Below are 72,089 nucleotides of genomic sequence, written 5' to 3'. Positions count from 1 at the left end.
AGGTCAGCCCTGCCTGTTCATACCCTACAAGCTTTGCTCCGACAATATTCAAGTTTAAACTGTTGTTTTGTGTGACAATCCGTTAAAGAAGGGAAACATCAGTTACAACTTAATTGCTAGAAATAATTCACCAGAGAAGCCTGGTAGAGACATATGTGTCATGGTAAAATACTTTTTTGATTTTTAGATTTTTTTTTTTTTTAATGAAGAAGATAAAGACTATATGTCGTGGTTTAGCCCCAGCCAGAAACTAAGCACTACACAGCCGCTCGATCACTCCCCCTGCCCCAATGGGATGGGGGAGAGAATCGGAGGAGTAAGAGTGAGAAACACTCCTGGGTTGAGATAAGAACAGTTTAATAACTGAAATAAAGTAAAATGGTAATGATAATAATAACGATATAATAATGATAATAATAATAGTAATATACAAAGCAAGTGATGCACAATGCAATTGCTCACCACCCGCCGACCGATACCCAGACAGTCCCCGAGCAGCGATCCCTGCCCCCCAGCCACCCCCCCCCAGTTTATATACTGAGCATGACGTCATGTGGTATGGAATAGCCCTTTGGTCATTTTGGAACAACTATTCTGGCTGTGCCCCCTCCCAGTTTCTTGTGCACCTGGCAGAGCATGGGAAGCTGAAAAGTCCTTGACTAGCACAAGCGGTACTTAGCAACAACTAAAACATCAGGGTGTTATCAACATTCTTCTCCTACTAAATCCAAAACACAGCACTATGCCTGCTACTAGGAAGAAAATTAACTCTATCCCAGCCGAAACCAGGACACTATATGAATTTGTTTTCATTAAAGCAAATCAAAACCAAATGATCTAGATTTCATTTTGACTAATTTAGGAAGATATAACCAGTGTATTTTGATGCCAGGGCTCAGAAGTGGTGTCAGGGCAACAGAAGTGGTGAAGAATGAATGAAAAAAGCCTGTTGGAATCCGCTTTTTAAGATCCCAAAGAGGAAAGCTGATATATTTAGCAATCATTGCTGAGAAATTTCAGAAGGCAAGAATTAGTTTCTTAGAAACATGCAACTCTGAAACATCCCCACAGTCACTAGAGAAATGTAGTGAATTTTTATCCTGGAGACGTAGAGGGCAATTTAATTAAAAAGAAAAAAATAATGCAGTGGAAGAACTGCAGTCTTACCAAAATCTTTGTCACTGCTGAGAAGAGGTGGCCCAAGTGCCAGTAAACAATATGGATTTTACATTCTTTGATTTTTATTATAAAATCTTTTTTTTTTTTAAATGCAAAGATCTGTCTAGTTTGGGGTCTGATAATCTACTATATTGTATAACATTTTCAAGTCTTACCCACTTACTATCTGCAGCATGTACTTGCTATTCCAACTCAAACATATTAAGAAGCCCAGAAAACAGTTTTTAACTTCTTTGTAATTCGTTAGTGACCCATTCAAAGTCAACATTGCTTTATTTGGCTTGAGCAATTAAAAAGGAGTATTAAGAAATAGTAAATAAGGTTTAAGAAAGAATTGGAGCATGGGGTTTTAGCATAGGAGACACAAGTAAATCCTGGCTGGCACCACCCTATCTTCTCCTTTACAAAACAAGAACCCAAGACTACGCCCTGTAACACGTGGCAAGACTACAAAAAGGCAGAGGCCTGCTACACTGGAGAAAGGACTGAAGAGTGATGAAATCAATTTAAAAGGTTAAAATTATTAGGGATTTAGACTGCAGCTCAAGCAGAATATGAGGTTAAAAGATGAGGATTGCTTGAGCAAAAAAGACTGATTTTTTGTTTGTTTGTTTTTAAAGAGAAGCCAGTTGAGCAGCATTCCTAAGTAACAGGGTTTTTTTCTATGCTAGTAGTTTTATAAAATTCCTTGCAAGAAACAGCTTTTTTCATAGGTGATATTCCAGGCTCTGGAAATGTCTTCTCATTTGCCCTTAAATAATTTTCCTTTACATGCATGTTAATGGGAAATGGTATCTTTCACTCTTCTTACTGTTTTTACTGCCAAACAGCAGCAAAGTTTATGACAGTTTCTTAAAACTGTCTCCAGTTGGCTAGAAAGAGATAACTGAAAGAATGCAAACCAAAAAACCTTGATTCACAGACCTCTGCTTCTTTTCATCTTGTCTTGACAAGCACCCAGAGTGTCCAGGCACTTCTTTTAACCCTTACCATTGCTGAATACAGACCTACTCATCTTGCAGTGAAATTTCATGCAGCTTTAGGATACAGAATAAAATATTAAAACAAAATTTGTGCTACAATCGTTGGCTATATACCAATACCAAAAGCGATAGCACTGCCAGTACTGATATATTACTAAACCTATTTACAGAAAAGGAGCTGCTCCAGGTTAATGTAGTGCCTACCTAAAAAAAAAAAAAAAACAAACCCCACAACAAAACCCCCACAAAAAAAACCCCGCCCCAAGACAGAAAAAAGCATCAGACTCTTGGTTCAGCGAAATCAAATTATCACATACATGAATTCAAGACAGTTACTGTTGCTCACCTGACACAGGATCACTCGTTAAGCTGCAAGTAATTATATTCTGAGTCAGTATTTCATGGTTCAGGGCTAGGTGAATATGTGCTTCTACAAGTAGAAGGGTTGCTCAAGACTACGTGTTGCATGCCTTTATACATAGCCTCAGGCATTTACATATTGCAAGAAGAGGTTTTGCTAGAAAATATTGCCTCAATTAAGTTTTTTCACCCTAGTTTGTAGTGCATTTTTATGAGTTCTGAAGGAAAGCAGGTTGTAGAAGCTCATGATGAGAAAATAACTTTGAAGTCCATATGCTATATATTTATAACCCCTCATCACACCCTGTGCGTGCAGTCCTGTCAGGTAAGGGATTATTATTATTAAGCCCACTTTATAGGACCCTGGAGCACCCAGATGAGCAGGATGATTTGTGCAAGGCCCTGTAGGACATGCCTGGTAGAGTTTGGAATCAGAGTTCATTCTTCTTGTCAGTATGTTAACCATAATATCACTTCTCTACCTAGAATATGGGCATTTATTTATACGGATGTGAAAACATCTATAGTTGCATTTCTTACAAAAAAAAAAGAATTTACTCTGCTGTACAAGCTCAAGACTTGTTACACTCCAAGTCTTACAGGTAAAATGGGACACACCGTATACATGAAGTTAAGCATTTATTGTTAGTCTAATTTGACATTCTAACCAACATCCAGCAAAGCATTAATGTTAGCCTAGCTGCAATACTACTACCGTTTGTAGTCCAGATTAATACAGGGAAGTCTCGCTAGTACAGGTAAAATAGTCACACAGAAAAATCTTCCTAGTACCTACCCTCTTTCTCTGGTGTCATGCTCCCTCTTCCAGCGTCCGTCTGGGTGCCCACGTGGACAGCCCCAGCCTGCCTCAGGCAGGGAGGCTGCAGAGGGTGTCACCGACAGACCAGCATCCCAGTTTCTTCCTTGTGAGGAGGATGATGCTGGGGTGGAGGTCCTTTCCTCCTTGGTCTTGGGGACTGCCCGCTTTTATTCTTATATGTCCTCTTAATGCAATCTGTGTATGTGAATTTGCTCTTCATTGGTTCTCAATTGTTCAGTTTAATATCTAAACTGGTTTAACCAGATTATCCTCCTGTAATGACCACTGTGGTTTGCATTGATAGCCTGGGACCGCTGGTACCATCCCATTTTTGATTCTTGTACCTCCCATTTTGTACTAGGATAACACGTAATGCCATCAAGAAAAAAATAACTACATGTTGTCACAATAAACTAAAGCTAACCTAAACCCAACGTGGCCACTAGATAATTGCTGTCACCGCCAAAATAAGGCAAAATAGCTTAGGCCAGCATTCTTTTTACAGTGAGGGTGGTTAAGCACTGGAACAGGTTGCCCAGAGAGGCAGTGGAGGCCCCATCCCTAGAAACATTCCAGGTCAGGTTGGATGGGGCTCTGAGCAACCTGATCTAGTTAAAGCTGTCCCTGCTCACTGCAGGGGGGTTGGGCTAGATGATCTCTGAAGGTCCCTTCCAACCCAAAGCATTCTATGATTCGATGAACCCAGACAAGTGCTGAGACCCTGCACCGTCAAGCCGGTGCAAACCCTTCAGCCTTTCACTTGTAATGGCAAAAATGGTATTTACTTGGCTGCAGACTAAGTCCTGATTCTTAGGGAAGGCACTGCTCTAGGCAAGGCATTCTTTTGCAAACATACCAGCACATCACTTGTTATCTCTTCTTTTCATCTGTCATTAAAAACTGCCACAAGAAGAACGCTTATGTAAATTAATCACACATTAGTACCAAGGCAGCATTTTCCATGTTCCTGAAACAGTATAAAGATGGAACTTAGGAGACCAAGTTTTTGCCAGCTTTTTTTTTTCCCCATTACAGTAACTGCATCGTTCCACAGTGGTTAGATTTTTCCAAGCTACTGTTTACATTTGTGCTGGTTTTGGCTGGGATAGAGTTAATTTTCTTCATAGGAGCTAGTATGGGGCTATGTTTTGGATATGTGCTGAAAATAGTGTTGATAACAGAGAGATGTTTTCATTATTGCTGAGCAGTGCTTACACAGCGTCAAGGCCTTTGCTGCTTCTCACCCCACCCCACCAGCGAGTAGGCTGGGGGTGCACAAGAGTTGGGAGGGGACAGAGCTGGGACAGCTGACCCCAACTGACCAAAGGGATATCCCACACCATATGACATCATGCTCAGCATATAAAGCTGGGGGAAGAAGAAGGAAGGGGGCGACGGTGTGGGTGGGTGGTGGGTGGTTGTCTTCCCAAGTAACCATTACGCGTGATGGAGCCCTGCTTTCCTGGAGATGGCTGAACACCTGCCTGCTGATGGGAAGTAATGAATGAATTCCTTGTTTGGCTTTGCTTGCGTGTGCAGCTTTTGGTTTACCTATTAACCTGTCTTTATCTCAACCCATGAGTTTTCTCACTTTTACTCTTCCGATTCTCTCCCCCATCCCACCACGGGGGGAGGGAGCGAGCGGCTGTGTGGTGCTTAGTTGCTGGCTGGGGTTAAACCACGACAACGATGATGCTAGTTTTTCTGCTATTCTACTCATCTTTTCCTCTGAAACAAAAAATCTTCTGGGCCAGTCAGGAAGTATGAAACAAGCCCTAGTTTTTTCCTTCATTTTTGTAACTTATTTTCTGTATGACTGTGTATTCTGCAGAATATAAGACTTATCTTTATAAAACGTTTCTTGAGCTCTGGATGGTAACTTCTGTATGACGGTGTAATACTACTGGATAACATTGTATGTATTCTGTCACTGTTTTTTTTCCACTGGGACTTAGTATATTCTGAAAGATCAGTTCTTTTGGCATAGTCTCAGTTAGGGAAAGCTTAAGATGAATTTAAAAGTAATGTATTAACTATATAGAATTATTATATATTAACAGAAATATATTGAAGAATAAACATTTTAAATTATATACAGGTGTCCTCATCTTGGGATATAAGAAAGAAATTTTTTACAGTGAGAACAATCAATGACTGGAAAAACCTCCCCAGAAACATGGTAGAGCCCCCATCGCTGGAGGTTTCCAAGGTGTGACTGGACATGGTGGTAGATAATCTCATCTAGGCTCCTTTTCCCACCAAAGGTTGGACCACATGATCTTTGGAGGCCCCTTCCAACCTGGGCTCTTCTATGGTTCTGTGATTATTGCATGACTGGACTGCAGCAAAGAAGAATTGTTTTCTAGTATTTTCTTTCGCAGTGAATACTGGGGGTGTTTTAACCTAATTTTATTGTGATTACTAGAGAATGAAAAAGTCCCATTTTGATTTTGCTCTTTAACTTAAATACCTTGCAAGAATGGACAGGATACATATGCTGAAGTTTCAATACCTTAGCCTTTCCTTTCATAGGTAACCTAGCTCTTGAGGGACATCTGAGTCTTGGGCCAAGAGCTTTCTAATGACCTCTACACTCCTGAACTTTCTAAGGTAAAATAAATGAAAAAAAGAATCAAAATGCTTGATTTCCACAAGTAAGTGCAACAGTGGATGAACCATACTCTCCCACCTCTAGCCAGTGACCTGCATGCTCTAAAATTTAGGAGTCGCATTTTAGTAAATATGTAAATATTCAGTTACTAGGCAGGGTCTGGGGAATTGTTACCACCACTGTTCTCGGGGTATTTCGTTTCTCTTCAGTGGATATCAAGAGTAGCAAAAGCACCATGGACTTCAGTCAGCTGAGAACACGTGGGGTTTTCAATGCACTGAGGTTTGCACTACTGCGGCAACTACACTGACATCAGTAATTGAATAAAAATGTCCTGGAGTTTGCATGTGGTTTACCCTCTTACTGGGCTGTAATTGGGAGCAGGGGAGAGGAAGGAGGGGGAAATCTCTTATGATGAGGGAAAATGGGCTGCTGAAGTTCTGCCGAATTTTCACTTTTGAGTTTCACTTCCATGGAGAGGCCTTGCTCCCAATGACAAAAAAGTCTAAAGCAAATAGCTACAGTCAGGGGGAGACCCCATGCTGCAATATGTGGCTCTTTTTCAGAGGAGTCACGTAAGCTGAAGAGCACAGTGACCTTCAGAACTGTGTAAAATTTGCATCACATTCTGCGGAGACTTCTGGGACTTTTACCTAATAATATCTGCAGTACGTAACTCAGAATTTGTTGCCTGCTTGTGTTATGGTTAAATAGGTTTTTAAGCCTGTGAGAGTTAAAAGTACTGTGGAAAACTTGGTGAAATATTTGAATAGTAGTATTCAGACATTTTAATTCAAGAGTTCCCCACCACTTTTGAAGATAATCAGAGTATGTCGCAGCTATGTTGTCTTCCTCTAGTGGTAATGCCAGTAGATGTGTAAACAAGATGTGCCTTTTTGTAGGATAAGGCTCTTTACTTGACAAACTGAAATGGACACAAAAGCAATCTGGTTTTCATTGGTTACATTTTTAACTTAACCTAGTGGAGATGTAGTGGAGGGGATGCATGTGAGTAAGAGGGTTGGGTATACCCCTTACTTATATAGTAAGGGGTAAGTGATTCAGGAAGAGAAATCCTGCCAGCAACTCCAGAACCAGGCAAAGGCCTAGATACAGACTGAACAAACAGTCCTGCAGCTGGAGGAAACGTCCTGCACGGATGGAACGGACACAGGGATATGGTGGCTGGGTGCTCGGTTTTGTACCGGAGTGGCTGTGCCAGCCACACCACACCCCTGTGATGGAGGGGATCACCCTGGCTCAGTTGGAAGGTCCTGGAGGATGGGTGGACGAAGGTGTCCTTTTTAGTAGTCACTGTCGTGAGCTGTTTTTGGGAGGTTGAATTGCATAAGGGGAGAAGAGGAATTTGGAAAAGCTGTTTGCTCCTCTGCACCCATGATGGCGGTGCCCACTGTTGGCAGTAAAAACAAAACACCTCCTGCTTAAAACTTGGCATTCTATGATTCTATGATTCTATGATTCTATGTACTCATTGCAAAAACAAACGCGGAAATTCCTGACAATCTATTCTGATGCGCAGCTAGGAGTGTGCTGGTGCTGAGACTGGGTGGGATCGTATTTGAGTTAGGTATCCTGCTTGGCCTGCAGAGATTCTTACTGGTTTCCTGATGCACAAACATCTCCTGGCCTTTGGGCATCTTTTCCTGGGAGCATTCCTCTTCCTCTCTGTCACCAAGCCTGTCACCTCTGTTTCTCATGAGGTAAGGCTCAGTGCCATTCGCTCTTGCTAAAATCCTGTCCAGTCCTTGGTGTCGTAGATGGACATGTTCTTTGCTGATTCGGGCCTCACCTTCATGCTCTGAAGCAGGCAGTGGTCCTTTGCTACTGTTATTTTTGTGATTGGCTTCATGCAGTCTTAGCTATCCGGGGGGTTTTGTCATTCCCATATCACACCATCCGTAGGCGGCTGCACCCCATCAGATGGTATGGAAGCACAGGGATGTGGATCTGAAGTTACTGGCTTGAAATTACCCGAAGTAGAACTGGGGCAAATTTATGGATTTACTTCAGAACAAAAGAGTACACAAGTATGTATCTTAGTTTTATTACTATTATTGTGGGTTTCTCCCAGGATGACTCATCTCTGATGACAAGCCCCACGTTTTTGTTTGTTCTGTTGCTGCCAGCTGTTGGCTGCCCTTTCTCCAGATTCCTTTAGGCACTGCTGCTGGGGAGACTCACCAGTCCCAGCCTGTACCGGTGAGCCTCAGGGAGTGCCTTTCCCAAAACCTTCATCATCTTCCGCGTTCTCCACCTTGCTCTCTTTCCTCCTTTGTCCCCACTCCCCCTTGCTCAGCCATTTTCCCTCCAAAACAAATCAATTGAGATGACAGGTGCAGCAGGAGCACGTTTCTTTACCCTGGTCACACCTATTGCTCTCCCTACCCGTTCTTCATCGCTCGCTTGGCTCAGTTTCTGCCTCTCGTAAGACTATTTGAACTGCTGTCACAGGAGTGATTACACTTCATGTAAACAGTCTTGAACTGGCTGGGTTATTCCAAATTGTTTAGCAGCCATAGGAGGAGCTAGTAAAGGAAGGTAATTCTGTGTGGTACGACATGAGTTTTATGCTGCTGCAGCTTTAATGCTGCTATCAATAGCCAGGTTAAAGTCTAGCTAAGAGACACTCCTAGAGCGGTCTTTCCATGCACAACAGGCCTTGTGGTGTAAAGGATTATATTGCTTTCCTAACAAGATTCACGGTGCTTGCTATCACACGACTCCAGTCCCAGCTCAGGACATACTGTGCCACAATGTGCCACAATTGTTTTAAGTGTATAAAGAATAACACTGGAAAATGGCTGTGGACTCTGCTGGTGGCAAACACAACAGCAACAAAACCCCTTGTCTTGCAAAAAGCGCCAATGATGTTTGTGTGGATCACTGAAAACTTCTTGTACAATAATACAGACCTCTTCTTGGAGGGCTATAAAATGCCTTAATAGACATTCAGATGGTTTACAAGTATACCAGCCTATATGGTGCTGACACAGGCAAGGTTAAGCACTCAGGCTTTAAGGGAAAGGGGTAACAAGAAAGGACAATAGGCAAGATACATTAGACAGGTGAGACGTGAAGGGATTTGTCAGCATTAGGGCAGCTGGAAGCAAAATAATAAAATAGGCATGTAGCTGCTGTTAGTTGTGTTGTGTTATCCTTTATTCATTATGTGCTTAGATTCCATTAAAAGTTCTTTTAAAGCTATATTTCTGAAGTACCCGATTTCTCTGGGACAAGTTTCTTGACGTCAGAAATAAACTAGGGTAAACACAAGTTCATCACCAGTATTACTACGTCAGTTTGGAGATATGCTTTTAAAGTAAAGCAAACATCCTGAAGTAATCACCCTGATAGAAGTTGCACTCGGATACCTCCACGAAACCACACCTACACCATAAACTTCTGCCCTCATAGCTGTAATAGCTGGAGACATCATTTATGGCCAGTGTATTTTTGTTGACTAACTCTCTCGTGTGGGGCAGTTATACCAGGAAAAACATGTGTTTCCGTGTATAGTGTCAGGGAGCAGCAAGGGCCAGCAGCTCCCCAAGAGACAAGGAGACATGGGGATCCCCAGGGGACCTGCCGGGCAGGGGCTTCCCCAGCCAGAGTCTGTCCCACCACCATCCCAGTGAGGGAGCTGGGCAGGCTGGGGGCAGCAGCCCCCAGCCCAGGGCATTGGGCAGCTCCATGGGGATGGGGAGGCACTAAGGCCAGGCTGGGATGCCAGCCCGCGGGTGGGGGTCAGGATCAGGCCTGGTGAGCGGAACCAGGGTCATAGAATCATAGAATCATTTAGGTTGGAAAAGACCTTTAAGATCATCCTGTCCAACCATTAACCTAACACTACCAAGTCCACCACTAAACCAATTAAGGGTAGAGTAGTAATTTCATGTTTCCTGGCTTGGTGGCTGGATTATTTTTTAATGAAAGTAAAACTAGGAATCATTAAGGTTGGAAAGGAGCTCTAAGATCATCAGTCCAACCGTCAACCCAACACTACCATGCCTACTAAACCATGTCCCAGAGTGCCACTTCTACCTGTTTTGTGAACACCTCCAGGGATGGTGACTCCACCACCTCTCTGTTCCATTGCTTGACCACTCTTTCCGTGAAGAAATTTTTCCCAATATCCAACGTAAACCTCCCCTGATGCCTTGAGGCCATTTCCTCTCGTCCTATCGCTACTTACTTGGGAGAAGAACCCAACACCCACCTCACTACAACCTCCTTTCAGGTAGTTGTAGAGAGCGATAAGGTGAGACACAGCCCCATGATTGCTGGGCCCACGGGCTGGGGGGAGATCCAGGTGAGGCTGGTCAGGGCCCATAAGGCCAATTGGTGTCCCCAGGACCCTGACACATAGTTTGCTTGGGTCCTTGAGGGAGAGAGAACAATGCCGATTTACCAGTTTAGGTTGTGTCGGTATCAGGTGCATGTTGCCACTACAACAGCTGCAACACCTTCAGCTGGGAGCTGGGTCTGCATCCCACCAGACGCAGGTCTCTGGTAAGACGCGGTAGTATCTGACCTGGGCTCGGTGCTGCGCTCTCAGGAGCCGGGAGATGCTGGCTGCTCAGGAAAGCAAGAGCTGTTGGTGGAGTCGCTCCCCCAAGCTCAGCACGGCCGAGGGCTTGTGACACACACTGCAACTCTCTTTCCTGGATGTGTTACGAAAGGTATTCTTCCCCTCCAAGTGAGGTTTTCCCATCATTGAAAAGGGAGCAGAGCTAAACAGCACGATTTCTAGCATCAGCCCTGTGCCGAGGCCCATCCCTTCCGTGCAATGGATGCACCTCCATCAGGAGCTCTGATGCACGGGTTCATGCGTGGAGTGACAAGGAAGCGGAGGGATCTGTTTCTCACTCTCCCATCCAAAAGAAATGCTTGCCCTTGGAAATGTACCCCATTGCGCCTGAGCACTCAGACATGCGGTATTGCTTCCCCAAGTGGGTCCACCCTTTCCAGTTTCTGTTCCTTCTCCATTCGTTTAGTATCAGGAAATGCAATAATTTGCAGGCTCGGTAATTCACTGGCAATGCGTGTGCATGGCAGGAATGCAGCTTTTGGAAATATTTCGCTCTGCACGAGAAGGAAACGCCCAGTGAATGGCTTACAAGCTGCCAAGTTTCATTTTTACAGCTGAGTTAAAAGACAACGAACAAGTTTCGTTTTCTGTCTCCTGACTGGTTTGACAAATACACCCATGGCTTGCAAAGGCTGTTGTGCCACTGATTAGGTCAGAGTCCCTTCCAAGCCAAAAAGAGTGTTTTCTATTTTCTGCACTGGCATTGAGGTGGGTTGGGCCTGGGTTTCTCTGCACTGAAGCGAAACACCCCTAGACAACAACGATAGGGAGTTCAGGGGTTACACGGAACGCCAGATACATTAGTCCCCATCAGCCACTCGTTCCTCTCAACATTTATGTTCTGTTGATGCACACAAGCACTTTTGCCTGAATAAGAACTGCAAAATCCCACCCGTGGACTTTGATTGAAGTCACTTAGCAAACAAGATTACGCTGGGGACCATGCAGTTTTCCCACCTCGTACGGATGCAGCTCCAGAACAAGAATTGTGGCTGTACCTTTGCCTTTTTTTTTTTTCCAAAAGTGGCTTTGCCCCATTATTTTGATGCACTCCACTTGGAGCGAAGTGGTAAAAACATCCACGCTAAGGTTAGCATTACCGCGCTTCTCCAGTCCGTAAATGGGTAGCAGGTTAATTTATGTGAAAACTCAAGCGCAGAAGATGGATGATTAGCAGAAGCCCATTTCTAGATGGGGAAGATGTGCGGACGGTACTACCTGGTGACAGAGGAAAAACCCGATTAAAAATGTGGTTTGCAGAGAAGCGTATCATTGAACGATCTGTCATGAAGTATTAATCTTTGGCTTATTGAGCCGCTTTTCCCGGCGTGAAAAGACAATGGGAAATGATGAATGAGGGGAACAATTACGCTACAACAGGAGTAGCCTTCAGTCCCTAGTTTTTCCTTAAACCGCGGAAGACCAAAGCAGTAGCTGCTTCCTCTGAAAGGGGAGGGGGGGGGGGGTCTTGAGAAATCCCCGGTGCCAGTAACACGCCTCAGGACGAGGGGCTGACCGAGGCGGGGACGAACGCCGATTTTCCACGTATGCTGAAGACACTGCTACGTCATTTTTTTTTTTTTTTTTTTTTTAAAAAAAAAGGCATTTACACCCCTGCAGCGGTGGGAGCACAAAGCCACCTTGCAGGTTCCCGAACGTGCCGTTAGGAGATGGCCGCCTAGGGCCACCCCCCCCCCCCCCGCCCCCGCCGCGCGGGGGAGCCCCCGGCCGCCACACCCACACCCCCCCGTGACCCGGCGCGGGGGGGGGGACGGGGACGGGACACGGGGCCGGGCCGGGACCCCGGGGGGGGGGGGGGGGGGGCGGGGCGGTCTGGGTTTCGATTCCCCGCGCGCGGCCCCCACTCGCGAGGCGGCGCGGGCGGGGCCGGGCCGCGGGGCGGGCGCGGGGGCGGGCCGCGGGGAGACCCCGTTTAGGGGCGACGCCGGCGCGCGCCCCGGGGGCCTCGGCGCGCGGCGGCGGCGGGGTGCAGGCAGGTAGGTACGCAGCGACCCCCCCCACCACCACCACCCATCCCCACCCGGGTGTGTGTGTGTGTGTGTGTGTGTTGTGCGTGGGGGATGTGGGGGGGCGTGGGCGGCTCGGTGCGGGATTTGGGGGGGGGGGGGTGCGTCTGGTGGAGCCGCGGTCGGGGGGGGGGGGTGGTCTGCCCGCCGCGGCGGGAGCCGCCGGGGCTGCGCGGCGCTGCCGGCTCCGTCGCACGGCTGGGTTTGCGTGGGTTTGGTCGTGCGTGCCCGGCGCGGTTCGTCCCCGCGGGGTGTCTGGCCGCCTCGGCCGAGCTGCCGCGGAGTCCCCGTGCACGGAGGCGGGGGGGGTCCCCGCAGGTCCCGGGGGGGAGGCTCGTCCTTCCCTGAACAAGGAGCGCGGCTGCGGGGTTTGGCGGCGCGGGGTTGCGGGCAGCGAGGGTGGCGGTGGCGGTGGGGAAGCCTGCCAGGGGACGCGTGGGCCGGTGGAAGGAGGAGAAGGGAAGAGTGCATTCCTGCTCCTGGCAGGCATCTGGGAGCGTGTGTTGGCCTGGTACGGCTGGCGCGGAGGAGCTGGGGGAGATGCGATGATGTCTCTGCGCTTGGAAAGAAGCAAGAGAGCTCCTTCGGCACGGCCCCGGGCTAAGCATCGCCTTCCGTGGTTTTGGATCCGTTCCTCGAAAAGCAAAAACGGCTGTACGAGGTCGTGGAGTGGTCACTTAACGGGCTTTTTCGTTTGGAAAGGAGTTCGGGCACAGTGTGCGCGTCAGGAGAAAAAAAAAAGCAAAAAGATCTCTCATCGGTCTTTGTATTCTTTGCCCAATTTACAGAAAATGAACTTCAGGTTGATGGAGTGGGCTTATTGCAAATGGGAAGAGGCTTTCCTTTCCCCTGAAAATGTGCAAAAAGGGAGGGTTTCCTGCCAGTGTTGTTTACCAACATGCAGTTAAACTTGTCAAGCGTTGGCTGTAAACCTTGCTGTTAGGGAAATCTTGGTTTGGTTTGCTTTGTTTTTCCCCCGTTCCAGATGTGATATCATCTTGAGCTGATCTATACAAAGGAAATACTGAGACTGTTTGTTGCCATTGCTTTCTTACCCGGTCAGCTCTGTTTGGTGACGAGAACATTGCTAGGCTGAGCAAACAACTGCAGCAGTGTAAACACCTCCCTCTTGGACCGGGTTAGGTCTTGCATGGCTGAGCTAGACCAGGGATTTCAAGATGGTTGTTGTTTTAGAGGATAGGAAGTGGGGTTGACTGTTTACTCTGTTTCGTGAGGTTTGGGTTTTTTTTTTTTTTGTTGTTTTGTGAAACAGCAATGACACCGTGTGGATAGAGTATTGAACGTGTTTTTGCATCAGATTTTCTGTATATAAAGTGGGAGATGCAAGTCCTTTCTTAGTTTATTAAAGTGCTGCTACTGGGAATCATAAATACGTGTATGTATACACAGAGTTTTGCTTGGAAGTGCAACTCCACACTTGCCTTAACTGTATGTTCTCTTAGGTACAACTTGTTACTGGTAGGTTGCAAAGAGGGGAGAATCCTTTGAAACTGAAAGCAAAAAAGCCTGTTTTGTTTCCCTTAGTAAAACAGGATGTGCTGGGGAACAAGGCCAGACTGTCACTGGTGCAAGCTGTGAAGCAGTCTTCAACGAAAGCTGGTCCACATGCGCGTGGCATGAGTTCAGCTTGCGAGGAAAGGAGGAAGGATGTTCCGAGGTGCCACCTTATATCCAGGATGATGTGTCATGGCCTCGCCTGAGGACCTCTGTTGCCAGATTAATCAGCAATGCGTTGAGGTCTTGCCTATGAACTGAGCGAGCTATGATTTTTTTGGTCTTTCAGTAGTGTTATTTTTCCTTGTCATTTTTCTAGGGGGCTTTGCAAAATGGGGTGTAATTTCCATGACATGAAGATACCTTATGGACAGGCTTGGGACACCCCAAGTGGTCTGTAGGAGCCAGTCTGTCAGGTTTCTGTTGCCCTGTTCATGGATGTAAAACTCTGGTTTCACAGGGAGCGCTCATGGTATAAAACAGGTACAGAGCTGGTGTCCTGGGGTGTTTGCACCCATCTTGTTTCATGGAAAGTGTTGTCTTGTTCTTGGTGACATGCTTTTGATTTCCATTTCCTTCCTGTGTTGCTTCCTGGCCTTTGGCCAGGCACACACCTTTCCTGTGTGCAAGTCAACCACAAATCCCTACTCTAGAGGATGTATTTGTGACGTTTTAGTAGCGTCCTTGTCTTGAGCTTTTGCTTGGATTACCGTGAGTCAGCAGGGCTGGCCCAGTACTTCTGGCTGGGTTTGGGTCCTGTTTCTGTGGTCTTGTTTGCTGGTCATGCATCTAAAGAGGAACTGAGCTGCTAAACAGTGTCAGCTACATGAGTTTGGTATGTGGCTAGCTGGAGACATCAGGCAGCTGGGCTTAGTTATTAGGAATAATTGCTTTATAACGGTTTGCACAAATAGAAACCAATATACAGTGGTAATCTGGAGAAGGAGGACTGTCAGAGCTCATTCAGGCTAGCCCTGCCCAGAGCAGGGTCCTAGGCCAGAGCCTTATGTGGTTTGCCAAATGTTGATAAGGATGTATGTCTTGTTTCTGACAACGTCTGTGCCCTGCGATCATCAGTTTACTACAGAGCACATTTCCAGGGGAAAGCTTGGTATGAAATGAAGAGCAGCCTGGGATGTTCTGTCTTGCTTGGTGTACCAGCAGCCATTTAATATCTTGTCCTGGTTTTGGCTGGGACAGAGTTAATTTTCTTCCTAGTAGCAAGCATAGTGCTGTGTTTTGGATTTAGTACTAGAATAATGCTGGTAACACACTGATGTTTTAGTTGTTGCTGAGTACTACTTATGCCAGTCAAGGACTTTTCAGCTTCCCATGCTCTGCCAGGTGCACAAGAAGCTGGGAGGGGGCACAGCCAGGACAGGTGACCCAAACTTGCCAAAGGGCTATTCCATACCATATGACGTCATGCTCAGTATATAAACTGGGGGGAGTCGGCCAGGGGGCCACTGCTCGGGGACAGGTCAGCAGGTGGTGAGCAATTGTTTTTCATTTGCATCACTTGTCTTCCTTGGGGTTTTTTTCTCTCTCTTTTTGTTATTTTTCTTTTCATTACAAGTTATTATTATTATTGTTTTATTTTATTTTATTTCAATTATTGAACTTTTCTTATCTCAACCCATGAGTTTTCTCACTTTTACTCTTCTGATTCTCTCCCCCATCCCACTGGGGCAGGGCGGGGGAGTGAGCGAGCAGCTGTGCGGTGCTTAGTTGCCAGCTGGGGTTAAACCACGACAGTCCATTTTGGCACCCAATGTGGGGCACGACAGGTTGAGATAATGACAAATCTGACCAGAGTGCGTTAGAACAAATTTGTTATAAACATTCATTATATTAGTTTGATAGTTGCTGGTCACGGTGTTGACTAATTTGCTCTCAGAGTTGTCGTGCTTGTTCTCAGAGTTGTGTTGTTACACCTAACCTGCTGTATACATTCCATGTTGTGCTGTTTATCACCGCTGGGAGCTGGGTCAAGGTTATCATTTTGCTGAACTTTGTAACACTGGCTTATGATACGAGAAAATGGCTGGTCATGAGACTAATCTGGTATTTGTACTGCTGTCATCTCCGTACTTCAGGAGCCATCTCTCAGAAACTATCAATAATTACACTTTACCTTTTCTCCTCTGAGAGCCAATTTACAGCAGAAACACCTTCCTTCACCCTCCCTTTCTCCAGTCCAGTTACAATAGCTCTTGAGAACTTTGAATATCCTTGGGATGTTCAAACTGGCATGTTCCTGTTGCTCCTACTCCTGAATGTGTTTCAGGTCTTGTTTAAAGTTAAACAGCTATTTAAGGATACCATCCAGACATCTTCTCCGAGGCTGGATAGGTATGAGTGGCAGGGTATGTGGGATAGTATGGGCAAGTACCTAGGACAGTGGGCACCTCCAGTGTTTTGGAACTTCACCCCTGGACAAGTGCAGAATCCTGAAAAACTAGTAAGGTATTTGGAAAAAGTATGCTGTCCCCCTGGCAATTCCAGAGAGACACAAATCACTGCAATGTGCTGGGGCCTGGCCCATGCCTACCGAGCCCTGTTCAACACTATTCAGAACCCTCAAGGGGAAGAGAAGGTCTCTGGATCTGATGACGAGGCGACAGGCACTGTGGCTGCTCCAAACCCAGTGGCAGGCACTGCAGCTGAACCAGAGAACCAACCCATGCCAGTATCAGTCGCCCCCATACACAAGAAGAAATCTTGGAAGTGGAATTCAGCTTGTTTAGTAAGGGATGAAGAAGCTTCTCCTAAGAGTGAGCAGGAGGAAGAAGCATACTGCCCTGCCAACAAGGAGGCAGACTACTCTAAAGCAGGGCCATCATGAGGAGAGGAGGGGAAGAAGAAAACTTCCCCGCTTCCCCCCGAGGAAGGACTCGGTGGGAGGGTTCCTCCTCTTCCTCAGAGGGAGAGGAAGAACTCATAAATGAGACAGTAACCACGCAATCTCTGTCCCTGCATGGGCTGTGAGATAAGTGAACGGATTTCAGCCGTCGTCCAAGCAAGCACATTGTCACCTGGCTGCTCTGATGCTGGGATAATGGGGCCAGTAGCCTGGAATTAGAGGGTTAGGAAGTGGTGTGGTTTAGCCCCAGCCAGCAACTAAGCACCACGCAGCCGCTCGCTCACTCCCCCTACCCCGATGGGATGGGGGAAAGAATCAGAGGAGTAAGAGTGAGAAACACTCCTGGGTTGAGATAAGAACAGTTTAATAACTGAAATAAAGTAAAAAGGTAATGATAATAATAACAATATAATAATGATAATAATAATAGTAATATACAAAGCAAGTGATGCACAATGCAATTGCTCACCACCCGCCGACCGATACCCAGACAGTTCCCGAGCAGCGATCGCTGCTCCCCGGCCAACCCCCCCCAGTTTATATACTGAGCATGACGTCATATGGTATGGAATAGCCCTTTGGTCATTTTGGAACAACTATTCTGGCTGTGCCCCCTCCCAGTTTCTTGTGCACCTGGCAGAGCATGGGAAGCTGCAAAGTCCTTGACTAGCATCAGCAGTACTCAGCAACGACTAAAACATCAGTGTGTTATCAGCATTGTTCTAGTACTAAATCCAAAACACAGCACTATGCTTGCTACTAGGAAGAAAATTAACTCTATCCCAGCCAAAACCAGTACAGGACGCCAAGCAGCTGGGATCCGTTTCAAGGGAAGGGGGCATTGACAGAGCGATTGAAAAAGGGGCACAAGTCCACAGCCTCTGGAGGCAACTCCTGTCAGGTGTAAAGGAAAGGTATCCCCTTGGGGAAGATGTTATATGTCATCCAGGCAAGTGGACCACCATGGAGAGAGTTAGCCAGTACCTGAGGGAATTAGCCATGCTGGAGGTGATTTATAGTGACTTGAACAATGAGCAGTTATCCAAAGATCCAGATGAAGGCAAATGCACGCGACCCATGTGGCAGAAGTTTGGAGGGAGTACGCCATTGTCACATGCCAGCTCATCGGCAGTAGTGACCTAGAAAGATGGAGAGGGAGAAATGGTGGATGAAATAGCTGGCCAGCTCTGGCAATACAAAGAAAGTCTCTCTTCCTCCCTTGTCTTGGCTGTGGAGAAACTGGTCCAGCAACTCAAAGAGGATAGATCCTACTCCCGACCTGTATGGACCAGTATGTCAGCTATTAGGAATAAGCATTCCTCTGGTCAAGAGGGAGGATACAGTGGGTACACACTATGGCCCACCCTGTGGTTTTACCTGTGTGACCAGGGAGAGGACATGAGGAAGTGGGATGGAAAATCTGCCTTGACCTTAGAGGCACAGGTATGTGAGTTGCAAGGAAAAAAACAATCACACAAGGGGGTTCTTCCAGGAAATGCTGCTCCAGTTGCCAATGGGCAGTTCCCCAGACAGAGTAGAAGGGCTGATCTTACTCCTGATCTTAATGAAGGGACTTCTGATTTGTATTTATTTACAAGAAGTGAGTAGCAAATACTATGACCAGGACTAGAGGGGCCCTGCCTCCAGCCAGGTGGAGGAAAGGGACAACTGGATTTACTGGACTGTGTGGATTCAATGGCCTGGCACATCAGACCCACAGGAGTTTAAGGCTCTAGTGGACACCGGTGCACAGCATACCCTAATGCCATCAAGTTATAAAGGGGCAGAACCCGTCTGTATTTCTGGAGTGACAGGGGGATCCCAACAGCTAACTGTACTGGAGGCTGAAGTGAGCCTAACTGGGAATGAGTGGCAGAAGCACCCCATTGTGACTGGCCCAAAGGCTCCGTGCATCCTTGGCATAGACTGCCTCAGGAGAGGGTATTTCAAGGACCCAGAAGGGTACTGGTGGGCTTTTGGTACAGCTGCCTTGGAGATGGAGGAAATGAAATGGCTGTCCACCTTGCCCGGTCTCTCGGAGGACCGTTCTGTTGTGGGGATGCTGAGGGTCGAAGAACAACAGGTGCTGATCACTACCACAGCGGTGCACCAGCAGCAATATCGCACCAACCGAGACTCCCTGATTCCCATCCATAAGCTGATTCATCAACTGGAGAGCCAAGGAGTGATCAGCAAGACTCGCTCACCCTTTAACAGCCCCATATGGCCAGTGCAAAAGTCTAATGGGGAGTGGAGTAGACTACTGTGGCCTGAACAAAGTCACGCCACCGCTGAGTGCTGCCGTGCTGGACATGCTAGAACTTCAATACAAAGTGGAGTCAAAGGCAGCCAAGTGGTATGCCACAATTGATATCGCTAAAGCATTTTTCTCAATCCCTTTGGCAGCAGAGTGTAGGCCCCAGTTTGCTTTCACTTGGAGGGGTGTTCAGTACACCTGGAATTGACTGTCCCAGGGGTGGAAACACAGCCCTACCATTTTCTATGGACTGATACAGACGGCACTGGAAGAGGGTGAAGCTCCAGAACATCTGCAGTACATTGATGACATCGTTGTGTGGGGCAACACAGCAGAAGTTTTTGAGAAGGGGAAGGAAATAGTCAAATCCTTCTGAAAGCCAGTTTTGTCATAAAACAAAGTAAGGTCAAGGGACCTGCACAGGACATCCAGTTTTTAGGAATAAAATGGCAAGATGGACGTCGTCAGATCCCAATGGATATGATCAAAAAGATAGCGGCTATGTCTCCACCAACTAGCAAAAAGGAAACACAAGCTTTCTTGGGCGTTGTGGGGTTTTGGAGAATGCATTTTCCAAATTACAGTCTGATTGTGAGCCCTCTCTATCAAGTGACCCGGAAGAAGAATGATTTCAAATGGGGCCCTGAGCAATGACAAGCCTTTGAACAAATTAAACAGGAGATAGTTCATGCAGTAGCCTTTCGGCCAGTCCAGGCAGGACATGATGTAAAAAATGTGCTCTGCACCGTAGCCAGGGAGAACGGCCCTACCTGGAGCCTCTGGCAGAAAGCACTAGGGGAGACTCGAGGTCAACCCCTAGGGTTTTGGAGCTGGGGATACAGAGGATCCAAGGCCCACTATACTCCAACTGAGATATTGGCAGCATATGAAGGGGTTTGAGCTGCTTCAGAAGTGGTTGGTACTGAAGCACAGCTCCTCCTGGCACCCCAACTGCCGGTGTTGGGCTGGATGTTCAAAGGGAGGGTCCCCTCCATGCATCATGCAGCTGATGGTATGTGGAGTACGTGGGTCGCACTGATCACACAAGGGGCTCAAAGTTCCTGAGCAGCGATCGCTGCCCCCAGGCCAACTCACCCAGTTTATACACTGAGCATGACGTCATATGGTATGGAATGCCCCTTTGGCCAGTTTGGGTCAGCTGTCCTGGCTGTGCCCCCTCCCAGTTTCTTGTGCACCTGGCAGAGCATGGGAAGCTGAAAAGTCCTTGACTAGCATAAGCAGTACTTAGCAACCACTAAAACATCAGTGTGTTATCAGCATTGTTCTAGTACTAAATCCAAAACACAGCACTATGCTTGCTACTAGGAAGAAAATTAACTCTATCCCGGCCAAAACCAGGACACCCTAACAATAGGGATGTCTAATGAGAAGCTATCTAAATGACAGGCTTTTCATTTGAGTTCACCAGCTTCTCCAAGATGAGCTGACATATTTTACAAGGGCTGAACACATTCTTAATGAGATACTGGCTGAACATTAAATTAAAATGTTCAATGAAAATATTCACATAATCCCAAATACCACTATGACTTTTTCCAGACTAAACAGATCCATGAGGATGGCCATGTCTAAATCTCAACTTCTTTCCCCTCTTCTGCGTGAGATTTCCTGATCTGTGTACTTATGGCTGGTCAGTTATAACCTGTTCATCCTGATTGCAGAACTTATGTTTTTGTCTCTGCTGTTTCTCCAAGACCTCCTCTGAAAGCACAGGCAATTTCAAGATTTTTTGTTTGCCATTCAGCATTTGATGGAAAAGCAAAGCTCCTGAAAGAAGTGCATTTTTTCTGGTTTTCACTGTCAGGGTTATGCTTATATGCATTCAAAGGAGGCTGTGTTCTGTAGATATGTCTTTGCTAGCTGCTGTTGTTGTCAGGAAAGCAAATAAAAGTGACTAGCACACAGAGCATTGCCTCTTCAAGTTATGACCTGCTAAAGCTTTCTCATCCTCTATTTTTCCTCTCTTTTCTTGTGCCTGCCCTGACATTCATGTACATCTATACCAGGACATACTGAGCGTGTCATTCGAAGACCTATATGCAGTGTCTTTTTGCTGGGTGACTGCAGGACTGCCTGGACGGATGGTGCCAGTGGTGGCAACGTGGCTGGAGGGGTCCTTCTGATGTAGCAGGTCAGGGTGACACAGCAATTCCTTCTTGGTGGCACCATGCTCTCGGAGCCAGCATGCTTTTGTTGGGCAAGAGCTAATGAGAGCCCAGAGGTTTCCTCATGAGAAAACATGAATTACTCAAATGGTGATGAAATGTATTTAGTTGTCACTCAACGACAGTTTAGATGTGTTGTTGGGCTTTTTCTCTCCTTACTTGTGGCCAGTTGGTAATGTCTGCCTCTTAGGTTAAGGGAGAAGAAGGAAAGATTATTTATTCCTCTGCTTAATAGGAATGAGGAATGCACAGTCTTGAGAAGTCAGATTTCCTGGAAAGAGGAAGATGATAATTTTTCACTACTATTTTAATTCAGATGCAGAGCTCCCCAGATTGCTATACTTCATTTGTTCCTTGCATTATGGAAAGCTATTGTGCCTCAAGAATAAAAACGTTATTCTACTACTAAGTAATGTCATAGGGATGGAACCTCAAAGCTTGACTTTCAGTATCAACAATAATTAAAAGCATGGCTGTGTAGACCTTCCAGTTCTTCTCTGTGAATAAGCAGTGGCACAGTTTCTCTTTTAAAATGTGTAAAGCAGATGCAGACAGAACAAACCAACTGCTTGGGTTCACTCTCAGATTTATCAAGTTTTTAGTATTGCCAGCTTCAGATACTCGGAAAGCACAAGCTGGCCTCCTGAAATTGATAGCTGGTGTAAGGAACACAACATTCTTCAAGAATGACAAATGGGTTTTCTGGGCAGTCTCTGTTCGTGTTTTCAAGCTTATCTGCTGAAGTGAGAGGAATCAAAGCTTAGCCTTGTAAACGCGCAAAACTGCCCTGCTTCTGAGGACAGTCTGACTGAAGCAGTTCAGTGGGACACCAACCATAACAATAACGTAAGAGTTGGCAACATGTGAAGTCAATGGGAATTTTGCCCACTGGCAGCAGTAGGGGTTGGAGCCGATTGTTTCTGACTTAACTGTATAATCTTTTGTTTTAATTCTTTGAGTAGAAATTAATACGCTTCATTTCGCTGTCATGGTCATGCTGGTGGCCTCAGGAGCCATAAAAAAAAGTGAACAGAGTAGGCCATCTTGTCTGGGTTTTTTGTTTGTTTCTTTGAAAGATAAGGTCTCAGCAATGCACTGGGAAGGCTCTCCCAGACCTTAGGGTGTCCCTGCACGTTTATGTGTTTCATGGAGTCCATAGCTTGGGAGAAATCCCCACTTTACGAGGGGAACCTGTCTTACTCTACTGTGTCTGGCTGTGATGGAGTTAATTTTCTTCATAGTAGCTCCTGTGGTGCTGTGTTTTAAATCTGTGACCAAACCAATGCTGATAACACGCTAATGTTTTGGCTGTGGCTGAGCAGTGTTTGTACAGTGTTGGGGCCTTCTCTGTTTCTCAGTCTGGCCTCCACCCCCAAATAGCTTGGAGGTGCCCAAGAGGTTGGGAGGGGACACAACTGGGCAGATGTCCCAAACTGACCGAAGGGATAGTCCATGCCATGTAATGTCATGCTCAGGAATAAAAAGGGAGAAGAGGGGGCTTAGGGAGATTAGCCATCCCTCGCTCAGGAACTGGCTGGGCATCGGTCTACGTGTGGGAGGTGGTGGATGATTGCCTTTGCATCACTTGTTTTCGTTCTCTCCTCTTCCACTTCTCTTTTGCTTATTAAACAATTTTTATCTTGACCCACAAGTTGTCTTGCTTTCAATCTTCCTTTCCTCTTCCCCCATGCCACTGGGGGTGGGGGGGAGCGAGCACTTAGCTGCCTGCCAGGGTTAACCCACAGCACTCACCATGACAAAATCTTTCATTAGTTACATTCAGATGCAGTTGTGACCTTTACTTGTGCTGGTTAAGCCAGAGTAATAGACAACGTCTTTGTTTAATGCTCACCACCGTCAGTAGACTTTATATAATATGTCTTTAGTTAGTCCACTGGTTTTGAGTTGAAATTGTTTATGCTTCAGGAAGATGTTAGGCAATAGCAAGACATGCTGTGCTACTCAGCACAGCAGTTCTTTTGGATCATTAACTTAGATGTCAGATTCGCATGCCTATGTATCTCTTGGGTCTGCAAACTTGGGTGTAGTTGCCAAAGCCTGCAGCAGATATCCCAGTTAATTTAAATTACTTACAATTTGGAGTTTTGGCTGGGAAACTCCAGTGCTGGAAAAGGATGGGAATTTGTGTTCTGCTGGAAATCCTGCCGCCTGGAGCGGGGAATGGATGCTGCCTCCTGATCTGAAACAGAGAGCTCGGTTTCAAAATTTATTAGCACGGGATGCGTTTGAAAGTCCTTTTAAAATGTATGTGGCAGTTGGGGGTCTTTTGCTGTATTGTGGGAAAAGTAATCCTTTAAACGTTTTGTAAATACCTTTTATTTGTAATTGTACTTTAAGTAGATTCTAAGAAAAAATAAGGTAAATATAATTCTGGGGAAGGATTTCACCCTAAGTAAAAGCATAGCCTTCTTAAAAAAAAAAACCAAAAAGCTTGAAATTCAGCTAGGGTTTAGAAAACCACAGGTTCGTATGTATTCCTACATGAGAAAGCTCCTGTGTATTTGAACTGTTTTGTTATTAGTCTTGGTGAAAATAATTTATCTAACCTTCTGATGCTAAAAAACTTAAAGCTGAAATAATTATACAAATACGCAGTAGAATACGCATCTTTTAGCACTTCCTGTTTATTCTTTGCACTGATATCAGTAAAACATTAAGCTGCTTTTGGCCCCTATATAGTCCTGACCGTACCAGAACCTGGCAGAAGATTTACTGTAATAATCAAAGGAACTGAGTGTAGTATAATGGAACACCGCAGACAGGAACTTGGACAAGTGCCGGATGAATGAAGAAGGACAATAGAAAAGGTTTGGATGACCACAGCTTGAACTTTGGCAACAAACCTAAGAGGGGTACAAGCTGAACCGACCACCAAAGACCACCAGAGATCCCTATGGAGCATGTGCGGTTAGACTGAATGTATATAACTATGTGATTATGTAATGTATGTAAATTGAAATGCATACATGTATGAGAAGGAAAGGCGTGTGGAATCTATTGTATAAATATGATTAAGAGCGGATGGCAATGTGCTTGATTTGTGGAGAGTCCACCAAGCACCTGGGCCCAAAATAAAGTAATATCTCACCTGTGTGTGTAGAAATTGGCTTATTGCACACCAGGCAACGAATCCGCTTTTTGGACAACAGCACTGTTGCTCTATGTTTTGCCTTTTCTTCGCCTCACTAATGTTTATACAGTGCAGTGTAAAAAAGTCCCACTTATGTTATGAGTACACTTGACTCACCGTCTGGATAAGTAGTATTTTTAAAATATATACTGTATGCACCTTGCTCAATGAAGTGATGATTTCATTTGCCTAGGGTAAATGTCATAATTACTCCTCTAGCGTGACTGGTCGTCGTACCTCCCCCATGCAGATGGGACCTGTTTTTCTTCGGTTTAGTTTATCACCAGGAATTTCATCTGTTCTTTGTGCTTCCCTGGAATTAGCGAGGTGATGTTTGGATTGCAGACATTATCACGGAGTGTTTGTTTAATTAAATAAGACCTAACTTCTGACAGGCCTTTTCCAAGCCAGCCTGAAGCAGTCTGGATCTGAGCTTTGTGGTTGCACATGCATGGTTCTTCTGCTGTTGCCTCTTCAGAGTTGTGGGCTGCTGCTGCCCGGTCTGCTGAGTGCAGATGCCATCCTGCCCAGCACCTCTTGGGCTTGGACAAATGAGGGAGGCATCCATAGCATGCCTCTTCGTACCTCTGTCTTCACAATACAGTGCTGATTCTCAGCGTTTCAGGTTCATCATGAGGAGTGCTATAGAGAAAATACGTTGGTAGTATTTCTTGGTTTGTCTGTAGGTTCATAAACTTAAAAATATTTAGCTTGCTCTGTTGTGAAGAGATCATAGAATCATAGAATCATGTACGTTGGAAAAGACCTTTAAGATCATCCAGTCCAACAAAATGGAGCCCTGGGGAACACCGCTCGTGACTGGCCGCCGACCGGACTTAACTCCATTCACCACAGCTCTCTGGGCTTGGCCACCCAACCAGTTTTTTACCCAGCGAAGACTACGCCCATCCAAGCCATGGGCTGCCAGCTTCCCAAGGAGAATGCTGTGGGAGACGGTGTCAAAGGCTTTGCTGAAGTCCAGGTAGATGACGTCCACAGCCTTTCCTTCATCCACCAGGCAGGTCACCTTGTCATAGAAGGAGATCAGGTTGGTCAAGCAGGACCTGCCTTCCATGAACCCATGCTGGCTGGGCCCAATCCCCTGGTTGGCCTGCACGTGCCTGTTGAGTTCACTCAATATGAACCACTCCATAATCTTTCCCGGCACCGAGGTCAGGCTGACAGGCCTGTAGTTCCCCGGGTCCTCCTTCCGGCCCTTCTTGTAGATGGGCATCACGTTGGCAAGCCTCCAAGTTCTTGCACATTATGTTAGCAGGTTGTGAAGTTACAGATTGTTCCTGGTTTTGTTCCAGGCCTGCTAATACCTGGCTAATAAGTAAATCTGTGCATTCCTTTTTGGTGAATTAATCTTATTTAATAGTACTGAGATTTGTGAGATTCATACAGGTTTTTTTGAGGTAATGCAAATGGCTTTTAATTGTAAAATCCATCTGTGAAGAATGATTTTACGCAAGGCTTTAGCATTGGATTTTTCTCTCGTTTGTGATTTTGATGTGCTGTTTCTCAACATACATGTAGCTGTTTTTCCTCTTGTGTTTGCTTCCTTTATCTAGCTGCTTTACCATGTGATTAGTTGTAGGTAATGAACATGATTTTACAATTTTAATGATGAAATATTTTTTCAATCAGTTGCAGTTGATGCCTGTTTCAACTTTTGTTTTCTTCAGGTGCTTGCTATATTCATTTTAATAACAGTTTTAAATCTGATTCAAGGTCCTCATGCAGTGTTAATATACTTACGTTACAGTATTTGCATGCAGTAATTAAGTTTCAGTGCAGTTTTGTATATATTGCATTATTGAATGTCTAGCCAGAGAGGCTGGACAAAAAAGTCGTAAAGATAAATAAAAAGCAAGTAAATGAGTTTTGTGTTTAATTAATTGAGATTTATAGCTTCATGTATTTCTTAAGCATATGACCTCTGTTTGTTCTCTCAGATATTTCCTCCCACATTTAGTGAGTGTGTGCACACACATTTAAATAATTTGGAATCTTAATTTAAAATATGGTTTAAGACTTGAGGAGAAAAACTGAAAAAAATGCATATCAATGGTAGATCTGGTTAGCTGAGGTTGATTAAAAAATAGATGGGAAGTTGAGGCTTCAACAGCGAAGGTGAGGCTATCACCTGAGTTACATTTTATTATTCCAACTGCATCAAACAAAAAAGATATGCTTTTTTGTCCTCTTTTTCAAATATGCAAAAACTAGGGTGAAAATTTAAGTGGATTTTAGGGAAAGAAGTGTCTCATAAATCAATGCTTTTGTTTGATTTTTTTTTTTTTTTTTGCTCTTAATTAGCATGGATGCCATGGAATATGCACAGGTTATGAGACAAGCTGGGAACAAGGATTTTAAAAATGGAAATTACTCTTTGGCCATCAGAAAGTACGATCAAGCTCTACATATGCTCGGTTATTTAATGCAGTGGGTCCCGTAAGTATTCTTGAATTACAACATGTAAACCGTAAGACAAGTCTGAAATTTGTACAGTACTACAGTTAGCTCAGAACTGTATTTCTTGCCCTGACACTTGGTTTTCTTGTATCTTTTATCACACTCTTTAGTGTACCAGTTTTACAATTAAAGAGGAATTGCTATTCCTGACATACGTGTGGGTAGTTAGTTAGTGACTGCTATCTGAATATTTTTATATAAGCATCAATTATAAATCAGTGTAATTAAAGCTCAAATTAATTTTCCATAAACAGTGTTCGTTTCTGTTAAATTAGTTCTGTTTCTTACCTGAAATGCTGTGGATTAAATCTTGCTGTGATTCTGCCATGTACTGGTCATGTGTATGGCCTGTTGTTACATGGGTCATTCTGATTATCTTTAAAATGATTCATGCAAGTTACTTTGTTCGTGTTATTTGGTCTTTCTTAGTATTCTCAGATTTGTTTAAAAACATAATGTTTCAGTGCAAGAGTACTTTGGATATTTCTTTCCAAATGTTAAGTGCTTGTTTTCGTCAGTTAACATCAGTTGCTAATGTTATTAATGATTAAATAGTTGAGTGTTATGTTAACTATTAAATATTCATTACTACTGTGTATTAACACTGCTGTTAACCTAATTTAAATCAGCCATTCGTTTATTTTGACTATTAGCCAATCAGACAAAATAGTAAAGTAAGTCTGGAGCGTATGCAGGGACCAGGGCAGAGTGGGGACGGAGCCAAGCAGGCTACCTCCAGCGCCTGTCCCTCACGGGCAGTGGGGCTTGGTCATACCGCAGGGATCTGCTCCTGGGCGCCTCCTTTCCCCTTGCCATAGGTTGCCTCGTCAGGATTTGCTTGCATGCCAGAGTGTGCTCTGAACACGTGCAGTGTGGTTGAAACCACTTTCTTGAGTGTAAATTAGTAGACAGGAAGAAGATGAAGGGTGCAGCTCTGTGGCATGTACTGTTTGAGCGCAGGCAAGACAGGCTTTCCAGGCTCCCCAGTACCTTGTGGACTGTAGTCCTGTAATTTGTGTGCAGCCCTTTCCAGAAACTGTCTTGGATCCAGCGGATGCTTTATATACTTTAGCATATTCTGTTCTCTAAAATACATTTTTTTATTTCTTAGCTGGTGTAAATGTGGATAATTCTGTTGACTTCATCAACTGGTGATACAGTAAAATGCGTTTAGGTTGGTTTTGGTGACCAAAAATGTGTTTAGCTTTCTTTCCATCTAGCAGCTTCCATTCGTGTGTCTGTTTTCTCCCATTCTTGGCCACTGGCTTTCACTGAGCCATATCTGGGTGTGTCGAGATAGTCTAAACTCTTTCTAAATCCTCATATGGCGTTAGTCCAGTGGGTTGGCTTTCTGCTTAAGGAGAGACGAGGATATCACTAACGGTATCACTAAGGTATCATTTAGGATGTCACTAAGAGATCTTATAGCTGACATTCAAACGATCTTTATTTTCCCCTACTCCATTTTTACCTCTAATATTGTTAGGTGGGTGATATGTAGACATTTTTCTTTTTTCTTGTTGAGAACTATAAAGTATGATGTGTCCTTTTTCCAGCAAAAAAACATTTATGCTGAAAATGTATTTTTAGGTGTTCCAGGGACATAGCTGTGCTACACTGCAACAAATCAACTGCCTTGTACAATCTTAATAAATGGAGAGAAGCAGTGTTTTCAGCCTACCAGAGCTTACACTGGGATCCGGAGTATGTTAAGGTATTCAGATGTTTAAGCTGGCAGTTTTTGCACGCCTTAATTTTTAAAACAGGTGTCAATATCTGCTTTTTATTGTGTTTTGGTTTTGAGTTGTCATAAACAAATACAGCATGAAATGTGGCATAATATTCCAGAATGCTCCAGAAAGCAAATATAGCATAGACTGTAGCATAAAATTCCAGAATCGGTGTCTGACTCTGAACATGAGCATCGGAATTACTACTGTAACAGTACTTTTAATAAAATGAAGCAGCTCTCTTCTGTGCCAGGAGATGCTGGTTCTTTCTGGGACCCTACAAGAGAGGCACCAACGCTTTCAAGAAAGATAACTATTTTATTGATATCCCAGACAAGGTGATAGCAAATAATAAAAACTTACATGCCCTTGTGATGCTGGAGACCCAGGGATGACGCAGCGCTGGCCAGGTCTCTGGTCAGGCCACGGCATGATGCACAGATCCCACCTGTGGTGAGGTTCACCAGCTCTGCGTTCCCTTGCGGTCTTACAGAGCCTGGCTCACGGTACAGATTCATCAGTCACTGACAGCAGTCAGGTCTGGGATGGGGACTTAGCTTTGAAGGCTCCCTTGGGCAGTGTGCCCTAATATTCTTTACATGTAAATAAGCCTACAGTTCCTGGGTACAGTACGTGGTGATCAAGGTCATATTGTATTTCCAGTGGACAGAACAATACACTACACATATGCTTGTGATTAAGTGCACATTGACATTGACTCAAATACTCATCTGTTAGGAATAAGTGGCAGTTGTACAGTATTTATGATACGGAGGCATACACTTGGATTGGCTTTTATGTACAATAAATAGTCTTCTGGAATAACCACCACGGACTCCCAGAGATTTTAGTAGAAGGTGTTTGATTTAGATATGGTAAAATTGGATGCAAATATCAATTTAACTTGCACTGTATTGTAGCATGCCAGTTATCTGGTTTGAACAAACTGATTTCACTGTGACTCTGAGCCAGTACAACCTAGTTCATTGGTGGATATGAACATGTTCAGGTGCCATTGGCTGAAGAGTATATGCGTTGTGGTAAATACTGCAAAATGCAGTGACATGGGGACGTAAACATATATTCTGGACCTTGTGACAAAAAAAAAAAAAAAATCCTGTCCAGAGGAGGTTAAAATATCATTACTAACAGTATGTCTTTCATCCTGTAGTTATTTTCCAAATTTTGTATTCCAGTATTTATCACGCTTCCATAGTATCTGTGATGACATCAGCACATTGTGAATTTCAAGGGATGTTTATTGCACTTTCTTTGGATCTGTGTGTAAGAAGCTGTAAAAATAGTACTACATGTCATTTTTATAGCATAATTAGAGAATTGAGGAAAAAATGATAACGTTTTGTGGTAAAGATCTCTGAATATTTTCCCAGCAATGGTCTTTTTTGCTCTCCTTTTTTTCTCAGGCTTACTATAGAGCTGGCCACTCATTGATCATGTTATCAGACTCTTCTGAGGCGATTTCTATGTTTCATAAAGGCTTGATTCTCCTGAATGCTTCTGCAGATCGAACTCAAGTCGCTGATTTTGTAGCAGCGATCTTCATAAGTATCAACGGTAAACTCAAATTAAGAGCTTAATTTTTCTAAGAGCCTTTCATTAGTGGTGATAACACAACTCTTTGGCAGGGCGTCCTTCGTGAGATCATTCATTTGGTCTTTAGTGCCACAGGTCTGTTTGAGGATCATGAACATGTTGAGTGGCCTAATCAAAAGGATGTGGGTGAATTTGGACCAGTTTGTATACAGCAGATGCCAACAATCCCAAAACACTCTGCAGAGGAGTGTGTTGTCTCACAAGAATACCTCAATTGTGGAATAGTTAAAAAAGGTCGAAATTCAGAGTCAGGGAGACAGGGTTGGAAATTTGGAGCTCCAGACCCCTAAGGCTGTAGCGCTTTTCGTCCAAACCACTCTGCTCTTCTTTTAGCTAAGTAGATTTGAAAATAATTAGAAGATACTCAGATTAAACTTGAGTTTACAGTGCAGTGTATTCCAGTGTGGGGGACTTTCCCTCAGCTAGTAATGGGCAGCGATGAAAAGAGGGAATTTGTCCTTTCTGTGACATTGTGTGGGTTTTTTTGAGCAATGTCCACCCTCCCTGCCCTCTCCTCAGTCTCCCCTCCTTTACTTGTTTTTTTGACCAGTTCACAGGCTTTGTCAGATGGGGCCTGCAGGCATGCCAGGAGATTTCGGGTTGTGCCCCTGCTGCATTTACTTGAACTTGTGGCCCCGTGTTAAGGGCTTTGATTAGCTTTAGCAGCATCCGTAGCTGGGCTCACCCACAAGTGGAAGAACTGCCACGAGGTTCACAATGTCTTGGGGCTTAGACGTGTTTCTTGAGGGTAGGGATTTTTTTTTTCCCCCTTGTTTAATGAAGACTGGCTGCTGAGAAGAAGGTGCTGTATCAGTTGGGTGGCCAGGGATATTTAAGCCCCTGTTTGGCATTCTCCTGGGTATTAATCCATGCTAAAATTGCCACTGTGCAGTGAAGTGATTTAGTTAAGACCCCAACTTTAAAAGTGCTGTGTATACTAAATAGTTTTTTCGATTGCTTATTCTTGCAGATGAACGAGTCTTTCCACGAACTTTTCCCCCTGCACATGATTATATTTTCAGTGCAAGGTTTGATGCACTGATTTGGCAAGCGGTGATAGAAAGGTTGGCCCAGAAAGGGAAGTGGCGGGTAAGTCTGTCGCTGCATTATGTACTGCTGCGCAGTAGGCGCTCATCTCTTACATCTTCAGGGTAAGCTCGTGCAACCTTTAAAATCCAAAACAATGGATATTTATTGTTCCCCGCTTTAAACATCTTGATTTTTAAGACTTGAAAAATACTTTTAGTGATAAATAATTTCTGAAATTCATTTCTTGAAGGGGTACAATGAACTTGAAATCTCGCTCGTCTCTTGCTGTTGTCTCTGTTATAATTATGGTGCCACCTGGTGTCGTTATTCTTGAAAGAAATCAGAGGTGCTGGCTGTGGGGGCTGCAGGGGCCTCTGTGAGGAGTGGCCGGGGCTGCCCCGTGCTGGGCATGGCTGGTTCCAGGTGGTTCCAGCGGATCCACTGCAGGGCATAGCTGAGCCCCTCAGCCAAGAGTGTGGCCCCTTGGGGAAAGTGTGCTTAAGAAAGAGCTAAACACTCACCCCTGGCAGAGTGAGGGGGAAAAAAGTGAGAAACAGCCCTGCGAGCACCAGGGTTGGAGAAGGAGAGGAAGGAGGGGGAGGAGGTGCTCCAGGCGTGGAGCAGGGATTCCCATGCAGCCTGTGGAGAGACCATGCAGGGGCAGGCTCCTGCCAGGAACTGCAGCCCATGGAGGACCCACACTGGAGCAGGGGAGAAGCATAAGGAAGAGGGAGTGACAGAGAAGGACTGCAATGGACTGACCGCAGCCCCCACGTTCCCCATCCAACCCCTCTGCCGTGGGCGGGGACATAGTTCACTAGCTCAAGTTGCTTAAGCCCCCGTCCAACCTGACCTTGAACACTTTCAGTGATGGGGCATCCACATCTTCTCTAGGCAACCTGTTCCAGTATATCACCGCCCGTATTGTGAAAAATTTCTTCCTCTTGCCCAATTTAAACCTACCCTCTTCCAAGTTAAAACTGTTGCCCTTGTCCCTTGTCACTACAGACCTTGTTAAAAAGTCTCTCTTATATGCCCCCTTTATATATTGAAAGGCCCCAATAAGGTCTGCCTGGAGCCTTCTCTTCTCCAGGCTGAACCACCCCAATCTCTCAGCCTCTCTCCACTGGAGAGGTATTCCATCCCTCTGATAATTTTTGTGGCCCTCCTCTGGACCCACTCCAACGGGTCCGTGTCTTTCCTGTGCTGAGGACTCCAGAGCTGGACACAGTACTCCAGTTGGGGTCTCACCAGAGCAGAGTAGAGGGGCAGAATCACCTCCATCAACCTGCTGGCCATGCTTCTTTTTAGGGAGCCCAGGATACTGTTGGCTTTCTGGGCTAGAAGCACACATTGCTGGCTCATATCCAATTTTTCATCCACCAGTACCCCCAAGTCCTTCTCCACAGGGCTGCTCTCAATCCCTTCACCCCCCAGCCTGTATTGATACCATGGATTGCCCTGACCCAGGTGCAGGACCTAGCACTTGGCCTTATTGGACTTCATGAGGTTCACATGGGCCCACTTCTCAAGCCTGTCAAGGTCACTCTGGATGGCATCCCTTCCCTCAAGCTTATCAGCTGCATCACTCACCTTGGTGCCACCTGCAAACTTGCCGAGTGAGTGCACCACACAATCCCACTGTGTATGTCATTGATAAAGATATTAAACAGTACTGGTCCCAGTATGGACCCTTGAGGGACACCACTTTTTACTGGTTTCCACTTGGACACTGAGCCATTGACTATAACTCTTTGGATGCAGCCATCCGGTCAATTCCTTCTCCATCCAACAGTCCATCCATCAAACCCATATCTCTCCAATTTAGAGTTAAGAATGTTGTGGGGGACTGCATCAAAAGCCTTAACAGAAGTCCAGGTAGATGAGATCCATAGTTCTTCTCTTGTCCTCCGGTGAAGCTAGGTGGGTTTCCAAGGAGCAAGGTAAAGTTTTTAGGGAAACTGAGAAAATGGAAAAAGATACAGTATGCATTTCTTGCTTTCTGCTCAGTATGTTGGTGTAGCTGGGGAGTCTCATCGCCGTGAATGTGAAGGTTCATTCCTAAAGTGAAGGGTCACTTCCAAGGTGTATTGGAGAAATTTTTAGGGCCTGACCTTTCTACGTGGTTTTTATTTCTGAGGGAACTTTCATTGATCATAGCTTCCCACAGTCCACTCACTGTACGTTACATTAATTCAGTTGATAAATGGAAAGGGAGATTGAGTAATCTGTTACGATTTTAAAAAAAGATCTGAAATGTTGTTAGTACTTATTTGCTTTCCTACAAGATCTGATGAGACAGTGAAAAACAAAGTTTCTAAGTGTGCTTGTAAGATCACTAATATTTTTTTTTCCAGTCTTGTCTGCTGTTGTTGTCCAAGAAGAAAGAGTTGCCCACCAATCTCAGAGTCAACCAGTTATCACTGAAGAATCTCTTTGAGGTAAAGTAGCATCCTTTTTTTTTTTTTTTCTTGAGTCTATTTCTTTTATTCCTGTTCACTTTAGTGAAATATTTTCCATCTTGTGTGCAAGGCTAAAACAGATCAAAGAAAAATAAAATGGAAAATAGTACATGGACTTTGATGACATTAAATCATCTATTTTGTCCCTTTTCATTTGAATGTTGAAAAATCCTTAATTTGCTAACTTCTGTATGTAATTTAATGTTTCCTTTAATTTGATCAAAAGAAATCATCTTCCTCTCGTGTACAGCAAGCTATTCATGTCATGCATGGAACCTGAGAATTTAATGCTGATAAATGTCTGACATGAGTTAAGTTGGATATGTTTTCCAACCAGGACAATTTATGATATCCCTGGGATAGGGTATTATTATACTTCGCTAGCCTGTTCTGGACTGCTTCATGGTGCTGAGTATGATTACAGGGAGTTGAACTGAGTGCAGTGTTGGAATTTTCCCTTCCCTCAATGCCCCAAATTTTTGGTAGGTTGCTTTATACCTAGGCAGCAACTGCTAAACTTTCTCCCTAAAGGCTTTGACACTTTCCAAATGACTTAAGAGGATTTTGAAAGAAAGATGGAAACATGTAGTCATAGACCAAGTAGCCGCACTTCCTAATGCCTTTCACTGAGATGATGGCATCTGCAGAGAGCAGAATTTGATCTTTGTGTTGCTCTTCTGAAACTCGCTCTTTTCTTTATCTTGTGATTCCTCATGTTCTGCAGCATTTGAGAACCTCCAAAGCTTTCTACGCTGGCAGGATAAAATAAAATCTTCCAGCTGTCTTAAACTGGCACGCTCACGCATACTTTGCCTGCTGCTGGCTGTGCCCACCGGTACCTCCCAGAGGCTCTGCCCACATCGCTGTGTGAGCTAGGTGGCCTTGTAGGGCTTGCTGCTGCTTGTCCCTGCCTTTGTGCATGGGTATCCCACCAAAACGCTTTGAATGCCTGAAGGGGTGTGCAGCCATTGCTTCTGGACCCTTGGGAACCAGGGTGTAGCCGGAGGCTGACTGTGAGCCAGGAGCTGCTGCTCTGCTATTCAGGAACAGCCAGTGTCCGTAGCAGTAACATACCAACTTTCTAAAGGAATCTCACAGTGTATGTGTCTGTTACCACACAGTGGATGCCCAGCCTGTTTCAATTGCAGCTAAGTAAAGCATTTCTTGTGGACCATTAAAAAATTCTTCTCTGTATGCATTTTTTTTTTGTTTTATTCTTCCATTTCTTTGTGTGTATAAGTTAATTAACTATAGTTCTGCTGTATGTAACCTACTTTTAAAAGATATGGTTACACATTCATTGGGAAATTCCATTAGGCTTTATGCTGAAGTATACTAGACTTCTTACAGCACTGTGGTTTTCCTGACAGAAACTTTAGAAGATGTTAACTGTAGGGTACACAGTACATTTGCTTGGCATTTACTGGCTGGCAAATTAACAGTTAGGGCATATTGATGGAATATGCCAGAATTTGCTATTTGATTGTTACAGTGCTTGTGGTACTTTTGTCATAATAATTTCAAGTTGAGGCTTTTTCCATAAATGTTAGGTGCCTGACAGAGCGAGCGGGAGTCATTCTGAAAAAGAAGGGTAACGCAAAGGAAGTAAATTGACGTCTGTTCGTAGGCTTGTTTATAGTGATAGCAGAAGAATTAGTGGATGAATATATGCAAGCATGCCTTGGTTAGCTATCATTAGGCAGGTATGCTGTGTTAGTGCTAGCAGAGTAGCCCATATGGGACTTCATGCTACCTGCCATCATCGCTCATGTGTTTGCTCAATTTTGCAGAAAGTGAGGGTGGATCAGGGTTTGGTCTTGGACCATCCAGGCCCACAGCCAGGCAGGAGCAGGGCTGCAGTGCTAAAGCAGCATAGCTGTGGTGGGGACAAGGCATGAGAGCCTCGGATTGAAGCAGCTCCCAAGCAAAGGTGCCCACTGCTGTGGTTTGCAGTTCTTAGCAGCACCCTGGCCTGGGGCACAGCAGCAAAGCAGTCCTGCAAGGGGTGAACGTGCTCCTCACACTGACAGTAAAGCATGGCAATGCAGTAGAAGACATGTGCAGGGTGTCTTAGCAAAAAATCTTCCTTCCTAGGCAAGCAAATCAAAATGCCTCGTTGAGAGAAGAGGATAGAAGTGGGTTGCCTTTGCAAAATACGATGTCCTTTGTTGCTGAATTGGCCTCACCAGTCTTAGCTATTCTAGTGACTTTGTTTTACATGTGGAAGACTGAAAGAATCAAGATGAAAGATCCCTAAGCAGTGCTTCTCTTCTGCAAAAATTAGAAAATGTGGCTTTCTGACAACTCAGACTTCCCTTGCTGCCACTACATAGTCCCTGTAATTTGTTGTATTTTGATTTTGTAACTGCACAAACAGTAATTCTTGCCAGTCAAAATTTGGCATGAGGTGTTAGAAAAAAATGATTTATTTGTGGATGTTGGAAGCATGTGTGAAGACTGCTATTTAAAAAGATGACTGGCACAAATGGAGAAATTATGTCTGAACACTGTTTCCGAGCTCCCTGTCATGTCCTGATCCTTCTGGCATATTGTCTCAATTTCCATCTCAGCTTGCTCTGCCCACCTCCAGAGTTCCCCATATTGCTGTACCCCTTGTAGACTGTGCTTCATGTTCATTAAGTCCTTGCTGGAACATCCTTTTTCAGTTCAGCTGCCTTCTGCTCAGGCTGTGTGCTTTCAGTCTTGGTCTGTAAACTTCCCTGTAAATTCCATACTTTTATCATGTCACCTTCTAGGAACTTATCTGGTGAAAAATCTGTCTCCTAAGGCTTAACACCTTTTCTTTGTATGAGCAGTCATATTATCATTGCTGTCTTAATAACGCCAGATGCTTCCTGAGCTGGATGAGAGTAAGGCTTTGCCCTGCTCTCCATCCACAGGGTTCCTGAGCTGTAAAAGGACTGGTTGCCTGAGTTCCCTAAACCTCCTTCCCCCAGTCTCTAACTCCCTTTTCCCAATTTCAAGTATTTCTCCAGCGTCTTCTTGCTTTGGGGTAACTGCCTGCATAAGCTGCCTCATCCAAGCTTAAAAGGCACAATATCCAGTTAGAGCAATATTTGCACTGAGATACAGTAATATTTAATAGACAAGTGTAAGGCAGAAAGTTGCAGTCAATTACAGAGAAGAAATATAGAAATACGTATTATAAATAGACTTTAGATTCAGTCCTCTTCAGAGCAGGACAAGATTCTTTTAAGATTCATGAACATCTCATAGGAGAAAAGTATTTGTTTTGAGCTTCTACTGGAATTGTTGCATATATAATAAACGTTGCATTTGACAGTGGATATGGCTTGATTCTTATTGTTCCGCTGATTCTTGTCATAAAAAAAATGGAAATAGGATTAAAAAAGAAAATGCCTTCTGTGTATGTAAAATAATGTGTTGTAATTGCTCTCTTTGTTATCAGACTTCTGAGTTGTATGGGCATGGTAAGAAGATGCAAGAAGTAGCGGAGTTAGTCAAGTGGCTAATTTCCATTGGGGCGAAAGTGGAAACCATTGGAGTGTATCTGCTTCATGCTGTGATCAGACTGTGTATCAAAGCAAGTGAGTGACATCCGCACCTAAAATAAAACAATGGTGGCCTTCATCAGAGAACTGACAGCTAGAGCTTGTTTAAATTTTTTTTTTTTTTAAACTAATGAGATCAGATCATCTAGGTAAAACCTTGCATGTGGCAGTAAGGCGCTATTTTAAAAATGTAGCACTGTCTGTGCCTGATAGTGGTACAAACCTAATAAGGTTGTTCTTTTTCGTGGTTTGAAGCAAAAGTGTGGTTGATGTGGGTCTTTAAGAACCTGAATATATCAGCTTTGACGAAAATACAGTGTTTCTTCCTGCGACCTGAGTGTGGAGCAACAGTTTCTATACATGCTAAAGAGTCATCAGTCAACCTCAGAGTTGCACATGCTGTGAGTCAGGGGGAGCGTAGCATCACGTCTCCCACAACGCAGCTGTCTCTTACCATGATTTCATTTATGTATTTCTTCCCTCTCTTACTCCCTGTGTTCGAGAAAAAGTTTCATACAGATGTATCTTGCCACTTTATAGGGAAAAAAACAGGATCTGTTTCTGCTGTATCTCTGTTTACCATTTATAACAAGTGGGGTTTTTTGACCATTTCAGGAAAGAACCATCTCTTCAGGTGGTTACTGACTCAGAGACCGGACTTGAAGGCTAGGATCAATGAGCAAGACCGAGATGGGTGCACCCTCCTCCATATTGTGGCATCTTCCAGTGAATATTCCCAGAAACACAGTAAATACAATTCTGTTTTTTGTGGGTGTGGTGTTCTGTATTCATATGGAGAAGCGAATAATGGAAGAAAATTTCAGACCCTGCTGTTTACTATTTCATGCTAAGGAAGAAAATGAGAAAGTCCCGTTATCTGAATGTAGACTTTGTGATGGTAACTAATATTTAAACTTTTCAACAATTCCCTTTTAAAATTGTGTACCTGATTTGTGACCACCTTCTTTGCTCTTTGGTTGAACTGGTTATGATTTTCCCACAAGTATGCTGCAGTTTTTAGAATCATAGAAGGTACCTTTTAAAGTTTGATGTGCCCTTAAAATCATATTAGACCACCTGGAGGCCTATCCTGTTCTTTTAAATAGGTGAAGATTTAAAACCTAGGTAGCAGTGTACCTTGCCAGAGGAGGTAAATGAAATGCTTTCCTTCATGTTTTCTGTGGGATTTCTTTTATGTTAACTTAGCCTGGCTTTTTTTCTTGTATTTCTTACTCTGCCCGCTAGGTGGCAACAGGAAATAAGCATCAGTGCCAAGATAACACCAGACACTTAGGTCATTAAAGGCGATGACGTTCTGGTGGTTCTCGTTAATAGTATGAATGAAATGCGCACAACCTATATCTAAATAATTTTGTTTTCTGGAAAGGTGTAACATGTCTTCTGCAGCAGTTCCATCTGTTGCTAAATGACTCTCGCATTTCCAGAAGAGACCGTGTATATATTTATATGTGTATATATATTTATTAAAGTTTATTTATGTATATTTATACAGTATATATATTATATAGAGAGTATGTATTTTATATGTATATTTAAAAATATTTATATTTGTATAGTATGTGTATTATCTATAGAGTATATATATTTATATATATATAAAAACCAGCCGGGTTAGCTCAGTTGGTTAGAACATGGTGCTAATAACGCCAAGTTCACAGGTTCAATCCCTGCTTACTGCAGGGGGGTTGGGCTCGATGATCTCTCAAGGTCCCTTCCAACCCAAAGCATTCTATGATTCTATATATATTTATTTAATAAAGTTTATTTATAATACTTATATAGTATAAATATTATATATAGTATATTTGTAAACATATATAAATATATATATATATAAAAATACACCCTTGCACCCATCTGTTAGCCAAAAATAATCCCTAAAATAGCTTGAACGGTAAGGCTTAGACAAACAAAGCAAGACATTTGTGTTAGCCTGCATCATGTTTTCCTCATCTAGGTTTTGCCTTTGGCACATGCAGCAGGTGCGGTGGTGTGCCTGGGGGAAGCGTGGTGGTCTAATGCTCATTTGCTCACCATTGCTTAGTCTTCTCCTGTGTGACTTGGTGGTCTGGTGCTCCTGCACTCTCCCAGCTGTTCTGAGGGCACGGCTTACAGCAAATGTGCCTCTTTGAGGCAAGAGGAGGACAGGCAGCTGCTTGCAGGGCTGTAAAGTTTCCCCTGGTAGTGCAGTGTGACATACTAAGAAGGGAGCATGTCATCTTCCAGAATATTAGATATTGTGTCAAGGCTTTAAATCACCATTACATTTATTGTGTTTATGTGTGATCTGTAATACTTGTTGTGAAATGCTATAGAGGATAGTAGTTTCTGTTGAAAGCAATGATACCTACCATTAGTCAAACTAGACATCTTTGTTATAAAACTTATTACCAAGAAAATCATCTGGTTTATGTTGCATAGGAAAGAAATTCAGTGCCGTGCCTGAATATGTGATATTCTGGTTTATTGAGTCACCTGCCCAACAGTAGCAAAATCCCTTGTTTTGTTTTTTTCTTTATGTACAGAGTAGTTTGCCTAGAGCCTGGAGAACAGGGTTGGGCATAAGAGAGGAGGTGAATTCCACATACTGCCTCTGGCTGGTGAGATGCTTATGAGGCACCCAGTGACTTTGTGTTTCTGTGCTCCCATTTCCCAGTTAATGATAATGAAGATAGAGTTTTAATTTTTTTGAAGGGCTTTGTTTTGGGGAAAAATACCTCACAGTACCTCATTCTTATGACACTGGAAAAGATTTAGATCTTTTTTAAATTTATACTAGAAATTTTGCCAGGATATTAAAAATACAAAGGAAAACAGAACAAAATCCCTGAACAATGAGAATTATTCTTCCCTAACGTTTATTCATGTAATGTTTTAGGCCAAACAGAAGATGTGATCATGCTCCTGAATTTTGGTGTTGATCCCACCGTTCCAGATGCACGGTCAAGATACGTCATAGATATCTTGAAAAAGAACAAAAACTTTGATGCTGTAAAAGCAGTCAGCAATCACATTGAGAAACAGACTTCCTCTGAGAACCAGACAGGTAATACATAGACTGTGTGCTTTTCCTGGTTTAAAATTATATCCTTTAGATACAAAATTGTTTTATTTGTAATTGGTAATACTAGGTGGTTTTCATGTAACTTTTCCTGTGAGTTGTCACCCTGCTCTCCTATCAGTCAATGATGAACTTTTTGTCCTTGCCTGAAGGTGACTGCTGTCCAACTGATGTTCTTAGTATATTATGCAGTAAGTGACTGCAAGTTGCTCTTAAGTTACTGTAAGCCACTGGGGTTTTTTCTCATCCTTAACATGAGGCTCCCCCTGCCATAGAAACTGCTTCTTTTTGATGCTTTTCCAGTTTTAGCCTTTTACCTTCACTTTAGGTTTTGGAAAATGAAACATTTTGTTAAAGTGTTGGTGGCATATTTAAAATGTTTTTAATAACAAAAAATATTACCAAAAAAAGGGAAGCTCTGAAATGATGAAAATGTGAGTGAAAAGTTGCTGACATTTTTAAAAACAGAATAACATTTTAGTAAGAGCTCTTTGTTCACAAAGTTTTAGCCATCTTTGATCTATGTGGGTCATATGCAGCTAAAACTCCTGTATTAATTGGAAAATTTTAACCTCTGCACATGTTAAGGGAAAAGAGTAGCAGAGCAGACTATCAGACTAAAATTACAAGAGCCTCTCATAACCAAAGCAGGGGAACTAAAATTTAGTTACACTCGTGGAATATGGGGAAACTTCAAAGAACATTTTAAAAATTATTAATGATATTTCTAAGCAGTTTGCAATGGACCTGTTGTCATGCAGGAAGACACAAATCTTAATTGTCCCAGTGCTAATATGAAATTTCATGAACTGCGGTGATAAACTGGTTTCCAGTCTGCTTTTTTACAAGAGCCTGTCAGTTCTGAAAAGGATTCCGACTTGTCTGGTTTTTTTTATAATTTTCCATTCTGGAAACTAATGTATCAAGTGTGATCGCCCAAATAAAGGGAATGTTCCACGCCAGTAAATGGAAATGAGAAAACATACAAATTGTACAATACCACCCCATTGTGACAGTATCGAGACTGGCTAACCCTTATATAGATTCTTGTCCGCCCTAACAAACGGAGCAAGCCTGAGCAGCCTGTACTGCAGTGTGGTCGGAGAGCTGCTAGCTGGGGCAGGAGGTAGGGACCTCTACCCTTGGGACTGGGGGGTCTCTGCAGGATGCGCCTTCTTGGCAGCGTGGCACTACAGCTTGGTTGCCACTTACATCCTAGCTCTGAAAGAGACTGTAGTGGGCCACAGACATTTCCAGCAGAGGATCCAGTCGTAGGAGGCCATTTGGAGGAGCTCTTGAGAGTATCCACATGAGAACTGATGGATTTTGGCGGGTGAGGCAAGATGTTCCTGCAGGACGCTGAGGTTCAGAAATTCAGGAGGTAGATCCTGCAGCTGATCTTTTCAAACCATGGTTTCGACTGCTGTTTAAAAATAAGTCCCAAGCGTGGACATTGTTCATCTTGAAGGCATTTCTTCAGTATAGTCTTTCTGAGATGGCTTGGTACCTGATCTGGTTGTTTTCCTTGGCACTAACCAACCAGAACCTTAAGGTAATACCTGCATTAGCATTTTTACTCTATTAGCCCAAAGCATAAACTTTTCAAACCAGAACTTGCTCATGTCTTGCAGATCTCAAAGCACAGATGGAGCAAAAGACTGCACAGGCAAATCAAACTTGGCAAAAAGCAAAGTTTTTAGGCTACATCCTCATTTTCATGTGTGTATTGCATGTAAGTTTGCTAGAAAGCACGAGGTTCCATTGCAGTTCCATCTTACGGCTCCTGACAACCAGATTCCCATGGTTCCTCTTTCTTTACTGTAGAGATCTTGTGCCCTGCTCTGGAGAAGGTCTTAGCCCAGTGGCTCTCAGTTAGGAGGTTAACACCAATCCCTCTGTGGTGGTAATTGCTTTGGTTAGTGTTCCAGGTAGCTCAGTCTGTCTTTTGTGGTCAGTTTTGGTTTTTTTTTTTTTTTTTGCCAATGCACAGCCCCCAGGATTTTTCTGGGCTTAGTACAAAATGAGAGGCTGGGGAATAAGCCACTGCTTTACAGGTAACAGTCTGAGGTTAATCCTGGTTGCTAAAAAGATGACCAATGTTGTCTGTCTCTTTGTCCTAAGGGATAAAGCTACTGTTTCATTTGGTCTTTGAAGTACTTGAATTCCTCAAAGCTTTTAGGAAAGCCAGGCCAAGTCTTTCAGTTTTCATTTAAGGGCATTTATTAGGACATAATTTAAAATCTGCCATTGCCCATTACCTAAGTATCTCTTAAACTTGTAGGTATGATTTTGGTGTGGTGGGTGTTTGGGGTTTGGGGTTTTCTTTTCCTTTTAAGAGGACAAATTAATTTATGGCTGTATTTCTTAAATGCCACTGAGGAATCAGACAAGCTCAGGACACCTGATTAAAACTATACTGAAAACATTACTGGTTTTAGTCATTACTCTAAAAATTCTGAACAATGATATCACTGTGAGGCAGCAGTGGCCTGCCTGCATGCAGATCACCTTGTGAACTATTATAATTTTCAGGTTAGCCTATTATGGCAAACAGTGTATTCAATGAGTGTATCAAACATCCTTTGGGATATGAAGTCCATCACAGGACTGGCTTTGGCAGTAAGAGTTTCAGCCGTCTGATTTTAACCTGCCACTACACATTTCTCAGAGCCCTGAGATGTAACATATTATAGTTCTGCCCTGAAAACATGCCAGCAAGGAACTGGATTTTCAATTTCTGTAATGTTTTGCAGGGGAGGATGAAAGCAGAGCCATAGCTGATACAGATTCTCTCCTGGATGTTGTTGAACAGTTTGTCCAGTTCTGCAAGTTTGAAAACGGAGCGCATCATAAAAATGTATTGAAGGAAGATGCAGTTAAGCGATTTCTGAAACTGCTGTCTTCTGTGAAAGGTACAACGAGTTCCCATTTCTCCCCTTCACAAAACTTAATCGCTGTGAAAAATGTGTTTGATGCTAACACACAGTTTTTGCTCTCTTACCCTTCCTTCCCTTCCCTGTTTCTGCAACTGATATTACTGGAACAATGTGCTTTTACTTATTTTTACTGTTGTGTTTTGCACGTAGAACCACCAGAATATGCACAAAATTTCAGTGTGATGAATCAAAGTGTTCGAAGCTGATGCTGTCAGCATCAGGACAAAATGATGCAAGTGTTGCCTTTTGCTGTTCTGTACTTCCAATTTAATGAGTTCATTGTTCTGAAATTGGTTTACAGTGAGATTGATTTTATTATGTGGTTTGAGTGACTTACGTTGTCTTGACTGTCTTGCAGAAATCCCTGAAGGGGTGGTTTGCGACATCTCCCATGACTGTGCTAACAGCTTCATAAAACAGTTGCTGGAGAAGCAAATGTGGCATAAAGTTTTGCTGCTGCTAACAGGGAAAGCCAGTGGGGAAGAGCCATCAGGTGGAGGACTGTTCAGAAACTGCAGTCTTTCAGATGTTGACATTGGCAATGTTATCCAACGGTGTGACAGATCGGATAAGCAAGTGCCCCTCATAAGATGCTTGATTGAACGAGGAGGTGAAAAAATGTGCAATATTAATGTGTTATAATAGATGCAATATTTTATTTGACATGTTTGGAGCAACACAGTTTCAGAAATACCAATGCATGTTTTTTGTGGCTCTGTGTAAGTGCAGCAGCTTGTTGGAGTGCGGTCCGTTGGCTGCATCTGCTGCATGCGACATGGGGAAGCTAGTAAGGCTACATGGTCAGGGTTGGTAAAAGGTAAAAAGATTATTGTTGCTCCTTTGCTTGTAGTTTCTTTGGTTTTTAATTTCTCTGTCTTCAGCCACAATATTATCCTGATCAAAAGTGTAAGCCACAGTCTTTGGGTTCAATCAGTTGTTATGTTACAAGTAATTGACTGCCTCAGTGATTTCAAAGGCATGACCAGATGTCTTTTGGGTTTTTTAGCTAGCGTAGACATCATAATTTTTCTTGTTTGATGTGAAGTTTACTCCTAGGATTACTCTAGCATTTTTCATTTCATCTTATAACTTGATGTTAGCTATGAATTATGGACACATGGTCCTGTTGCGGCCTTGTGAGCACCAGAGGTGCAGGGAGACTTCTTTTTTCAGTCAGTGACTGACTTGAAGAAGTGCGTTCTGGCCTTTATGTCTTCCTATGACAACAATGGGAAGATTTTCTTAGTCAATAACTCTTTAACAAATACATGTAAAAAGCTGACCAAAAAAAATGTTGCCTGCTCATCAGTCAGCATGTACCTTCATCTTTTTAGAACTTTCTGTGGTTTGCCTAGATCTGGCATATCAGATTTAACCCCTGATATTTTCATGTCCTTCACACCAGCTCTGCCAGATGGGATTGGAACCGACTCTGAAATACCACTGCAAATATGCCTCAAAAAGAATTATTTTGAACTGGTATATTTGCTGCTCACCAAAGGTGCAGATCCTCGAAATGTCTCCACTGCACAAGGAGATACTCCTTTGCATGCTGCAGTTTCCATCTGTTTAAATAATAGAGGTAAGGCTTTTGTGTGCCCGGGCCTAGGGGACACAAAGGGATCTAGCAGACGTGCACCATTTGTTTTCACAGGAACTGTTGAAAAACATCCCTATTTCTTACCTCTCCAGCCCACTGCCCCTTCTGCTGCTGTTTACTGATGTGATAGCAGCAGATCAGGGTGTTTGACAGTGTCTCAGCCCCCAAAGCTCCCAGTGCATCCCCAGGCCAGAGGATACGCACCAATCTTTGTTAAGCTGATGTGCTCTGCTTTGTGGTTGCAGTGGCTGGGACTGTGAGAAGAGTTAATGGCAGCTCAGGTGACCAGGGGCAATCAAGCAGCTGTGATGTCTCCATCAGTTACTGTTTTGTGAACATATTCTTGTTTAATCAAGCTGATTTAGAAAGGAAGGCTCCTCTTTGAAACCCTGTAAAATGCGTACTATGTGGGAATGAAGTAAATGGGAAGGATCTAGGAAGAAACAAAGGTAAAGGCAGAGCAATGGCAGCAGACTTTGAAGGAAATCCTATGGTGACATCTGAAATCTGTTTCCCAGTTTTTGTTCAGTCGTCAATCAAGCAAATTTTGTTCAGAGGAGAAGTGAATGAGAGGACTGCAGGGCTTAGATAAAATGTAAGAAATTCAGTAAACTATCAGATTAAGCCCAAAAGATTTTAAATGAAGAAAAAACACATTTTTGAGTTGAAGGATTAAAATAATTAAAAATACTGAATTTAAGCACACACATTTCATTTAATAACTTTAGAGAGATTAAAAGCATAGATACTTCCAGTTGTAAATTTTAAATCAAAAATTAAGAAGTTCAATGGCAAGATCTTCTCTTAAGTATTTTTCACTGTGTAAAGTTTTTGAGGTGGAGTTTCTTTATAATGATTTTGGTGTGTCACTATCTTACAGGTAGGAAAGAAATGTTTGACATATATTATCTGATCTAAATCACATATATTATCTGGAGTAAATCTGGAAAGCTGTAGAATCTCTTTTTTTCCCAGAGAGGTATTGGACTAATCTTATTGTGTCGGAAATTGCTCTGGAGACGTCAGATATCAGGAAATAATTGGAATTTGCCAAAGGTTATTTTAGTAAACAAAAGTTATCTACAGCAGTTTACTTCTGGGTGGCATATTAAAATGAACCAAATGACCCCAGAACAATACCCAGAGCTGCTGCTTGTCCAGATGACCAGAGTCACCAGCCTACTTTGGGTACCAGTCAGGGCTGATGTTGGAAGATGAATGAATCTGTCTGCACCCAGGGGTTAAAAAAGGAACGAAATTGACTGATGCTACAGGAACAATTGCAGCACTAGGGATTTTTAAAGCTTTGCTGCCATTGCTTTGTTTTCCCGGATTTTAGAAAAGCTCGGTTTTGAGCTATTTCAAATAAGCATGTTTTACAAACATGAAATGTAGGTCTTTTTTATCTTTTGAAAGCAAATTGATTTTCATTTAATAGCTGCAGAAAAGAAAGTATTACAAATTGTTGGCCTACAAAGCAGCCTTGTAAAGCAAGTGATTTTTTTTGTATGTTCTCTTGCTTTCAGATGGCACTGGTTTAAACATCCTGAACTATCTACTTGATCTCTTTGCTTCAAGACCTTCTGACTTTCCATATCTTAATCCAAACGTACAAGACGAGAATGGAAATACAGTGATGCATGTTATTTTTCAGACAGGATTTTCAAAACAGGCTAAGAAAATAATAGAATCATTGGCGAAATTTGATGTTAACTTTAATATAAAAAACAAATTAGGAAGAGATGTGAAGCACAGAATTAAAAAAAATGACCCACTGCTACTTGCCTGGAATAATGCTGCACCGGAGAAAAAGAAGTACCGTCAAGATACAGCAGGGCACTTGGTTAAAACACCTAAGCCTGTTCCAGCCTCTGAGATTTCACAGCCAAAGAGTGCAGGGCGTTCTTCATCTGGGTCCTCATTAAAGGCACCATCTGGCAACGCAGCACATAACAGTTTAAAAACCCTGTGTTCTGCAAAGACAAAAAAAGATCAGTTGGTGAAGCAGGAAACAGAAAGAATAAATAGCCCTTTAACACTGCATGAAAGTCTAGTGCAGGAAATCACAGCTTTAATTCAGCAATTGAAATTGGGTGATACCCTAAGAAAGGATCATCCTCTGGTACAAAAGCCATCTTCAGCTCAGACTAATTTGGAAGCGGGAAAAAGTGAGTCCTTGCAACCTTGTGGAAGCATAGGTTATCCTGAAAGAAAAGGGGGTAACTGGGAGAAGAAGAAGGGAGCAGGGGAATTTAGTATGGCTCTGCCTAATGGAGAGAAGGAAGAACCGGAGGAAGAGAAGGGGAAGATTCTGGATATTGAGGCATATGTGCAGGAGTTTGATAACATGACCTGGGAAATAGAGTGCACTCCCGAAATGTTGAAGACGTTGGGCAGCAAAACTGTGCCTCATTATCTGAAAACTAAAACTATAATGACAATTAAGCAGCTTGGCAATGGGGAATGGACTAGGGGCCTTCAGAAGCCACTGAAACACTTGAAAGCTGATATCCAGCTGTATGAAGCCAAGTTGGACAAAGGTGCAAGAATGCTATGGGAACTTGCAATCGACTTTTCTCCTCGTTGCAGTGAGAGTGCGGACAAGATTATGGAGATAGAACAGACAAAAAGTCTTCCAGAAAAATCGGGTAGAGTTTACACAGAAATAATCAGAATTTGGGCCATTGTTCTTGACCACTGCAAGCTGAACCGTGTCTTAGATAATATATGCATTTCTTACAATCGTGGCTTATCCTGCATCTTGAGGAAAAAGCTTAAGGGCATAAACAAAGGACATCAGCACCACAATGTAACAACACAGAAGCGCATTCCACGTTGTTATGTTGAAGACCCAGAGGTGGAAGAATCAAAAGAACGTGCCATACCTGAGTATTTCCCTCCAGCCAGTCCAGCAGAATTGGAATACAATATAATGAAATTTCACAGCTTCAGTACTAACATGGCGCTTAACATTATAAATGATGTACAGTCTTCTGTTGAATACCCTTTCCGAGTTGGGGAGTTGGAGTACGCAGTAATTGATCTCAATCCAAAGCCCATGGAACCAATCATTTTAATTGGGCGAAGTGGGACAGGGAAGACAACTTGCTGCTTGTATAGGCTTTGGAAGAAATTCTGTTCGTACTGGGAAAAATCCACCTTGGCAAACAGCCCTCTGCTGGAGAGGCAAACATGGCAGCAAAGACAGTGCAGTGAGGTTGAAAAAGCTAGGTTAGAGAAGGAAGAGAGTGAACTAAAACAGGACAGTGATGATTCAAGTGAGGAGCAGGTGAGCAATGAGCAAGACCAGGACAGCGAGGATGAAAAGGTTCCTGCAGACACAGCTGGTGCAGAAATGAATTCATGTGACGACCGTGAAGAAGACCAAATGTGTTGTGCAGAAGCATTGAACAGGCTGGAGCACCTGCACCAGATCTTTGTGACAAAAAATCCTGTCTTGTGCCAAGAAGTTCAGAAGAATTTCATTGAACTTAGCAAGTCTTCCAAGGTAACCAGTCACTTCAAGCCCCTGGAGCCAAATGTTCACAAGCTACAAGACATTAAAGATGAAAATTTTCCACTGTTTGTCACCTCCAAGCAGTTGTTACTGCTACTGGATGCATCCATGCCTGACCCATTTTTTCCAAGAAACGAAGATGGAAGCCTTAAAAGAACTGTTGTTGGTTGGAGTCCTCAGGAAGACTTGGTGGTACCAAATTGGCAAGATGAGGATGAAGAAGGTAATGTTGAAGCAGAACATGGTGATGATGAAGGAGCTGCAGATGCATACTCTAGGGAAAGTGATCCTCGGACTTTTGTGACTTACGATGTATTTGCAAATGAATTATGGCCAAAAATGATAAAAGGTAAAAGCTTGTACAATCCAGCACTTGTTTGGAAAGAAATAAAATCATTTCTGAAAGGCTCTTTTGAGGCACTGAGTTGCTGTGGGGGTAAACTTACGGAGGAGCAGTACAAAAAGCTTGGCCGAAAGAGATCACCGAACTTCACAGAAGACAGGGTTGAAATCTATCACCTCTTCTGTCTTTATCAGCAAATACGATCGCAGAGAGGTTACTTTGATGAAGAAGATTTCCTGTATAATTTATCTCAAAGACTTTCAAAGCTCAGGGAGCTGCCGTGGTCCATCCATGAGTTTTATGGTGATGAGATACAGGATTTCACCCAAGCTGAGCTAGCACTGTTAATGAAATGCATCAATGACCCTAATGCCATGTTTCTAACTGGTGACACTGCCCAGAGCATAATGAAAGGAGTTGCTTTTCGTTTTAGTGATCTGAGGTCACTGTTTCATTACGCAAGCAAGAACTCCATGAACAAGAAGCATCGTGTTAGAAAACCAAAAAGGATATATCAGTTGTACCAGAACTACAGGTCCCATTCAGGTAGAGTAACAAATTTATTTATGATCTGAGCCTGTGCTCTTCCGATGTCACTAATAATTGAAGTTTTCTACTGGCCAATTCAAAGCATCTTTAAGCAGCCTGTTTTTTTAAGAGATCAGATGGTCAGCTTTTTCTGACATGTGAATTCTGTATCTTGACATCTCAACTGGAAAACCAAGAATGAATGTTTCTTAAGTTGTCATTTTTTGAACACTCATGCTTACTGCAAGTTTTGACTGTATTTGTTTGAAGGAAAACTTAACAAATAATCATACCCATGTTTGTTGTCCCATCCCCAAATCACTGGACTTTGCAGCATTGGTGTACTACTTCTGCTTTTCTTATTTGTTCTCATTTATGACCTCATTTTGTGAGGACACTGCTAAGCCTTTGTAGCACGCATTTGGATCTTTACAGGCCCAAGAATGAGGTCCACTCAAACTGGCAGAAACATAAAGTGGATCTTACAGCTTCTCTCTTCTCTTAAGTGTTTTTGTCATGGTATTTCTTGATTTCAAAATTCTAACAAAATCTTTTAAAACTGTGTTTGCGAGAGAGTATGAGACAGTCAGACTGAAGTTTAAAATCTGTATTCTGCTTGTTACAGGTATTCTCCGTTTAGCTTCTGGAGTCGTTGATTTACTTCAGCATTATTTCCCGGAATCTTTTGATCGGCTTCCTAAGGACTGCGGTCTCTTTGATGGACCAAAACCTACAGTCTTGGAGTCCTGCAGTGTTAGTGACCTAGCAATTCTGCTGAGGGGCAACAAAAGGAAAACACAACCCATTGAATTTGGAGCACATCAGGTTTGCTTTTCTTAGGTATATGGCTTTTTGCAAATTCTTCCAGCTCTGTTGCTAAATCACCATTTTATATGGACTGCCCACAATTTTCTTTTTTAAGCCCTTGTATCTCAGTGATAAATTATGCTTTGTAAACTTAGAAGCCTTTACTGTGTTGGTTTCCGTTTCTTCTTAACACGTCTGGCTCTTTCTGTTCTTTTTTGCTTTGTTCTTTCTGACTCCAAATTTTCTTACACCAGATCTATGACTGTCTTCTCGTTCCATGTGTTTGTCAGTTTCTAGCGGCAGCTTTGTGACCTTTTTTGCGGAGTGTGCTGGAATGTCTGTGTTAAGTGCCGTCTGGTTTTGAGAAAGCTCTTGCATTATTGTGAAGTTTGTGTGCTCCCTCTATGAGGCTGTTACCTATTTTTGCTTCCTAATATATTCTTTTCATTAATGTATTTTATGACAGGTGGTATTAGTGGCAAATGAAACTGCAAAGGAGAAGATACCCGAGGAACTCAGCTTGGCACTTGTACTCACAGTTTATGAAGCAAAGGGGTTGGAATTTGATGATGTACTCCTTTACAACTTTTTCACAGACTCAGAGGTATCTAATTCTTACCATTTTCTGAATTTTTGGTTAATGTCTTGATTTTACAAGTGGTCTAATTGGCTTTCCAGCTGGGGAAGGATTCATTGTTTTCTCTGAAGATTGTTGGTTTCATCACAGTAGAAAAGAGAGCTCATACGTTTATGAATTAATGCCTCTTCCCTTAATGCTGCATTTTCCTTCAGACTGGCTGCTGCAATTTAAGGGAGAGCCTTGGTGTCCAACACAACAGCACGCATGCACACACACACTTGCGCTACATGCCAAGACTACTGTGCTAGCTTACAGCATGTCCCTACCAGCTGCTACCTGTTCAGGTCAGAGCAGTCAGTGGAGGGACACTCCCTCACCCTCGCATACCCTTTATCTTATAGCAGGGCTCTGGGTTCCAGAAAACCACCTCAAACCCCCTGCTTTGCATCACCCCTCTGTTCACAGTGTGATATTTTTGGTGTGCTAGCTCATAGACTTGAAATCATTTGTCAGCCGCAGACAAAATGAAACGGAATGGGTTTGGTTTTTTTTTTTAATTAAAAGTTTAGTAAAACAATTATGTTTAGAATCAAATAGTGTCTGTGCGTTTGAGGGAGTGGAGGGGGTGTGCTCTGTAGCCATCCACAGCTTAGCTCCAGAAAACTCATTCTGGTCTAGCTCAGGGGTTGTCAGGGAACAGGATGGTCTCTATAGCGGAGACCATCATCTGTAGAATGGCCTTGGTTGAAGGCAGCTTTTTTCCTGGAGGTGTTTTGTTTTGTATTTTTTATGTACTTCCTTTTCCCCCTTAGTGGTTCTCCAGGGAGCTCAGACCCCGCTCCTCCAAGGTTTCCTGTAACTCCAGACCTGGCAGGGGTGTGGATTTTGAGGCTCCTTGCAAAGAGCTGTTTACCACAGAAGCCTCGCTGTTGTTGCTGGAGCATCACTGAGTCCCCCCGCCGCCTTCCAGCCAGGCAGTTGGCAGCATCCTTATGGAACAAGCCTGCAGAGACTCAAGAATGCCCCTGACTGAGTTGCTCTGCAATTAAACATTCAGTGTGAACATCTCTGTTGCAGATGCCCTCTGCCTCTAGCCCTCAAAACAGTGTCTCAAGATGTGGCTTTCAGCAGAGGAAAACCACAGATGTATAAAGGAAAACAGGGCAGCTTACTAGTGACTCTTCATAGGCGCTAGTAGACATTATGTGGTGAGGGTGGAATGAAGGAACTTGAGGTGAATGACCTTGAATCTTCCTTACTGGGATGTGGGGACAGTATTATAGTGGCTGTAATGATAGATTTCTCGAAGCTGATGCGGTTTTGGTGATGTGAGTTGTGCTCAGAAGAACAGTGAACTAACAGCAGAATCTGGAGTTGAGTGTGTTTAGCATTTTAACTCAGCTAGACTAATGTATGTCAGGCCTGGAGAACTGTTCCTGTCTAATTCTTCCATTTTCCTGTGAGTCATGAGTAATTGAGTTGATTTGAGCAGTTAAACAGGCAGGCAAGAAAGAAGCTCACCCTGAGGTTTTCTAGTTTTGAAGAGCTGAATTTCTGAACTGTTGTAAACACAGCAAATATGGCTGTGTACTGTTTATAATTTGTGGTGTTTGGTTTTTATTGGCCTTGAAAATGAGATACGAAATTAGTCTTGTTTCATGAAGCACGTTTGAATAGAGACTCAAAAAGGGAAAAACCCCAACCCCCCAAAACACAGCAAGCTGTTGACCAAACTGATACTACTAGTTGGTTATCATTTTGTAATCCATGACAGGCTTAGGAGTGTTTTGACTGATGATTTATTGCAATCTTAACTTCAGAATACATTTTGCAAGAAAACTTTCCTTCATTTTTTCCCATTAAGAAGACAGTTAACCTGTATCAGGTTGCTTAAAGCTCTGAACCGTGTGTGTGTGTGTGTATAAAAAGAAAGAGCGCTATTTCAGCCTTATTATGATTATTTTTCAGTTTGTGTCACAAACTTGGCACTATGTAATCAGGTTTCCATTAAATACCAAAAAGGGGGAAGACATAACAACTTAAAATATTCTTATGATTTTCTGGGTTGTTAGTTTTGTGTGGGACCAGGAACCTGCAGAAAGGTGTGATCAGGACCTGGCATTTTAGCATTTGTTACATGGCATGAGAGTGCACACCACTGATCTGCCACCACACAACGTATGTTTAAGCATGTTTGTGCACGTTCATAGAAATTTGTCACATGTACATACATCAGAGTCCGATATTCTCCAGCCACGCTTTTTTAGATATTCTATGTGAGTATTTTTTTGCTCATCTCTAAGCCTTCTTCCAAGGGGGGTGTGTGTTGGCTGGTGACATTCCACTCCCTGGCTCAGACCAGCACTAGCAATTACTGGTGTTGCACAGTGAGCTTAACACATTAATTACGTGAATGACCAGCCCTCTTGCCTGCGCACAGTGAGGGTGAGAATATACGCCTGTATGGGATACTGGTCGTTCCGTCTTCACGGCTTCAACCCTTTTGTTTTGTCCATGGCCGTGCTCTCCCCCTCCCTCCCCTCTCCCCCTGTCAGGGTTTACATACGCAATGATGACTTGCATGCCAAAGATGATGTGCCAGATGGCCCTCTTCTTAATCCACTGCCTTGTCCTGCCAAGGCTTATGATCTGGGCCCTGTTCAAAGAACTGCTTCTTCAGCGCACCAACCAAAGAACAGCAGCCACTTGCCTCTGCTTCTATGGATCCTGCTTGCTCCAAGTTTCCTTGGTGCTACAGGGACAAGGTTCGGTGAGTTGTCGCCCAGCTGGCCTGCAACTCACTGAGCTTGGTGGCTGCCCGTCCTGACCTATAGCCTCAGACCTTATCAGCATGGCTTAGATAGCAGATTTTAGCATGACAGTTTGCAGCTCATGAGTGTTATCCCACCACCATTTACCTTTCACCCTGCCCTGGGCTGGAAAGGAGCTGCCTGGCCCAGCAGACAGCACACCCCCACAGTGAGTTTGCCTGTTGCCACATTGGGAATTGTAGGAGAATCCTTGGCCCTAGAACTAAACCTTAAGCCTCGTCCATAGTGAGGGTAACCTGATTTGCTCCTTTTCCCCATAGACGGGTTATCCATTGTAGGGGTGTATCTTCAGGTTTCGCTGAAAATTTATAGTCCACCCAAAGAGGTTTTCATGTTTAATATCAAGTTTACTTATTTACATTACGCATTGCATGTGATCTGGATTTAGATGAGTAATACATAATATCCTGAAATCACAAGATAAGCATGATATAACAATGGCAATATACAGCAAAATCACAATACAAACACGATTCCCATTAGCAGTCTCTGTATGCTCCACCATCATGATGCTGGGCATCTGCAGTCCCCGGGAAGTAATACGTAGCTTGAAGCCAGCTCAAGCCAGTTGCACTCTTCCGGGTTTGTTTTGTTTGATGCTCAGTTTTTACACGTTCTGGGCTGAGCCACGTATTCACTTCCCCCGTGTTGGTCTGGCTGGCTCAGGAGGACATTACTCTCTACTAGCTGTTTCAGGGGAAGTTGTTTATGCAACCTGATGACTGCCTGGTACACCTGTGTATCTCAAACAAAGGTTACCCTCCAATAACACTTGTATTGAGATGAAGTTCAGCTTTCTTGATGAAAATTGGTGGCCATTCTTTACATTCTTCCCAGACATAATATGTTTTATTTCTGCCCATCTCCTGTGAGCCTTCTTCAGTTGTGAGGGTGTGTTGGTCGGTCACAGCACATGACCTTATGTGCATATGTAGGCAATAGTGATTGCTGCATACAAGTAACCTCATTCTAACCTCATTCTTTTGACATTTTAGGCTAGCAAAGAATGGAAGATCATTTCTTCTTTTACTCCTGATTCAGATGTGCAAGTAGGAAGCAAATTGCTAATCGAAATGCCATTAGAGGATGCTACTGGTATGCAGAAAAGAACTCCTTTTAATGTAGAAATGTACAAGGTGAGTTTTTCGTAACATTGGGAATAGAAAGGATAAACTAAATTCTTTAATCTTACAAGTAGGGAAATTTCTTCAAGAAATACTTTCATCCTGTAGTTCCATGTTTATCAAGGTTGCTTTATCTTTTTTATATTATTTTTTATATTATTTGTATAATATAATCTTGATTTTGAAAGATAAGAGGTCTTTTGCAAATGTAATTTGATAAGAGAATAAAAACTGTGTAACAGACTTTAGGTATATTTACAGAACAGCTGTGGTTAAAGCAAACAGCAGATCAGCTTGTCAATATTTATTATTACTTCAGTCTGTTTTCAGATTGGTGTCACTACCTTAAAATTAAGGAATTCTTAGAATCTAGTGAGTCAGATTTTCAGGATTGTATGGTAAAAAATCAGCAATTATATGTGCAAGTGATTAGAAGGAAAATGGACTGTCACACCTGCAGCTGCTAGATTTGCTTTAGCAGTAGTTGCATGCAAATTAGCTGAACAATGGCTTATGTGATTGAAAAATCACATATTTAATATTTAGACATGCTTACTTAAAGATACTTTCTTAGTTGTTATTCATTATGTATATATTTGCTGTTTTCTTATGACTGCAAAGTTTGTTTCTTTCTAACAATTTAGGTCATCTGGCATTTCATTTATTTTATTTTGGTGTGTTGCTTTTTTTTTTTTTTTTTTTTTGGTTCTGCTTCAGATGCTGAATGGAGAGCTAAAGCAATTATATACTGCCATTACAAGAGCCAGGGTCAATCTTTGGATCTTCGATGAAGACAGTGATAAACGGGCTCCAGCTTTTAACTATTTCATTGAAAGAGAATTTGTTCAGGTTGTCAAAGCAGATGAAAAGAAAGGTAAAGTTATCCTAAAACTTTCTTAAAAGACTGTAAGACAGGACAGCCTACTCATGCTTTCTTGCTTTTACGCTGTGTAATAAAGAAGGTTAAATTACTTGGTCCCTCTAACAGTATGCATTGATAACTGCCCTTCAAATTTCCACTGATTTCAGCGGGTTTTACTTCTTTTGGCTCTAAAGATCAGTTGTACATGTTAATACATAACTTCATTGCTATTTCATTAGTATCATTTTTCCTGCACAGTAATGAAGGATGTTCATGGAAAACCATCCCAGCTAAAAGTGATTTATCAAATAAAAGAATTTGATTTCTGTAAAGACAGTGGATTTACTCAAAGTTTTGTCCAAAAACCAAGCATGATTTTTAAAGGTCCTTCAAAACCAAACCTAACTTGTTGATTTTCAGTGCTGATTGAGAGATTTAAAATGTATATAAGTCATAGTTACCATTACTGGTGTGAGCACAAATCATAAAGAGTTTGGAACATTATGAGATGCTAATGCTTAGTTTTGGTACATGGTAAGTGGTTTCTATTCTATATCCATTCTAACATAAAATGATTACTCCTGACCTTCTAGATTTAGACGACAGCATGTTTGCTAAAACTTCAACTCCAGAAGAATGGATTGCACAGGGAGACTACTATGCTAAACATCAGTTCTGGGAGGTAGGAGCATATGTTTATCTGAAATAAGGTTTCCTGTCTATTCTGAAACCTTTTCTTTTTCTTTGCATCTATAAAATTATCTGTAAACTTTCAGTTGCTCTGTAGCAGTGTAGTTTAGTTTGTGGTTTGTAGTTGTGTATGTGTCTACGGACTACTTGTAAACAACTTGCAAGAAGTAAGTAGGGAGAGCAAGCCTATTGTCTGTAATCTTAAATTCACTACCCAGAAATTTGCAGTCCAGTTTTAATGTACATAAATGAAAGATGATTGGAAAAAACAATTATTAGCAACAACTGGAATTGACTGGAATTTGTGAATCTAAACTACGTGCTTGACAAGATCATTACACATTACTGTAGGAAAACGAAAACATTTCTTGGAAGTATATTGATTTGGGTGGTGATCTCAGAGCCCTTTTATGGTTTTTTGAACAGTAATTAGGGATGGATACAAAACAGACATTAACGAACAGCACATAAGAACCAAGGGAACACTAAGAAAACCACAGAAAGAGAGGCAAAATGATGTTTTTGTTCCCTTATTTAAAGAACATGGAGATTTTACAGTCTTTTATTTCCTAAATTGATAGCTAATACAATCCAGATATGGGATGACAGTTAATGGAATGGAAGCAAAACCCAGCCAGGGCAACGACACCAATAAATTATTCTACAAGGAATTAAGGGATATCTCTAGATCAACTGCCCTTGTCCTTCTGGGTGCTTTTAACTTCTCAGACATCAACTGGGAATATCATACAGTGGACACAAACAGGTCCAGAGGGAGGTAACTGTCCCACTCTACACCCTGGTGCGGCCCTGCCTCGACTACTGTGTGCGGTTTTGGGTGCCTCAATATGAGAACAACATCAAACTATTAGGATGTGTCCAGAGGACGGTGACCAAGATGGTGAAAGGTCTTGAGGGCAAGACTTACAAGGAGTGGCTGAGGTCACTTGGTTTGTTCAGTTTGGGGAAGAGAAGGCTGAGGGGTGACCTGATCGCAGTCTACAACTTCCTCAAGGGGGGCAGCAGAGGTGGAGGTGCTGATCTCCTCTCTTTGGTGCCCAGTGATAGGACACGAGGAAATGGAATGCAGCTGCATCAGAGCAAGTTTGGATTGGACATTAGGAGAAGGCTCTTCACTGAGTGGGTGGATGGTCACTGGAACAGGCTCCCCTAGGTCACAGCACCAAGCCTGTCGGGAGTTCAAGGAGCATCTGGATGACGCTCTTAGTCATAGGGCTTAGTTTTAGGTAGTCCTGCGAGAAGCAGGGAGTTGGACTCAATGATCCTTATGGGTCCCTTACAACTTGAGATAATCTATGATTCTATGAAATAAAATTTTGGATACTTTTTTGATCATGATCAGGCTTCCATTTTTTGCTGATAGCAACATACAAATTTTTGTGTGGAAAATAGATATTTTGGCAAAGCAAAAATTAAAATAATCAGCTGCCACTCTACAGACACAATTTATCTCCCCTTGAAAAAAAAGGCAGTTTCCTAAATGGACAAAAAGGTGTTTAGACAAAAAACACACAGCTGAGAAAATGTCATCTTGAAAACTGAAATGTATTAGCTGTATTATCTGCTATTCTGTTTTCTTTATAATCCTGATCTTTGCTTATCATTGCTACATTAAGAAGAAATTATCTGGTGAATTTGACAGTTCTAAGAGTGGCTTGCAATGTGCAATTTCCAAACAGAAGCAAGTACTGAATTAGTGGATAGAATAAAGAAATAACGGTGTTGCAGAATGAGCAAGGTGATTATGGAGCAAACCTTGCTAGGAGCATGGTAACTCTTGATGCTTCTCTCCAGCTTATCACAGAAAGGGCATGGTGTGGTAAAAGCATGAATGAATGTTCCATGCTTTTCAATTTAACTTTGCACACATTGGTTTTCCTAACTTTTATTAATAGAATTTATGTGGCAGATGCCTGGTGACTTACCAATTAATGGTTTAGGCCATCATTCAAATTGTATGTGCTATCTGTTCTATCAGCCTACCAGGAATTTTGCTTTCACTACTTCCATGTAAAACTTTGTAATTAAAATTCTAATTGTGATAATCACATGTGGACTGACTTTAAAGCTTTTCTTTTTGTCCTAAAAATATACTGCAATGTTTTACCTTTACCTTCTTCCAGGAACCCTACCAGTCTTTCTGTTTTCCGTTACAGTGACTGTAAAATTAAGTTTTGCTTTTATGTGATAAGCCATGGGCTGGATGCACCTGTGTGAATGTTGTGTATGATTTCACCCCAGGTGGCAGCCAAATGTTACCAAAAGGGAGGAGCAGCTGAGAAGTCAAAACTGGCCCTGGCACACGATGCCGTTCTCAAAGTGCACTCAAAGAAAAGCAGCCCCAGGTAAGTGTCAATGCAGATGAGCGAGTGTCATTCTGCGGTGCCAGACCACAAGGGTGTGTGCAGGGGGAGGTTCCCACCACAGCTGTGGGACTGGGCTGGAGACATTGGAGAACCACGCTGGCAAGGTGTCTTCACATCTCTGTCTGTGGGTGGCAGAAGAGATTTAAGAAATTGGAAAGTCTAGCGCAGCTCCAACAGGATCTGGGGCACTGCTCCCTCTGGGGAGTGGTGAAAGTGGTTGCACCCTGTAGGCTGTCCAAACCAAATGTGGCCATCGAAAGGGCTTATGTGAGAGAAAAGCAACAGGATTTGTGTTACCTCAAGAGGCTTTATATTCTTAGATATAGATAGAAGAGCATATGCCATCAGCAGTGCTCAACTCCAGTTAATCCCACTGCATATTCACAAAGAAGGAATGGTGTGCACTGGGGAAGAAAAGCTGCTAACAAAAAGTGAGCTTTGAGGTAAAATTAGTGTTAGAGTCAATCTAAACTAAACAAGCAGAACTAGTTCTGAACCAAAGGGCAATTTTAAAGGGACAGATTTTGAGATTAATCATTTAGTTCATGCTGTCAGCTGGGCAAAATAGGTCAAGGGTTTGACAGGGGAGAAAGTTTGCAGTTTCCTGAAGAGGCTGAAAAACTGTTTGGGACTTGTCTCAAATAAGACAGGAAAAGACTTCATGGGGAGGACTCTAGACCTAAGTGAATTAATTCCTGTTCGTGCTGGGGGGGCTGAAAACTAGCAGTGATAGCAGAGTGGGTAAGGAATGACTAGATCAGGCGAAGCTACCACTGAAGGGAGAAGGGGGAAGGTCTGGAGAAATGTTATGACTGGAGTTAATCAAGGTTTTGCCTTCTTTAGTTACCTGTTTTATATCAGTGGCCCTGGCTAGAAGTATAAGGGTACTCATAAAATTTCGTGATCATAGAGAATTTGTTGGTGAGACTGAAAAAACTTATTTTTAAGTTGTCTGTAAGCTCGGGTGCTTGTCAATTGGACAAAATTTGAGGAGAAGAAATTGGGTATATTAGGAGATATTAAGTTGACAGAACATATGTAATAATGAAGGTGTGAAAGTGGCATTTTTTTTTAGTAGAGGTATGAATGCTGGTGTACAATGCATAAGTAAGATTCCTGTGTGCTCTGTGATATGAAATTCTTTGTACGGTTCTGATCCTCCAGGCTCAAGAATGATGAATTCAGACTAGGTCTGGGAAGAAAATAGATGTGCTGCAATGATACCAGAAAGGCTGGGCTTGTTTAGTTATACAGAGCAAAGGCTGAGAACAAATTTGATTATTGTCTTTAGTGGCATTGGGGCTAAACAGCAGAAAGGAAGAAGGAGCAAGTTAAGCTAGAAAAGAGCAGCACAAAACCACCCTAGTATACTTAGTCTGATAATTTACAAAAAACCCCTTTTTACTGCCAGAACAGTGAGATTCTGGAACAGACTTCTGGACAGAACAGTGTCAGCCCAAAATACCACTGATTGTAAGGTAATACCTCATCAGGTTATGTACGAAGAAGAACACATGATGTCAGTGTTGGTGGGATTCAGTGACAGATCATGTGATCCTAAACTTAATTTGGATATAAGTGGTAATTTTCTCTTACCTTCTACAGGGAAAAACAGATGGAATATATGACATTGGCTAAAACTTACTTGGAATGTGGAGAACCAAAACTGTCACTAAAATGTCTGTTTCAATCAAAGGAGTTCCAGCTTTGTGCAGAACTGTGTAAAAAGTTAGGAAAGGTATTAAATCCTCTACATTATCCTCTCCTTATCACTTTCCTTTTCCTACAGCTTTTCTTCCCCTCATATTACTCATAAGGTAATAGTATTTTTGTGTGACATGGTAGTAGCTGAACTAAAATAGCTCTGTAAGCTGGGCCATTCAAGAGGAAGCATTTGTCACAGAATAGCCAGAAGAGGAATGAAGACGACAATGATGCAATTATGCAGTTTAGGTTTATTTCTTTGGCTTTCCTCAATAGTCACCACTAGTCATTTCTGCTTTGCAGTCGAAAAGTTAATTCATGCCTGATTTCATGAAACTTAAGCTGTTACTTCATTCAGTACTCTGATGATACTGAAACTTCACTGATTACAGCCATCTAAATGGAACGTTGAATCTTGCAAGGATTAAGTAATGTACTAACAATAATTTTCCAAGTGTATGAGGATATTTAAATAAATATCCTCAACATTTTTTACTTGCAGTGCATTTCCACCAAAAGAATGTAAAGTAATTGTTCCCAAATACTTAAAGCTTAAGATACAAGGGTAGGGTTCCCATTCTGAATCCATAACTGTTTTAATTTAATCCTGTTGATTCTGAGAAATTTTCAAGTCAACAGAAGTGTGTGTGGTGTTATTTTTTAATAACAGGCAGAGCTGGGTGAATAAAAAGTACTTTGGAAATCCTGTATAATACCTTTAATTTTACATTTTAGTTTTTCAGACACAAGTATTTTGAAGTTTTTTTTAACATCTGTTCAGTTTTAATAATGGTTACTTTAATATTTATTTGATTACATTCAGATACTTTAATTACATTTGATTAAAGTGTGCTTCTATATGAGACACCTCCATGATGCAATTACTATATTTATTCGACTCATGTAGTTTTGACTGTTTAGAGCACTTCAGTTTCATTACTGACTTCTGCATTGCAGATGAAAGATGCTGCCGTTTACTATCAGAAAAGCCAGTGCTACAAAGAAGCATCTGAATGTTATGAACAAATTGAGGAGTTTGATCTGGCAATTAAAATGTATTGTCAGGAAGAACTCTATGAAGAAGCAGCAAAGGCAGTTGAAAGGTATGTCTTCCAAGGTGGTGTTGGAGTATAGTTATCTTTCTCATTTCCAAATTCAACATAATACAGCTGGCTCACCATAAAATTTTCACAAGAGTTTTGGCTGGTGACTTTGTTTTATATGAAGTTAAATTAACTTTGTCAGAGTATATCGCTTGGGTAATGATAACACGGTGAAAGCGTTCTACTGCATTCACAGCTGGAACAGTGACTACTAGCTTCATTTTCCTGGGAATTTTTTCCAGTCTATTACTAGTCATGCAAGTTCTCCTTCAGCCAGTCGCTGAACTAGGTTCTTAGGGTAAATACGACAAAAACATTTAATAGAAGTATTTAATACTTCTATTTTAAGAGTGAAATAGTAATGGATTTAGCCACTTAGTCTCTGACTTCTGTAAGAGTATAACCATTAGATGTGTAGTATATAATGCAACAGTCGTTGTGACAAATGAACTATTTGTCTCTCAAAATCTTTAACTTGGAGCAAAGAATAGTAATTTAAATGATCAGCTTGCACCACCTCTCTGACAGATTCTTGGTCCCAGTGTCTGAGATGAACTTTTCCATACCATCTCCCCTGTGCTGGCTCAGGGCAGTTAGGAACTGCCTCACACTGTGCTTGATAAACTGATTTTAATAGTATCTTTTTGACAGAACTTTGCACCTGGCACCATCCCTGTGACCTCATTAGCACATTCTTGCATAAACAGTTCATTTATTGGCCAAACCTTTCATTACACCTAAATTGATCGATGACTTTTAAAGAATATATACACCAATTAGAATTCTAGCAAGGCCTACAGTTACACACCTTTACTGAAATCCTTTGTGATGTACCTGTAATAATGGGAACTGTTTTTTGAAGGACTGAGGTTGCTTAATATGTAGAGGTAGTTTGATCAAAAAGTTCAAGAATTGAAGTCACCTTACCAGCTAACGATTTTTTAAACCAGCCTCCCCAAATCATTCATGCAAATTCATCAGCATAGGTACAAAAATCTGCACTCCCACGTTTATCATGAAAAAGATGATAATGAAAGGCTAATGATAATTTACTCACCCATCAGGATAAAATTACTCCTTCTTAGCATGCAGGAGAGAATACTTTTGCAAGACTGGCTTAGGGGATATCTTAATAATTTCACATCAGCCAATAATAATTAATAACTGAGTGTTTTAAAGTGCGTGTTTTGAAAGATGCAACCAGGTACTTTGCTCAGGCACTCAATAAGCAGCAAAGTATATGTAGATACATCTGACAGAATTTAAAGACCTGACAGAATTTAAAGAGTTCTCTAAACTGAGTGGTTTATATAAGTTTTACAGACTATTGTCTGTATTGGCCTGTGGAGAATTCATTGAAATTCTGATTTATTTCATTCTGGCTTCTGTTCCTGTAAACAACGATTCTATATTGAGGCTTACTTTATTAAACAGAAGATTATCACTGGTAAAATGTGATTAAAATAATTTGTACAGTGATTTGACAGCATGGAGAAAGATTCACTAATGCTGTAAACCTTGTGATCTTGTTTGTACCAGAAGTTTTAATGATCTTGCTTCAGACAGCCTTATGTTGTAGCTAAATTCTTTCTGTAGATCTTTTAAGATGATGTGATTGTTTTTCACGGGACAGATGTATCACTTGAAATAGTTGGCCTTTTTGAAGGAAGGGCTTCTGGGGGCAGGTATTTGGTTAATGTCTTGGAGGCTTTTTAAAAATGCAGTATTTTTTTGTCTAGGTTAGTCATCTATGGTAGTAAACTGATGTATCTATTATTTCAGGTATGAAGAGATGTTAAATACAAAAGGACAAATGGTTTCCAAGCTCTCATGTACAGCAAATCAGTTGTATTTGGAAGCAGCTGCAAAGTATCTAACTATGAACAGAACTGAGAAGATGATGCAAGTCCTCTCAAAACTTGATATAGAAGATCAGCTTGAGTTTCTGAAGTCTCGTGGATGCTTGTGCCAAACAGCAGACTTACTGAAAAGGGAAGGTCGAGAGGAAGAAGCTGCAAAGTTAATGAAACAACACGGGTTTGCTCTGGAAGCAGCCAACCTCACAGCTATAAAAGAGTTTCGTGCATCATGTTTGCTTGCTGCAGCACGTGCCAGTGTGACTCGCTGTTCAGAGTCAGACCTGATGGACGTGGAGGCCATCCTAAGAGAAGCCCTCGAACTTTGTAAACAAACTGAGCAGAAGTCTGGCATTGCTGAGGCTGTGTTTTTGCAGGGAGTTCTGAAGGGAGACTTCGCAAAGCTGAGCGACGCATACTGTCAGTTCCTATCTCTGAATCATGCTGCTGGTGCAGTTGAAGCTCTCTTTGCATTATGTCGCTGCAGCGCTCCTAGCCAGAACATCCTCTTTATGGCAATGCGTGGCTTAATGGCTCTTCTGAGTCTGGTTAAGGGTTTGAAGAAAGCAGCCACCAATGCGGGGAAAGATATGGTGAAGTCATGCTTTGCCTATTATGGGATTGTCCCAACAGGTGACAGTTGCCAGGTGTCTCAAAATGAAGCTGAACCCATTCTGAAGTTTTTGTCAGACCAGCCAAGTCTAAAAGAGAAGAAGAAAAGAGGTGATTTCTCAGTAAGCACAGAGGAGGTAAAATCGGCTTTGAATCAGCACTTGTTAAGCAGGTTGTGCTCTATCACCCATGAGTTACTGAACAAGCATTACCCTGGTATTTGTGTGAAGTTCATTGTTGGCTTGAACTGTGAAGATAAAACCTGTGAGGATTACCATAAGCCCTTGTTGCGCCGTGAAGCAAAGAAAATATTCCAGTGTAAAATGCATCTGGTGGCAATAAATGGACTGCTGTTGGAAGCCACGCACACTTTCCCTGCAGAGCTACTGAATCAGTGCAAAAGCTTTCATGACATTTTGACTGCTGATAAATATGCATCGTGTAAAGCCCTCCTGGAAGTGTTTTTTCCTAATCATTTTCATTTGAGAATACTGTCTGAGAACCCAAAGGCATGCAAAGAAATACTGGAATTCAGTAACATTATTTCCAGACCCTGTAGAGCGATGTTGAAGGAGTACATCATGTGGAAGTTTAAAAATGAAGATACTGCAGCCAGAAGAGAATCAACTGACTTGTGGCTAAGTGCCATGCAAGTTTTCATCTTATCTTCGGGATATCCTGAAGAATTTGAGAAACTTCTTTTTAAGGAAGAGGATGATTATAACAAAGAGCTAAACTTCGCTTTGCCAAAGGCAAAAAACTTCCCAAAGAGTAAAGGCCAAGGAGGAAAGGCCAAAGGAATAGAGGGCAGACATGGTATGTTGCTACCTGACAAAAATGCTGAAAATGCGGGGAGAACGCATTTGTGCTTCATTCGACTTCTTGAAAATTCACTCGAGCAATTCTATGTTCATAAGAACCCGGAAAACTGTAAAAGGTTTTTTTTCCGTTTTATGAACGTCCTGGTCAAGAAATGCACGAGGCACCTGATTCCAAGCATAGGAAATACAGTGATGTTGTTGGAATTCCAGTATATTCTCTGTTGTGCTGTCCTGATGCGTCTCTCCAAGAACATTACTCTCTGCTTTCCAAAGAGTTACATTGCTCTCATTCATTACTGGGAATTTTTGTTCAGAAGCAAGGACCATAACAAAGAACTTAGAGACACATTTTCTATCATACAGGAGTATAGACCAAAGGACATATATGTAGCTGTACAGAATTTCAGATTTCACCTCTGTTATCTAGCAGAAGTTTTGTGTGGAGCTTGTGGAAAGTTCAATGTCCTTCTGGATGCTTTCGAGGATCCTGATTGCATAACTTCAGGGGAGGCTGAGCGGACTGTAGTGCTGTGCTTAGTGATGTTACTGAATGCTGACCAGGTGCAGAATTCTAAATATAGATCCCTCTTATGCCACCACTTTCCTAAAATCAAGGCGGTGCTGAAATCAATGAGAAAAGACTCTCCCTCTAAAGTGCCTGAAAGATTGCTAAGGGTTGTGGAACAAGTGAGTGATGCTACACATGTAAGAGAAATCGCTGCAGGCCTGCAAGAGCTTCTGACAGAGCGAGACGCAGAGTACTTGGTTGACTGCCGATGGAAGTGGGACTCTGCGTACACTCAGGGGCACCCACCCATACGGGGCATCCTGTATGAACCCATAAACCTTGACAGGTTTATGACCTCTTTGGATAAGATAGAATACGCTGACGAGCTAGAAAAGGAACTTGAAAGGGTTCATTGCTTAGAGGACCAAAAGGATCCCCTGGAAGTCATTGCACTCAGCAAGCAACAGAAGCAAGAACAGAAAGCATCTGCTCAACGCCAGCTGCGTCGTGTCTTCCATTTCGTTTCTCTGTGCGTGAAGTGGAAAAGGAAGGCCTGCTCCAAAGCTGAGACTGTTGCAATGGAAGGAGAGGAATTTTTATCAGAGATCTTCAAAAAAGCAGATATTGACCAAACCCAGTGTGATCTCTGTGGAGTCAGATTTATCCAGAGCTCTGAGAACTATTTCAGCCAGTCAGAAAACATGGAGGCAGACACTTCTGAAGCTGTGACACCAACAGAGATCAGTGGGGAAGAAAAGTTGCATGCCGAAGGAAATGCAATTTCTGTGGCCGGTGAGGCTTACATAGAGCACAGGAACACAGATGAACACAGAAATAATAATACTGCCTACAAATCCTATGCCGACTTTTTCAGAAGAAAGATAGATCCAATAATACATGATGGACGGGAAATAGTGGAGGCCATTATGGAAAAGACTTACACCTGTGACCATTTAGCATATAATGAAGGTTCCAACTTACGCCAGAGAAAAATCAAAGAGAATATTAAGATGATTTCAGATGCAGTAGAGGAAATCTATGAGAGAAAAGCCTGGGCTAAAGGTAGGACCTTTCCAGTTTTCTTTCAAACAATTTAGTATGTCATTTGTGGCCAAACTTCTAGACCTGACGAAGCTCCATTTGAAAATCTTAATGTGGTCAAGAGAAAGGTATTTTCAGGTATTTCAGATAGTTGAGGAGAAGAGGAACTGAGACAGCTGAAAATATTAAAAAATATATTCTCACTTCTTCCAAACACAAAGTAATACATCAGATAGTACAGGTAAAGTGAATAGTGGTGAATTTTAGTAAAGTGAATTTTAACTACATGATCAGATGTGCTGTGTTCTCTGAATTTATACAGTTTTACAGCAGCCTGTTATATTAGACCAGGTAATCTACTAATTTTTCTACTATTTCCTACTTAGTTCTGCCAGCCATAGTAATTTGTATATGCAGGGGTAGAGTGTTAGGAGTACTCGGAGTCAGGATATCTCTGACTAGTCTGCCCTTGAGCTTGTAATTTTGCCAGGGCTCAGCAAAAGTGGATACTTAACTACAAATCTGTGGGGTGTCAGGCACTCAAAGGCAACCTTAGTATTACGAAGTCCAGTAAATTATGGTACTTAAGAGATGCATATTTTGATACTTGATTTTTCCCCCCCCTTACGCTTAAAGCATTATCTATGCTGATTTTTGCAAGTGAAATTGAATCACTGAATGAGTGGCCTAGGAGCAAAATTGTTTGGGGTACTTGCTGTGGGAAAGTGACATCTTAAATCAAAACATTGTTACTGGCTTTAGTTGTAGAAATCCACCAACCCTGTCAAGCTGTCACTTTGCCTGTGATGTCTGACAGTAATGAAAAACTGTAATATTTGATATGTTCATCAGCTCTGATCAGTGAAGTATGTTAAATTTGTAACTTAACTAAAACTTAGGTTGTGGTCTTCATGTGTAAGCTTTATCTTTACTCCTAGTGGAAAGCTTTTGCATATGGATGAAGTCAATAAAGTTTTGCTTATTATTTAGTTGGCTTTCTGCTCAATGAACCATGATAGTGATGAATATGATATATGTAGTAGGCTTAATTAGGTAATAGTTGGTTTTGTTATGACAATTGCTTGATGAATGTTACCTTGTTCTTCCACTCAGTGAAAATATATTTACAGAAATGATTTGCCTTTGAGATTTTTTCCCTCACTTTGTAACAAGCATTTTTCAAGTCCTTAATGGTGCAGTTAAGCAAGGGCTGCAACATCTTGGGTCCGTGTTTTACTTTGACTTGTATAATTTCAGAGGGATAATGAAAGCCAGGAACTTTAGTACCCAAAAATAGATAAACCAGAATGTTTTCAGGAGTTTCAGGTATACCTTCAAAGGTACAGGACAAGGGTGGAGAGCTTCTCCTCTGATAGTGCTAGTAATGTTGATTGGAGTGGCGAGTAATACCTACAGCATCTTCATCCCCAGTAGTGAATTTGCCCGCACATGAGATCACTGGTGACAGAGACTTCTTGCTTTGCAGCATCATCATACAGCACAGCTCTGTGTTAACTTCATTTTGTGCTTGGCTTTTAGCTGCTGTCCATCTCTCAGCTAATGTTCTTACAGAATGTTAATTGTGCTCCATTTCAGCTGAAGAAATAATAAACAAACATGCCAACAAATTGGTTGCCACCATTGATGAGGCTCGTAAGTGGCTGAAGAAAATGGAGTCTAATAGGATAAAGGAAGAAGGTATGTTTTCAAATTACACAGGTTTCTGTGCCCTGTAGAGGACACTGTTCAGTAATGGTCTCTTAGCATCACTTTAGTCTCCAAGTCAGCAGAGTTGTGGATATTCACTTACCCGCTAGGCAACAAGAAACGGGCACCTCCATAGGGGCACTCTGGAAAACATGAGTTAACCAGTCTTTCCTCAATGGCTCTTTAGAGCATGAGCCTCGCAGATGGTTACAGGGTGGCCAGAATGGAGCAAGTGTCCTCCCCTGGCCCTCAGTGGATCCCAGCCTGCATAAAGTATGTGCGTGTTTGTGCACACAGGCACACACAGATGCACGTGTAACTATGGTTCAAGTGCAGTCTTCAGGATGTAAGCTTGGGCAGGGGGGACAGAAGAGAAGTTATCTTTATCTTCACCAATAAGATAGTGCTGTTTCTTAACTGCTGCAGCAGTACATTTATGGGCAGTGTGGATCCAAGTTCTTGGGAACCAGCTTCCTAACAAAACCAATCCTTAGCTTGCTTTTAAGAGTTCTGTGGAAAAATACTATATGCGGTTGTTTTTCTTTTGTTTTCACTTCCATTGCACTTGGTTTCACACCAGAAGTAACATACATTGATGCAGTCTGTTGTATCACAGACCTCTGAGGACAAGTTTAAGACTTCGTTGTGCTTACCTGTACGTTTAGGTTTAAGCACACATTTAGGTGGTAAGTTAGCAACAATTGCATAAAAATGCAGCAATGGAGTGATTAGCTTTACAAATTGCACTATATGTAAAGCATTAAAATAGCTCTATTTTAGAAAATTTGATTGTGATAAAGCCTTGTTACACGTTCCAAGAAAGATCTAGTTAATGAGACTATACGGGAGTGCTCTCATAGTCTCACAAGCAACATTTAGTCTGTCTTGGAAGTCAGTAAGCAAATGTATTGTCTGCTGAAACTGAACCTTGAGAGAGGAGAGACATATTTCTTAAAAAAGTCAAAAGCAGTAACAATAGAAACAGATTTTCAGTGTAAAAATTAATTACTAGTGCAGCAAGTGGCTTAGCAGTCTTTGCTTCCTAGCAGAGCTCTTAAGCACATTGTCATATTAAGCCAAATACTTCTTAAAAATGATTATACACATATGAAGGTATATTATGACATACAAAATAGCAATGACATAGCTTGGCATACTATTAAGAGGAAAAAGGTGTTGGGGTTTTCTATTCTGCATTAATTTCTTGTTTTTAATATAGGCTCTGTGCATGACAGAGACTTGGAAAATGAAGTGGAAGATGAAAGCATGGCTTTTGAAGAACTTGTCTATAAAAAACCCTCAAGAAAAAAAGGAAGATGTGGGAAATGTTAGTTAGAAAAAATATGCAGGTAGCTATTCTACCCTATTAACAATCTAATTCTAGAATTAAAAAATTGTTAAAAAGAAAAATAGAGGGAGGGGGTCAGAAATGGGAAGAGTCTGAAGAAGAAGAGCAACTTATGCTATTGGTTTTTTATCACTTGTATTGTGTCAGAATAATTACCTATGAGGTGGTGATGTAATTGTTAAAACCTATGAGAGGACAAATTTCCTTTCAAACCTATGTGGTAGCTTGAAAGTAACAAAAAGCCAAAGAAACAAACAAGTAGAAAAAATAATAATGTTTCTGCCTTATCTCAGGGGTATTTTTCCACTCAGTCTTCTTTTTCTTCTTCCCTGTTAATTTACATCATCATTCTTCTGAGCTGGAATACTCAGAAAAATAGAAGGATAGTTTCTCTGATTTTAAGAGGTTTTAATCAGTGTTTTTAGGTTACCATTGTAAATCTGCTGTGTTCTGAGTCTTGTTTGGAAATTTTTGAGTCTTCAGGCGAGGTACTTACAGTATCTCTTTTTTCTATTTTTATAGACAAGAACAGTAATTTCTAAACACATTCATATTTTTGACAGTGTACATACTTCTAATTAGATAGGTATGAAAGTTATGGATTGTATTCTGTTTGATCAAGTTTTGATATAAACTGTTACCTGTTGCTGATGGAGTGAGAGTGCACTTCACTTGTAAGAGAGAAGCAACAAGATTCAATGGCAAGGTACACTTGATTATTTACTGCGTAGAGGACAGGGTCAGGCAAAACTGTCAGGGAGACCCTCCCGTTGAGTCATGAGGTTCAGAGAGGACCCCCTTGCTTTCTAAACTCCTTCTCGGAGAGAAGCCTAGGTGCAGCTGGATCCAATCCTAGCCCCAGACTTGTTCAACAGTTTATGTCTAAAGAATTATATATGCGCGATCAATCCTTTATATCACTTAGCTAAGATTTCAAAGCTTAGCATGCTATTAGTCACCGAGGATCTGTTGCAGCAAGAAATCTCTCATTCTCGAGGAGTAACCTTGAGAGGCGTCCCTACTCAAGGGGAGATCCCGGCATGCAACCCGCTGCCGTGCAGGAGAGCTCAACGGGCTGTCCACTGTTTACGGAGTAAGATGATTGACTTATAGTCATATTTGCATACCAGCAAGAGGTCTGGGTCAGTAGGCCAGACAGCCCTCGGCTACCGTGTTGCCATCCGTCTCCGAAGTCCAGCGTAAGCTGGATGCTGCCAGCAGGACCCCCACTGGTGGTTGTTGCTTACGTGGGGCAGGCGGGGAGCACACTGCCACACCTGTACATACTGAAATATAGATAATCTTTCTTTAAATGAGTATTAAACATTTTAAGTGTTTTGTAAGTTGTAATTGATAACAGGCTTTTTGTAATGTATAATAATGTTTTTATAAAACCTGTAAGATTTTTAAAATCACTTGATCTTGTCTTATTTTTTGAGTGCTTTCTGAAAGCTGTATGTGACTGACTGCATGAGTGAGATTTACAAGTTGGGTCAAGAGTATCAGCTCATACTGATGCTGTTTTCCTTCTGGGATTTCAAAGTCTCCAACATACTGTAGTCTCCTTTAGCAACATTTTAAATTAACTAATTTGCATGTTAAAGATAATTAGTTAGAGTGTTATTTAGTTGTTGAAATATTTTGTCTTGAAAAGGCACCCACTTTGTATACATAACAAGTTGTTTCAATAATTACCTTTTGCCAAAAACTTAATAACTTGTTATTACGCTCAGTGTCATGGAAGTGGGACATTTTACATGGATAAAATCAAAATGCTACTGTAGAATGGAGCGACGTGGGCAGCAGTAATAGTTATCTATTGCATTGTAATTGCTGTTGTCTGCCAGAAGATTCTTCAGTAAGTGCTTCTTCTTAAAGAAGCCTTGTCGCTTAAGCAAGCGTCTAGAAGATAGTTTAAAAGCATACATTGATGAAATGTAATGCTAGTCACTTGCACTGCATAGAACACAAGAATTAAGAAAATTGGATCATTAATGTAATTTGTTTGGCTTTGTTTTCTATAATGATGCGTACTTTGCATTTGAGATTACTCCAAGAAACTTCCCTGGCTTTGTTTTCTATAATGATGCGTACTTTGCATTTGAGATTACTCCAAGAAACTTCCCTGATTAGTTTCTCGGCTTGAGTATTTACATTTGTGGCAGTAAATGCTACCTAAGCTTTTTAACGGTAATTACAATTTAAAAATCCTTGCTGGCCACAGTTTAAAGATCTAGTGATCATTCTTTCTCTTTGTGGGAAAAATGAAGCTTTAAAAACATTATTGCAAAACACCAAGCAAAGAGAAAACAAAGAAGGAGAAGTAAGAACAGAAGTTATACTGCATCAAGAACTTCATCTAGGGGACATTTCCTTGGTGCAGAGACCTATCATCCTTGGTATGGTTCAGTACAAACCACTGGTCATTCTCTGACTTTGAATCAGTACTCCCAGATGGAATTTATTTCAATAGCATGTGAAATACTGACTGCTAGTCAAAATTAATGGCAATTCAAATTTCAGGGCTCATGGTTTCAGAGCTATATTAGGCCAAGATTTCAGTAATGTTCAAGCGGAGATGGGAAATCTGGTTGGATCTCCAGTCCAATACCAGTGCTTAAAGGGTATTTTCCCCTATGATGGTATGCATAAATAAACATAAACCTTTCTTTTCCACGGCACTCTCTTCAGATAA

The 72,089-nt window shown here is 42.2% G+C and overlaps 1 protein-coding gene across 1 annotated transcript; it reads left to right on the top strand.

The window, feature by feature from the left end:
- The first annotated feature begins 12,533 nt into the window (after positions 1-12,533).
- On the top strand, positions 12,534-70,083 carry TRANK1 (tetratricopeptide repeat and ankyrin repeat containing 1). The gene is made up of 24 exons (XM_075728322.1): positions 12,534-12,559; positions 26,884-27,018; positions 28,630-28,753; positions 30,194-30,344; positions 31,354-31,472; positions 33,770-33,853; positions 37,305-37,443; positions 38,023-38,154; positions 40,307-40,474; positions 43,243-43,401; positions 43,784-44,035; positions 44,831-45,007; positions 46,552-49,431; positions 50,039-50,238; positions 50,687-50,824; positions 54,627-54,767; positions 55,473-55,629; positions 56,211-56,299; positions 58,570-58,673; positions 60,300-60,432; positions 61,356-61,501; positions 63,284-66,360; positions 67,936-68,037; positions 69,266-70,083. The coding sequence occupies exons 2-24, from the start codon at positions 26,885-26,887 to the stop codon at positions 69,376-69,378; spliced, it is 8,919 nt and encodes a 2,972-aa protein (XP_075584437.1). The 5' UTR covers positions 12,534-12,559; position 26,884; the 3' UTR covers positions 69,379-70,083.
- The last annotated feature ends 2,006 nt before the right edge of the window (positions 70,084-72,089 follow it).

Source organism: Pelecanus crispus, chromosome 2, assembly GCF_030463565.1.
Source record: "Pelecanus crispus isolate bPelCri1 chromosome 2, bPelCri1.pri, whole genome shotgun sequence".
Classification (NCBI taxonomy): domain Eukaryota; kingdom Metazoa; phylum Chordata; class Aves; order Pelecaniformes; family Pelecanidae; genus Pelecanus; species Pelecanus crispus.
This window is presented reverse-complemented; position numbering and strand designations above follow the sequence as displayed.

What these genes read in the sequence shown, in the direction of transcription:
- TRANK1 (XM_075728322.1), top strand. Translation starts at nt 26,885, where the DNA reads ATGGATGCCATGGAATATGCACAGGTTATGAGACAAGCTGGGAACAAG. An exon ending in CAGACTGTGTATCAAAGCAA is followed by an intron (nt 37,444 to 38,022) that starts GTGAGTGACATC and finishes TGACCATTTCAG; the next exon opens with GAAAGAACCATCTCTTCAGG. An exon ending in TTAATGTAGAAATGTACAAG is followed by an intron (nt 54,768 to 55,472) that starts GTGAGTTTTTCG and finishes GTTCTGCTTCAG; the next exon opens with ATGCTGAATGGAGAGCTAAA.